The sequence below is a fragment of the Monodon monoceros genome, unplaced genomic scaffold (assembly GCF_005190385.1).
Source record: "Monodon monoceros isolate NGI ecotype Baffin Bay Population unplaced genomic scaffold, NGI_Narwhal_1 Super_Scaffold_13, whole genome shotgun sequence".
Classification (NCBI taxonomy): Eukaryota; Metazoa; Chordata; class Mammalia; order Artiodactyla; family Monodontidae; genus Monodon; species Monodon monoceros.
Window position 1 is genome coordinate 81,945,547 of NW_021703769.1, and position 70,196 is coordinate 82,015,742.

General features: G+C 46.7%; 3 protein-coding genes, 1 non-coding gene and 1 pseudogene across 7 annotated transcripts in view; 2 read left to right on the top strand and 3 right to left on the bottom strand.

Annotated features, from left to right (window-relative positions):
* The first annotated feature begins 5,424 nt into the window (after positions 1-5,424).
* Positions 5,425-25,362, top strand: RAC1 (Rac family small GTPase 1). 2 transcript variants are annotated; one of them, XM_029219574.1, is made up of 6 exons: positions 5,425-5,693; positions 15,181-15,252; positions 18,044-18,161; positions 23,868-23,930; positions 24,666-24,825; positions 25,020-25,362. In XM_029219574.1, exons 1-6 carry the CDS (start codon positions 5,659-5,661, stop codon positions 25,148-25,150), a joined length of 579 nt encoding a protein of 192 aa, XP_029075407.1. In that variant the 5' UTR covers positions 5,425-5,658; the 3' UTR covers positions 25,151-25,362. The 2 variants fall into 2 exon arrangements, with proteins under 2 accessions (XP_029075407.1, XP_029075405.1); XM_029219572.1 differs by lacking the exon at positions 5,425-5,693 and having other exon boundaries at positions 13,291-15,252; positions 25,020-25,359.
* Positions 25,363-27,066: 1,704 nt separating this feature from the next.
* Positions 27,067-58,643, bottom strand: DAGLB (diacylglycerol lipase beta). 3 transcript variants are annotated; one of them, XM_029219542.1, is made up of 15 exons: positions 58,471-58,643; positions 56,907-57,058; positions 49,875-50,046; positions 48,443-48,701; positions 46,876-46,998; positions 45,764-45,891; positions 44,661-44,787; positions 42,983-43,066; positions 41,060-41,137; positions 37,539-37,619; positions 37,322-37,449; positions 31,704-31,772; positions 31,547-31,619; positions 30,259-30,500; positions 27,067-30,159 (listed from the first exon to the last, which is right to left on the bottom strand). In XM_029219542.1, exons 1-15 carry the CDS (start codon positions 58,563-58,565, stop codon positions 29,961-29,963), a joined length of 2,010 nt encoding a protein of 669 aa, XP_029075375.1. In that variant the 5' UTR covers positions 58,566-58,643; the 3' UTR covers positions 27,067-29,960. The 3 variants fall into 3 exon arrangements, with proteins under 3 accessions (XP_029075375.1, XP_029075377.1, XP_029075376.1); XM_029219543.1 differs by lacking the exon at positions 27,067-30,159 and having other exon boundaries at positions 30,268-30,716; XM_029219544.1 differs by lacking the exons at positions 45,764-45,891; positions 48,443-48,701.
* Positions 39,311-39,383, top strand: TRNAK-UUU. The gene has a single exon. It is a non-coding gene; the product is annotated as a tRNA-Lys (tRNA).
* Positions 58,644-60,414: 1,771 nt separating the features above from the next.
* LOC114893799 lies at positions 60,415-60,784 on the bottom strand (annotated as a pseudogene).
* A 2,779-nt stretch (positions 60,785-63,563) lies between these two features.
* Positions 63,564-70,196, bottom strand: part of KDELR2 (KDEL endoplasmic reticulum protein retention receptor 2) — a 16,781-nt gene continuing 10,148 nt past the window's right edge. Inside the window, exons 3-5 of the mRNA XM_029219571.1 lie at positions 68,057-68,215; positions 66,723-66,975; positions 63,564-65,609 (exon numbers count right to left, since the gene is read on the bottom strand). Coding sequence (XP_029075404.1) covers positions 65,575-65,609; positions 66,723-66,975; positions 68,057-68,215 — 447 coding nt within the window. The 3' untranslated portion in view covers positions 63,564-65,574. The remainder of the gene's footprint in view (positions 65,610-66,722; positions 66,976-68,056; positions 68,216-70,196) is intronic.

A 70,196-nucleotide genomic window follows, 5' to 3' on the forward strand; every position in this document is an offset into this window, starting at 1 on the left:
TGCACTCCATCTGCTGTTGATCACCTTTTCCCACTGCTGGTCTAGGTGGCTAAACCAGTCTGTCCCCTCATTCCACCTTCCACTATCTCTTGTCTTCTCCATACTTTCTGTTCTAGAATTACATGTCTTTTTTATTGAAATTCCTTTTCTGAAATTCTAGTGGAATTTTGGATAGAAGGGACGTTAGATACAGTACTTGCAGCTAATCATGTCAACCTGGAAATGAATACTGTCTGTTCATTTGCCTGTTAAGCATCTTCCCCAACAGACTGTAGGTTCCCTGATGGCAGGGATTCGTTTTGTTCATTTCACACTTTCAACATCTGGACAGTGACTGGAGCGGAATAAATGACTGACCTTGAATGAAGGACCTAAGTAGGATATATGATTGCATACGTAACAGGTACTTGAGAAACAACTATGTAGCACATTCAGAAACACACACGTTCTGATATTTGCTTATTTAATTTTTTTAAATTGAAGTATAGTTTATTTACAATGTTGTGTTAGTTTCAGGTGTACAGCAAAGTGATTCAGATACACACACACACACATTCTTTTTCAGATTCTTTTTATTTAGTTTTAATTTTTAACTTTTTTGGACCATTCATTGCCATGTGGAACATTGTAAATGGCCACTCAAGGCCAAACTTGGAGAAGTTTTAAATTAAGTTTTAAACTAACTCCGTTTTCATTTAAAGCTGATTTTCATATGTGGTGTGTACATTAGCTTTATTATTTTATATATATTATTATTTTATATTCCTGGTCAAACTTCTCATACGATGGAATTTCACTTTATCAATCTAGAGAAATAATGAGTCACATGTTTGCTCAAAAACTCCTGTCTTATCAGAATAAAGTCCACACCCAGTCTGTAACTCAGCCTGCAGTTACCTCCAGGATTCTAGACCTGGAGCAGCACAAGTGCCTCTGCGTCAGGACTGAAGATGGCCCTGGGCCTCTAAATTCCTGGACTTTGTTCTTTCCGTGGAAAACTCTTTTCTTCTTCTTTTTTGTTTTTAATTTTTCATATTTATTTATTTATTTATTTTTGGCTGCTTTGGGTCTTCATTGCTGCGCGCGGGCTTTCTCTAGTTGCGGCGAGCAGGGGCTCCTCTTCGTTGTGGTGCGCGGGCTTCTCGCTGCGGTGGCTTCTCTTGTTGCAGAGCATGAGCTCGAGGCGCGCGGGCTTCAGTAGTTGCAGCACGTGGGCTCAGCTGTTGTGGCTCGTGGGCTCTAGAGTGCAGTCTCGGTAGTTGCGGCTCACGGGCTTAGTTGCTCCGCGGGATGTGGGATCTTCCTGGACCAGGACTAGAATCCATGTCCCCTGCATTGGCAGGCAGATTCTTAACCACTGAGCCACCAGGGAAGTCCAACTCTTTTCTTCTTATTCCATCAAGACCCATTCTACCCAGACCATCTTTCAACTCTCATCTCTTTGAGGAAAGCCTTTTTATTAGCATAACTATAGTTTTTTGCCTCCTGATAAGCACCATATTGTCCCCCACTTCTGTAACCGAGCAGGACCCTATGAGGCTTTCCCATAATAGATCCCCCACGCATGTCCTCCGCCACCTTTTGTCCGTAGAAAAACTTTAGTCAAAGAATAAATTTAATCAGAGAAGCAAGAAAATGCAGAAAGAAAGGAAAACAGTCAAACAATACAAAATAATAATACTTTAGCCATTAAACAAAGTCAAGGACCTTTAAGTTCCTCCTCAAGGGCTGTAGATACTGCTCTGAGCCATGTCCTTTGAGCTGTTTTGCACAGACTGAAACTCCCACCAGGTGGAAGAAGTAAGTTCACTGCATGCTGCCCACAAGCACGTAGACCCCAGACCAGCTGGAACCAGAAGGCTGATGATGCCGACTCCCAATTACCTCACCACCGACCAATCAGAAGAATGTCCATGAGCTGACCACGCCCTCCTCCTTGAACCATTCCTATAAAACTCCTCACTACCCACTCCAGGGAAGGACACACAGTCTTGAGGGCATTATCCTGCTGTGGGCCTGGAGAAGCAATAAGAGCTACTCTTTTCCACTTCACCTAAGACTGTGTCTCCATGTTTCTATTAGGCTGAGTTTCGGCAACACTTCCAGCACTGAGCTCAGAAGGACTGAAATCCTGGCAACTGTGTCCTTGTCTGGTTCATTTCCTATCAGTCCATTATGCAACAACAGCGCTGAAATATTTGTTCAGTTAAATTGTTGACTGGAGGCCCCACCCTTTTACTTGCTCCTGGTCTAAAGATAGGAAGGTAATTACACTTAAGTGTTGAGGTTTCACATAGATTCGCTGGACATTTCTATCAGCAAAGGGACCACAGTTGCTCTACAGTCCTTGAAATCTCAACTCCTCTTTAAGGGGGATCTTTTTTTCTTGAACAACAGAAATTTATTTTCTCAAAAGTCTAGAGAAACTATGACTAGAAGTCTAGGATCAAGGTGTCAACGAGTTTGGCTTCTGAGGCCTCTCTCCTTGGGTTGCAGATGGCCACCACCTCACTGTGATCTCACGTGGTCTCCCCTCAGTCTATGTGTTGTCTGTGTCCTAATCTCCTCTTCTTGAAAGGACACCAGTCATGTTAGATTAGGGCCCACCCATAGGACCTCATTTTACCTTAATTATATCTTTAAAAATCCTATCTTGAAATACTCACATGCTGAGGCATTGAGGGTTAGAAATTCAACATATGAATTTGGGAGAGACACAGTTCAGCCCATAACAGCCCTCTTCCTTGGACTAGTATTATGTCCTCCTAACCAGCCTCTCCACACCTCCAATACCTTCTAGGGGGATCTTTTTTTTTTTTTTTTTTTTTTTGAGCAGAGAAAGGTTTATTGCAGGGTCAAGCAAAGAGAACGGGGGGTGGCTCGTGCTCACAAACCCCGAACTCCCTGATGGTTTTGGGGGAAAAGATTTTTTTCTTTTTTTTTCTTTTTTGCGGTATGCGGGCCTCTCACTGTTGGGGCCTCTTCCGTTGCGGAGCACAGGCTCCGGACGCGCAGGCTCAGCGGCCATGGCTCACGGGCCCAGCCGCTCTGCGGCACATGGAATCTTCCCGGACCGGGGCACGAACCCGCGTCCCCTGCATCAGCAGGAAGACTCTCAACCACTGCGCCACCAGGGAAGCCCAAGGGGGAAAAGTTTTTATAGGCAAAATTTGGGGTGAGGGCTGCAGGGGGCGTGGCCTTCCTCTGATTGGTTGGCTGTGAGGTAACAGGGCAGTGTTCCAGGAATCTTGTGCTCAGCCTGAAGTTGCCATCCTCCACCTGGCTGGGGGCCTTAGTTCCCAGCCAAGTTGTCAATGACTTGCCGCGCGCAGTCTTAATTTGAATATCCGGTGGTCGTCTGGGTCAATCTTCTCGAGTCCAAAGAGATAGAGCGAGAGGATAATGAGAAAGATTGAGAGGAGAAAAGCCTTGGCCTCAGTGGGCTCCTTCACAGCCAGAGAACTTGTCTCTGCCAGATCTTGCAGGCAGTGTCAGTCACCACCTAAGGGCCTCCTTGAATCTACACAGCTCAGGAGAAGTCCCAGCCACCCTTCAGAGGGGAAGCCGAAGCCCAATAGGCAGATCGAGATTCTGCCCTTTGAGTTCCCACGTTGGGCACCAGAAAAGATGCTGCAGGAAAGAGAGAGAGTGCGGGGCGAGAGGATGGTCACGTCCCAGGTCTCAGGCGAGTCCCTGGGGCGGCTGCCAAGGGTGGGTTCTTGGCTTTGTGCAGGAAGGAATTCAAGAGCGAGCCACAGTAAAGTGAAGGAAGGTTTATTCAGGGAGATACACACTCCACACACAGTGTGTGGGCCATCTCCGAAGGTGAGAGAGGCCTTCAAGAGGGATCTTAATGAACAAAGAAGAGATGCCCTTTGCTCTGGAAACGTTTATTTTGAAATAATTACAAGACAAAAATGTTTAAAAAAAATTGTATAGAAAAGGTCTGATTTCAGAAAAATTGTTATAATACTGAACAACTGAATGAGTTACAGGAAGAGAAGACCTACAAGATGAAAATATTATTGGAAATAACTCCTCCGGAAGATCCGCTCTTAAACAAGGTAAGGGGAGTGTGAACTGGTTATCACCTTGCAGAAGGGCATTGCAGCAACACGTATCAAAGCTTTAAAAAACTATTCACCTCTTTTTTTTTTTTTTTTAACATTCACTTCTTTTAACCCAGTAACTCCATTTTGGGGGAATGCAGTCTAAAGAAATAAAGCTACAAAGATTCTTGTACATACATGTTCATCCCAGCATTCTTTCTCAAATAGGGAAATATCGGCTGTCTGATAATAGAGAAATTGGTTAAATTAAGGCACATGCGCATAATGGAATGAAAAGTAAGCAGTCATGAAAAATGTTCTAACAATGATTCAGCATGATTTCCCAATTTTGTTTAAAAACATGTTCATTATATATATACAGATGTAACTAGGAGGAGATATACCAAAATATTCTCACGTTAATGGTCTGCTAAGAGGACATTATCTCCAAAACTTGGTGCAAATCAATAGGACATAGTAAACGCTCAACGCATTAAAAATAATTAAGGGGACTTCCCTGGTGGCGCAGTGGTTGAGAATCTGACTGCCAATGCAGGGGACACGGGTTCCAGCCCTGGTCTGGGAAGATCCCACATGGCGCAGAGCAACTAGGCCCGTGCGCCACAACTACTGAGCCTGCACTCTAGAGCCCACGAGCCACAACTACTGAGCCTGCACTCTAGAGTTGGTAAGCCACAACTGCTGAAGCCTGCGTGCCTAGAGCCCGTACTCCGCAACAAGAGAAGCCACCGCAATGAGAAGCCAGCGCACCGCAACAAAGAGTAGCCCCCGCTCGCCGCAACTAGAGAAAGCCTGCATGCATCAACGAAGACCCAACGCAGCCAAAAATAAATAATTAAAAAAATAAAAATAATTAAGAATAACTAGAAAATGCATATGCAAAGGAGGAAAGTTCAACCTATTTTTGGCTGAATGAACATTAGTTATCTGATTAATGGTACCATGTATGGTCTTTTCTTTATAGTTCTAGGTTGCGAATTTTCTAGAAGGGCCTTGTCATCACCTAAATTATGGGGATCACAAAGAACGGATGTCCACCCCTTGGGCGGCCTCCGACAGCAGTTGGTCGCGGGCTCCGGGAGCCGGCTCCTGGAAGCCGGCGCGCCCCTCGAGGCCAACCTGGGCGGGCGGGGCGGGGCCAGGACCGCGGCCGAAGCGCACAAAGATGGCTGGCGGCCCGCCCCGCTCCCGGCTCCCGGAGTCCGGAGCCGAGCGTTCCCGAGCGTTCCCGAGCGCTCCCGAGCGCTCCCGAGCGTTCCCGAAGCCTAGAGAAACCCCGGGAGCCGCGCGGGCGGGAGCGGCCCCGCCCCGGAGCCTGGGAGCGGAGGCGCCGGGGCGGGGGAGGGGAGGCCGGATGTGAGTGGAGCGGCCATTTCCTGTTTCTCTGCAGTTTTCCCCAGCTTTGGGTGGTGGCTGCTGCTGGGCTCCGGCTTCCCATCGGCGGAGGGCAAGGCGGCGTGGACAGCGGCCCCGGCACCCCGCGCCCCGCCGCCCGCAGCCGCGCGCCCGCCCGCCCGCCGCGCCCCGAGCTCTCCGCTCTTCGCCTCAGTGCCCGGCCGCCGCCGCCGCGGCCCAGAGAGCGGCCCAGATGCAGGCCATCAAGTGTGTGGTGGTGGGAGACGGGTGAGTGCGCGGGCCGCCCCGGGGGTCGAGGGCCGGGGCTAGGGGCCTGGCGGGCGGGCGGGCGCCGCGGGCTGGCCTGGGGCCTGGCCGGGCCTCTCCCGGGCGGGGGGCGCGGGGTGGGGGGCGTGGGCCGCCACCCTCCCCGGGACCGGACGGCGCGGGCCTGGTTCCGGCTTTTTTTTTTTTTTTTTTTTGGGGTGTGTGTGTGTGTGGTGGTGGGGGGAGGGAGGGGATCGGCGATCGGCGATCGGCGGCCAGAGGGAAAGTGAACTCCACCCTCCCGCTTTCTCCCCGGCCCGCTGACCGCCCGGCAGAAGTCGCCCCGGGCCGCCACCCTCCCTCGTTTGCCTGTAGTTTGGGTGGGTTTAGGGAGTTGCCTTTCTTAAAAAAGGACCCCCTCTTGATTTTCCCATTAACCTCGAGTTTCATTGAGACCTTTCGTGGGTCCCGGCGGTCCCAGCTCGGTCGTAGGGGAGGAATATGTGCACGGGCTGGTGGGGGGTGGATCCTAAACTGATTCGCCAGGGGGTGCCTTCCGCTTGTACTTAAGCCACTTTTCAGATTTTTTAAGGGACTCTCTGTTTGCTATTAAGGTGGGGAAACTTTTAGGATTTCTAGCTGCGAGGAGCTGGGTGTGCTTAAGACGGTTTCTTTCTCGGAATGTGGTGTGGTCATACATTTAAAAAAAAAAAAAGGAAAGAAAGAAAAGAAAATAAGAAGAAAAAGCTGGCCTTCGCCTCATGCGTTAGGTTTGGGATGTAGCAGAACAGCCTCCCTCAGCCGGGCCGCCCTGTGACTCAAAACAGTTCTTTTCACTACTGTCTGTGGTGGTTCCCGGCCCTAAAGGAAGACTTGTCTTAGGCAGTTTTTTCCTCCGCTGGAAACAAGAATCTCAGTGTAATCCGAGCAAAATCGTGCGTCTCAGCATGGTTCGAGTACATGAGCATTAACAAGGAAGCTCCAAGAATTACTACCAGTTGCAGCAAAGTCAGAATGCAACTGGTACCTATTTGGAGTCTTGTAAAGTCGAACGAAGAGTTCTGGCATCCCTGTACCCTAAACTTGTTATAAGGGCTGGTTTGCTTTTATGCCTCTTGATGAATTTATGAGTTCTCGGTTTCTTTAGATCATTGTAAATTAGACATTTGACTTGTTTCTATAACTAATTCAGATCCATGAAGGACAATCAGACAACTGATTTTTTTAAAAAGATGCCCTCTGTATGATTTGTCAGGCTCACAAATGTGAAAGATTATTGACACTTCATAGTTCTGTCTATATAATTAAAAATTGTAAGTTTCTATTTAGGAATATGTATAGCAGTTTTGTGTTTTTTTAACCCTTTAAAAGAAAGCTTTAATTTGGGGGAAAATGTTCAGTTAATTGGTTTAACAGTGAAATCACTAAATTCATTTAAATGAAGTTTTGATCCCTTTGCTACTGAATTAACTGAGCATATGTCACTGTCTTAGGAACATTTTGAATTATCTGAATTTCTTTTAAAAAATAAGAACGTGGAATCAGTAATACATACTAGTTTTTTTTAAGTCATATTGCTGATAATCCATTACCTAATCCTAGAATGTAATATTCTTATTTGAAAAATTTAAAAACATAAGCACAGAAGACATATTCAGTTTACTTAATTATACTTACAGACTGTGGACCTCTACTGTTTGCTTGGCTTGTTTATCTAGTTAAATACTTGTTGAATGCCTACTGTGGGATCTGGATCCTTCCTTCATATCCCCACCTCACCACTTATGGGGAAACCCTGAGCATATCACTCATCCCCCAAGAGAGGTGCCTCAAGGGGAAATTGTGAGATTAAACAAGATGCTGGCTATTAAGTGCCTCACAGGTGCCTGGCCCCTACTGAGTGCTTAGTGAGTGCCAGCTGCCAGTATTTTTATTATTATTGCTGTTTCTATTACTCTGAGGCACTGCTAGGCTCTGTGGGAGGAGTGTTAGGCATAAAACACGGTGACCTAGAGTTTTCTGTCAGTTTTTTAATACTGTATTTGACATTGATGTTGACATTAGAAGTGAAGTGTACCTTTACGAAAAAAATTGAGCTGTATTACTTTAAATCAGGGCTAACATGTAGCAGACATGGCTTAAGTGAAAAATCTAGATATATACTTTTTCCATCAAAAGTATTTTCCTGCTTTTATCTGAATAAACTATATTCCTGGTGGAAATGTTTTGTTAAAAAATTGTTACAGCTGTAAGTGCGGGTCTAAATTTTGTGGCGTGAAAGTTGCTTAATGTTATGGAATTTCAGGCAGTTAGGGGCAGTTTAAGCAGGGAAGGCAAACTGGTTGAGGTTCCACAAATTGGAGGCTTCCTTATTTTAAAAATATTCTGGTTAAAGGCTCTGTCGTAACTGTATTATAATTAGCACCAATTAGCCTATATTCTTCTTCTTCTTTTTTTAGAACTTAGCTTCTGCCTCTGACGTTGTTTTTTTTTTTAATTAATTAATTTTTGGCTGCACTGGATCTTTGTTGCCATGCACGGGCTTTCTCTAGTTGCAGCGCACGGGGGCTACTCTTCGTTGCGGTGCGCGGGCTTCTCATTGCGGTGGCTTCTCTTGTTGCGGAGCACGGGCTCTAGGCGCGCGGCCTTCGGTAGTTGCAGCACGTGGGCTCAGTAGTTGTGGCTCGTGGGCTCTAGAGTGTGGGCTCAGTAGTTGTGGCACACGGGCTTAGCTGCTCCGAGGCATGCGGGATCTTCCTGGACCAGGGATGGAACCCATGTCCCCTGCATTGGCAGGCGGATTCTTAACCACTGCGCCACCAGGGAAGTCCCCAAGCCTATATTCTTCTAATGGATTATTTTCTATACACCAATTCAGTTGGCATTGAGTATCAAATGTGAGGTAAATTTTGATACTTTTTAATTGTGTTAATCCTTCTGTTGATCCTGATTCTGTTAGTCCTTCCTGAACATGGGGTTTGTCACTTTAATTTGGGGAACTTCTGCCCCACGATTTTCTCTCAGCTTTACTTAGGTAAGACAGCATCTCACATTTATGGTCAGCCACATTTTAAATTTTGGCTGCACTGTGCGGCATGTGGAACTTCCCCAACCAGGGATCGAACCCTTGCCCTCTGGGTGGAAGCGCAGAGTCCTAACCACTGGACTGCCAGGGAGGTCCTGAACAGCCACTTTTAATCATGTGTTGTTTCGGCTTTGCTTGACTGGGAGGTTGGGGGTGAGTGACTTGAGCCCCCGCCCCCCATTTCACTCCAGGTGGCGTTAGTGGTCTCCCCAGCCCAGTGTCTGATTTAGACATTGCTGTCCAGGAATTTTTTTAGTTGAGCATGATAAATGCCTTCCATGATGTCATCTTGATAGGAATGTACACCAGTTCCTGCCTACTTCCATTGAACAGGCAGTAATGGTGTGATCCATGAGTTTAAGTTTCTGCATTGCCTTCCAAATTTATGTTTAGTATTTGAATCTGATCTTGGTTGGTAAAATTCTGTGTAATGTGTTTTTTGCTGTTGTTGTTTTAATTTCAGGTGATAATTCCAGCTAAAAGTTTGGGGTTGGGTTCAGTGAAGGAGTATCAGGAGTCCATTTTTAGAAACCTTAAAGCCACCCTTTTATAATCTGTCTTTTGCATTAGTCAGTTAATGTCTTTGTACTTCCTACTTTTTCACCTTTGCATCATCAGGTAGCTCTAACTTAGAATTGTAGTCTTCCTAGAAAGGAGATGTTTTACCAGGGATCCTGCTACCAGGGCAGTTACCACATGTCACCAGACGGGATTTTTTCTTCCACCATCTTAATGTGAAAAATGTCAAACATGGGAAAGTTGGAAGAATTGTGCAGTGAACACTCATATGCCCACCACTTAGATTCTGTAATCAAGAGTTTGCTCTATTTGCTTTATCACATGGTAATGTGTTCCCATTTGGTGGCAGTAGTTTAAGAGGATTTGATACAGAAGCTGATTTTGGAAGGAGAATGGGGGTGACACACAGTTAGATATAAATTCTTGGTTTTGAACTCTGCATCTTTAGCTGACCCATATAATCAGCTACCCCAGGGTTAGGCTTGGTGGTTCTAGAATGACAGTCTGGAGTAACGGCTGCTTCAGATTTGAACTCTATCGTAGGTGGCATCTTCAGCCTTGAGTGTTCTAGTAACCTAAGTGTTGAGAATCTGAACTTTTTGAAGCCTCCAATGGTGATAATGACTGGCTTTCTCTAAGTTGGTTGGAATGTCCCCTGTTGGTGGCAGAACATCAGAATTTCAGTTAGGGTTTTGTGTTTTTGTAGCACTAAATTGCTCTATTAATCCATACATTTTCTGAACTTACTCTCTGTGTAGTTATACATTTACTGAAGGGCTGGTGTCTTCAGTAAATGTATAACTGAAGTCCCCAAAACCCATTTCTTGGCATAAATTGAGGACTTTCATTCAGGGTCTTTCATTAATGCAATAAGTATAAATATATATTTGATACTTATAATTAACATTCCACTACATTCTATTAATTTGTTCTTAAGATCCTAGGTACTTTTAGGGGTTGGGGGGGAATTAGAAGGGAGTCAGAAGGAACAAAATTCCAGTTATAAATAAGTACTAGGTATGTAATGTACAACATGATAAAGGTAATTAACACTGCTGTATGTTATAGATGAAAGTTGTTAAGAGAATAAATCCTAAGAGTTCTCATCACAAGGAGAAAAATTTTTTTCTATTTCTTTAATGTTGTACCTTTAAGAGATGATAGATGTTCACTAAACCTATTGTGGTAATCATTTCATGATGTATATAAGTTGAATCATTGTTAAACGCCTTAAACTTATATAGTGCTGTATGTAAAATATACCGCAATAAAACTGGGGAAAAAAATCTAGGTACTTTTAGACAGCAATACAGGCTCCTTAGTTTGGTTTACAATAGTCATTGGAGAAATCTGGTTTTTCTGTCCTACTAAGATCAATTTATCTCTTTTATTTTTTTTAAGGCAATGCAGAATCTTCTTCTTTTTGAGTTGCCTGGATCCCTTACTTTTTTCTTTTCTTTCTTTCTTTTTTTTTTTTTTTTTTGGTCTGCTCTGGGTGTTGTGTGGCATCTCATTAGTTCCCCCATCAGGGCTCGAACCCATGCTCCCTGCAGTGGAAGCACAGAGTCTTAACCACTGGACCGCCAGGGAAGTCCATCCCTTACTTTTTTAAACAAATAAATTTATTTATTTTATTTTTGGCTGCATTGGGTCTTGTTGCTGTGCGCGTGGTCTTTTCTCTGGTTGCAGCGAGTGGGGGCTACTCTTCGTTGCCGTGCGAGGGCTTCTCATTGCAGTGGCTTCTCGTTGCAGAGCAAGGGCTCTAGGCGCATGGGCTTCAGTAGTTGTGGCACGTGGGCTCAGTAGTTGTGGCTCACAGGCTTTATTGCTCTGCGGCATGTGGGATCTTCCTGCACCGGGGCTCGAACCCGTGTCCCCTGCGTTGGCAGGCACATTCTTAACCACTGCACCACCAGGGAAGCCCCATCCCTTACTTTTTTTATTTTTTTATCCCTTACTTTTTTAACGTGAGGAAATTGCCAGTGTTTACAGATTTATCGATTTTTATGTGCTTTTAAGTTTTGGCTTATAGGTTTCAGGAAGTAACACTGAAGTTTACGAAAAATTTTTTAAGGAAAAGTTTTCCTTGAGGTTCTCCTAATGGAAAAATAAAGGACATAGTAGGAACATAATTTACTGGCTTTGGTCTTGATTATTTCTACAGGATAGAGCAGAAGCATAGGTTAAAAAAATGTGCTCAATTGCGGTTAGATTAAAATGTTGTGTGATGACTCACTGTCACTTAAAACTTAAATAAATATTTTCTATCTACATTGTCAACTTTGTAACCCGTAAAAAAACTAGTAACAGTTGCGAGTATCACAAATAAGATACTTCTTAAATTAAAAAAAAAATGTGTTTATGTGAATGTTCTTCTAGTAGACTCGTTCACTTTCTAGAGTTACAGCATCTTTCAAAGATTAAAAAGAGACCGAACCGAATAGTTAAATATATAAAATTGGAAATTCCAAAGCAAACAGTAACTTCCAGAAGCTGTGCAGCAGCATCAGTCAGGGCTGACCAAGTAACTGCTTCTGCTCTTCTGTGGGGAAAGGCTGTGACTTTGTCTAGAGCCGATGTTGACTTTGGCCTCTAGCATTTATTTGTGGAGTGTGTTTAAAAGCGGTGAATAAATACACTAATGGGAGGTAAATAACCTTTTCTTTTTATCTGTTTTTTAAAATTAGGTAAACATTTAAATCAAAGGTTGGACATGTACTTATTTTTTAAAAAGTCAGAATTTTATACTTTACTGATTTTCTTATTGAATACAGCTTTTTAGCAAACGATGATTGGTAATAAAATTTCATTTATTATCAGGTGATGCCAGTACCTTGAATTCCTTTACAGTTAAACCTTTCAAACGATGAAGGTGGAGTTTCAGGAAAAGAAATTTTGGAGCATTTAAAACACAGTTGGTGGTATTTATAGTGATGGCTTTGTTCCTCATGCATATAGGAGAGACTTAGGACAGGGTCTCGAAGTGAAACTGTGATATTTTAACATAACAGTTAAAACTTTTAGAGCTTCTTATCTTTGACATTAAGAGGCAATAACTATTAACATTTTTACACAGCAACATTTGTAATTTTGAAAGGAGATTCACTTATCATGGCCTCAGAGTGCACTCTCTTCCTCAGCTCCCACATCCAGCCCCTGGCCAAGCCACGCTTGTTCTGCCCCACGTCTCGGTAGCTCTTGGCGTGGCCCGCTTCTCTGCACCCTGAAACCCCCTCCACGGTCCAGGCCACCAGGGCTGGTTCCTGGAACACAGTGGCAGCTGCTTCCTTGTTTTCAGCCTCCAGTTTCAACTCCTTTGGTCCTCCTTCCACACTGTCATCAGAGGCTTCTGAAAATGCAAATCTAATGGCTTCTCGGCAACAGAAATCTTCTGTTACTTCCCAAGTAGCATCAAGTTCCAGGCCCTTAACGAGAAGAGAGGACAACGTCTTCAGATTTCCCTCTGCCACTTGCCCCTTCTTTCTTCGTCCTTCAGTTTTACTGGGCTTCTTGTAGTCTGGGTCTCGCCACGTGCTGTTGTGTTTGCCTAGAATGTTCCTCCTTGCTGTGTCCCCACTCATCAGTCTCAATGACATTGCTGCCGCCTCTGCCCAAGACTGGTTAGATCCCTTTGCTGTCCATCTCCAGAGCATCTTTAGTAACACTTATCACACCTATAACTTTGTGTAATGACTGCATTTTTCAGTTTTTAGTTTAGTAACTGCATAAGTTCCATGAGATCTTGTTCGTTGCAGTGTCTTTAGCACCTAGTGTACTTCTGGCATAGCACCCAATTTGTTGGTATAGATTGAAATTGCATTAATGCTCACAGTAGTTTGGTGATGGAGTTGGTAGTTTTGTATCCATCTTACAACTGAGAAAACTGAGGCGTAAGGAAGTTGAAACTTAAACAATTCCAGCCAGTAAGTGGTAGAGTTGGCTATGGGTCGCACATCTGGGACAGTGACTTCAGATATCTCAGACTCCTACTCATTCAGGTTTTTTTTTTTTTTTTTTTTTTAACATTCTAAGCTTTTAACAAAATGTATGGCCAATGAGTCATTTCTGTTTAGAAAGCCTTTAGGAGTTGGACGCTAGCTCCTGATGATGTCATGTTTGACTATGAGGTCTTTGGGGTGAGGGAGTTCCAGCTTTTGTTAAGCCTTGATAATGTTATGAGTGCAACAAGTATTGGCAAGACTGCCTGGGCCTGTATGTAATCTGCTCTTGTCGAGAGGTTTTTGCTAAGAGTGCAAGGAAAATAGAAAAGCACTTAACTTCTTTATTGTGAGTCCTAATTTATAGTAGTAGTTGAGATTGAACAACAAAATCTTACGACTCAGAACTCCAGTGTATCTCGTGACCTTGGTGAGCCAACAGAGGACAGCAGGGAGATGGGCCCGTGTAAGGAGCATTTATTTGGTGAGCCCTTGGGAGGCCAGGGACTCTGAGAAGCCCCTGAAGCCACCCTGTGAATGTTGTAAAATTTAGAGAATGTGTGTTGGCTGCTGGTGCAGTGATCGTCTTAATTTTTAGGTGATACCCCCCTGAAAAATTTTCCAAGTGGTTGGGAGACTTTCATCACCGCCCTGGCACCCTGTATCTGCTTCCAGTTGTGCGGGAGGCCCTCCTGTCTCGGGAGTATTTCTACACTCTTCTGTTACTTCTCCTCTTTGCAGCTGTTTGGGAAGTTTACTCCAGCGTCCCTGAGCCATTAATTAATATGTCTGGAACGTAATGTGTTAGCTGCTCTAAAAGTTTATGGTGGGGCTTCCCTGGTGGCGTAGTGGTTGCGAGTCCGCCTGCCGATGCAGGGGACGCGGGTTCATGCCCCAGTCCGGGAAGATCCCACATGCCGCGGAGCGGCTGGGCCCGTGAGCCATGGCCGCTGAGCCTGCGCATCCGGAGCCTGTGCCCTGCAACGGGAGAGGCCACAACAGTGAGAGGCCCGCGCACCAGGAAAAAAAAAAAAAAAAAAAAAAGTTTATGGTGGATGTGAGGATGTGGCAAGGTGGCACGTGAATGCAGATGAATTGAAGTGAGAGCAGTTGTGTGTGGTGGCTGGTAACTAAGCACTCTCTTTAGAGAACAGCTGTCACTGATGGCCAGAGGGAAGGCTTTAGGAAGGTGGTGGGATTTGAGCTGCCACTCGGAGGCAGCAAAATATATTACTTAGCAACAAAATGGAAGCTGGAGAGGAAAGCTATGTTTGCATATTAGTATTCATCAAAATAATTTGAGGATAGATTTGCAGATTCTTGGATGAAAGCCTTCTAGAGATCTTCACAGAGGAGACTTTCAGTTTAAAAATACTTTTCCCGGGGACATCCCTCGTGGTGCAGTGGTTAAGAATCTGCCTGCCAATGCAGGGGACACGGGTTCGATCCCTGATCCGGGAAGATCCCACATGCTGCGGAGCAGCTAAGGCCGTGTGCCACAACTACTGAAGTCCACGCGCCTGGAGCCCGTGCTCCGCCACAAGAGAAGTCACCAAAATGCCCATGCCCTGCAACGAAAAGTAGCCCCCGCTCGCCGCAACTAGAGAAAGCCCGTGCGCAGCAACTAAGACCCAGCACAGCCATCAATCAATCAATTTAAAATACTGTTCCAGTTCAACCTTGTGCCTATTAACAAGTATTTCCTGACTACTAGTGCTAATACCTAAAGCAAAAGCAGGGTGTGAAGCCTCTGGACTCTGCCTTTCTGAGTAGTTCTAGTTTGTTTACTTTAAATTTCAGGATAAAACTATGTGTAGTGTTAAATAAAAGGTTATAGAAACTCTTTAGGGCTAAGTACTTGATGTATACTTCTTGATTTTTCTATAAGTTATTTTCACCGAATAATGAAATCTAAGACTGCATACATGTTGACTAAGCAACTTACACCATGTTTTTCTCTCTTTAGAGCTGTAGGTAAAACTTGCCTCCTGATCAGTTATACGACCAATGCCTTTCCTGGAGAGTATATCCCCACTGTGTAAGTATCCTGAGCTAAACTGGAAATTAACTTGTCTGTGATACTTGCTTTGGATTCTGTTGACCTTTGTTCTGCTCTTTCTTAATCCTTATGCAAACAGATGTGATTAATTTTCCTTTCAGTCACTGAGGTCTCATTATAAGGTATTTGGACTTTTAAAAAATACTTAATGCGGGGGCTTCCCTGGTGGCGCAGTGGTTGAGAATCTGCCTGCTAATGCAGGGGACACGGGTTCGAGCCCTGATCCGGGAAGATCCCACATGCCGTGGAGCAACTAGGCCCGTGAGCCACAACTACTGAGCCTGCGCATCTGGAGCCTGTGCTCTGCAACAAGAGAGGCCGCGATAGTGAGAGGCCCGCGCACCGAGATGAAGAGTGGCCCCCGCTTGCCACAACTAGAGAAAACCCTCGCACAGAAACAAAGACCCAACACAGCCAAAAATAAATTAAAAAAAAAAAGTAACAAATGTTCAAGTACAATTGGTGTCTTTAAAAAAAATAATAATAATCTAACGTAAAGTTTCTGCACAGTGATGAAGCACACAGCTTTCCTAATTGGTTTTTAGATATTCAGGAAGTGAAAGTTAAACCAACTGTGAAGTACAGAGACTGGATAATATAAGAGTTTCGGATAAGTTTGCCTTTCTGGGCTCTGTGTGAAGGGTCAAGGAACTGGAACAAAATACTCCATTATGTTTTAATTGGCCTTTTCTGGCGAGTAATTCAACGGTTACATGTCACTGTTGAGTTATTGGGCTTTGGAATTGAAACCGGGGTGTGTGTGCGTGGTGGGGTGTAGAGTGGGGGGACGGATGGGAGGACGGAATCAGCAACCGAGCTGCTTATTCCCTGTTGGCAGCAGAACTGGGCGGGGGTGGAAAAGTACTTTTCTGATGATGGGGTTACCAGGGAGCCTCGTAACGCACCGCCCTGCTGCTGGGAGCTCTGTCCTTATGGCTGCGGTGCTGGTGGAGAGGAAACACCTCACTTCCCACTGTGCTCACCCCCTCAGTCACAACAGGCACATCTCGGTGTCCTGTGTGTGTTTTAATGTAAGTGGGATCACACTCCTGAATTTATGGTGGGGACTTTCTTAATCTCCACATGTAGCTAGAGCTAAATCATTAACAGCTGTTACTGACTAAAGTGCTGTAGCGGACTTAACCACTGGTCACTTGGCATTGCAAACAGGGCTGGCTAAATATCATTGCACGTGTCTTTGTGCACATGTGATAGATAATTAGAGGAACTGTGGCAAAGCAAAGGAACGGACACTTTACGCTTTGATAGATGCTACACAGTTGCTGTCCCACAGGCTGTCACTTTGAGCAGCTGTGACTGAAACACCCCCTTCATACATACTGTGGTTAACACGAGTTAAAAAAAAGTGACCTCATCATTTGCATTTCTGGTCACCGGTGAGGTTAAAATCTTTTGAATGTTTACTGTCCATGTATAATATTCTTCTGTGAATTGCCTTTTGAAATCCCTTGCTTGTTTTTCCACTGAAAATTCTTCTTACTGTTGGAACTGTGTGTATGAGAAATATTTATCCCTCTGTCTCTCATTTGTCTTCGAACTTTGTTATGGTGTCTTCTGCTTTTTTATGTAAACATGCCATCCTGCCTTTTCCCTGAGTTTAATGTCTTATTAAAAATGTTCTGTAGGACTTTTGTAGCTGAAGTTTTTATTTTTCATTCATTTAGAGTTTATTTTTTGGTATGGTATGAGGCAGGAACCTGATTCTTCTTCACAGGTTGAAAAGAAAAGAAGTCCCAGGACCGTTTATTGAATAATCTATCATCTTCCCACTGAAGCAGAAATACAGCATATGAGACCTTTTCTTTATGAAAGCTGGTTTGGTCATTAACTTTTATAAATCACAATGGAACTTACTCAGACCATGACTTTGCTGTCACAGTGTAGTGTAGTAAGATCCTAAGTTTTAGTCTTAAGTATGCAAAAATTAATTCTGGAATTCTATTTTAAAGGCTGATGTGTTGTATTCTGCTTGGCACTTGCCCCGGTTTACCTTGTGATGCCAGATTTTAATGAGCTACTTCATGGTACTCGCCGTAATTTTTTAATGTCAACCTTATTTTCCCCCTGTCAGCCTGTAGGCCTTCTAGGCTTCCTCTTCTTATAGATAAACTAATTTGTGTGTAGCAGCCTCAAATTAATTTAAATACCTGTGTGAACTCACTTTGAAAGCGTTACACAATAGCTTCTCAGATCCAGTTTGCTTTGCATTACCCTGCACTTTGGTCGCAAGGTGGATGACCAAGGCTCAGCTTGGGGGGGTGGTGTTGTTCTGGAAACACTGCCAGTGCAGCCGTCCTGGTGTGCCCCCTCACTGAGAATGACTCACACGTGTACATGGAAAAGTCAACACGTGGGGTTTGAAAGAGGGATTAATTTTATACTTTATTTCTTCCTAGGGAGAAAAACTTTAATGCTGTCTTCATTAAAGGCAAGCAGGTTTTTATTGCTGACAGCGATTTGTTTTGGTTAAATTTAGTAGCTTGTTCCTGTTTCTCGGGTGTTTTTCTCAAGTGCTGCCTTTGTTTCCCTTACATTCCAGTTGCCGTTTTCCCTCTGCTTCTCAGCCCTTGGGAGCCTCGCCTCGCACCTGCAGGCTGGGCTGGGCACCTGCTGGCCTGGCCGCCTCTGGGCCTGCCTCGGCCTCCTCAGCTTTCTGCCCCTGCGACCCCAGCCTGGGCACCACTCAGCTCCCAGGTCTGTGCCTTGTGTTCCACAGCTAGAGACCAACCATTTTCACTCTGTTCCACAGCTTTGACAACTATTCTGCCAATGTTATGGTGGATGGAAAACCGGTGAATCTGGGCTTGTGGGATACAGCTGGACAAGAAGATTATGACCGATTACGTCCCCTATCCTATCCGCAAACGGTAAGGAGCATGACTGATTTTTAGTTTGTCCTTTACAATTCCTGATTATTTAATTAATTCATATCACCTCTGGATTTGCTTATATTGCCATCTTTTGGGTATATCGAGTAATAACAAATAACGTTAAATTAGTTCAATAGTGAATATCCGCCTGGATGCAAACCACGGTTTTGCTTGTTTTTATTTTTTGAGCATTACCAGTTATTAACTACGGCGCTGTGCGTTTTACATTCTTCTGTGTAGTTTTAGGACAGCCGTCTGAAATAGGTATTGTTTTGTTTTGGCTAAATAGTTTAAAGAGCAGTTATTTTCTAGATGAGTTTGCTTTGTGACAGTTCTGTACCACAGAATCAAATTAAGCAGTGAAGGTTAAGGTTTCTTTAGATCAAGTTAGTAACTAATCTTACAGGTTTAATGCTGTTTTTCTATAAAATACATGTTCATTTTTTGCAGCTTTAGTACCTAAATCTTCTCAATGTAGATTGAGGTTTTAGCTTTATAAAAATGTGTCCACTGTGTCCAGTCAGAAAATTGTTAGATTGGGTTTGCTTGCTTATCAGCTAGTAGCTCGTCTCTTTACCAGAGCTAATTATATGGAGCCGTAGCTGGTGGACACATGGTCAGAAGCCACTTTTCTCTCAATAAGCAGTTGTCTTACTTGTATCATTTGCTTCTTGTTACATGTCTGTTCTTTGTTTTAAAAGTGCTTTTTAAAACAGCTTTGGAGAGTTAGTGACTAACTGGCCAGGGCAGTTTGCACAGAGGCAGTTGAGCGAATTCCTCGGGTTCAAATTCCGCCCTCCCCTTCCTCGCCCTGTGACCGGGCAGGTTTCTTCACCTCTAGGCCTGCCCCGTTCCTCGCAGGGCTGGATGAGTATAGATGTAGAGCGTAGAGCACGTAGAACAGCCCCAGGCGTGTCGCTGCTGTTGGGACTCCTCCTTGTGTTTGTGTAGCTGTGCTGGTAGATGTGGGGAGGCCCTCGGTTCTGAGCTGCATCCAGAGGAGAGGAAGATGCAGGACTCGCTCTCAGCGAGCCGGGCAGCCAGAGGGGTTGGGGTCAGGGAAACATCCCGGAGAAGACAGGCCTCCGCCCTTGCACTGATTTAATTATCACTTTGTCCTGGGGGGGAGTGTGAGTGAAAAGAAGTAATTAGTTCTAGTCTACCCAAATCTTGTTTTTCTGCTTTTGAAATATGGCTTTTTCCAAGCAAAACTTATTGTCTTTTCCATTTGCTTTCTGCTAGAGGAATTGCCAGGTTTCTTTCTTTCTTTCTTTCTTTTTTTGGTCCGTGGCATGTGGGATCTTAGTTCCCGACCAGGGGTTGAACTTGCACCCCCTGCATTGCAAGTGTGGAGTCTTAACCACTGGACTGCCAGGGAAGTCCAGGCACAGTTTCTTTGAGCTATAGATTTTTGCTGATTGTCCTTTAGCTGAATTCTGGGAAGAGTGCTAAACAAAGACCAAAACCATAAAATGGGAGGCTTGAATTGGCTGGCGTCTCAGTTAATCTCCAGGTAAAAGTTAACTGTGATTATGTATTAAAAATCAGCCCATAGGGCTTCCCTGGTGGCACAGTGGTTGAGAGTCCGCCTGCCGATGCAGGGGATGCAGGTTCGTGCCCCGGTCCGGGAAGATCCCACATGCCGCGGAGCGGCTGGGCCCGTGAGCCATGGCCGCTGAGCCTGCGCGTCCGGAGCCTGTGCTCCGCACCGGGAGGGGCCACAACAGTGAGAGGCCCGCGTACCACACACACACAAAAAAAATCAGCCCATAGTCACCAAATGGTTTGAATTCTTCAGTATTTTTCAGTAGAATAGTTTAGGAAACTGTTCCATCCCCAGTGGGTGCTTGCTGAGTCCAGGTTTCAAAGGCATCTGCTTTGAGTGGTAGAGTAGGAGTCCCCAGTCAACTGGATACATCTGGGAGGGCGGCGTGTCACTACTGAGAAATGAGAACCATCTGCTGTGACTCGGGGGGTCCAGGGCAGGGTGCGGCTTCTTCCTTAGAGGCGGTCACTCGCAGTAAGTGCAAGGTGACTTGGCAAGATCCCCCCTTTGCATGCTGAAGAACACCTAGATAAGTGACACATTGAATCAGGCTGTAGTGTGTGAGGCCTGAAATCCAAGTGGGTGTTGTCCTTTCGGGGCCAGGACTTGAACTTTTCACATCCCATCTGGGGAAGGCGGTGGACCTGCACCGCAGTGTGTAACCCACCCCTCGCCAGCTTAGGAGCAAAGAGGGGCGGGCACCCAACTAGCAGTTAAAGCTGTGCCTGCCTGGACTCCTTTGGAGACGAGAGGGTTATCTTGGCTACTGAGGGCCGCCCCGAGCGCTGAGATGCTGGGGCCTGGAGGGTCTCCTTCCTTGGGCCATGCTGTCCTGCCAGGAGGAGCAGACCCTGGAAGTGACAGGCTGGCACCTGGATTTCTTCTTGGCAAAGAGAAACCTCCGAACTTTGTATTAAATGAAACCCGGTCTCTGGTTTGCAGGCTGTTTCTGTGGCTCATCCATGACACTGCCCTGACCCATGCCTGAAGGGCCAGCTGGATGATTTCATACAAAGATCTCCCCACTCTCTAGGTCTTCGTGACCTACAAAGAGACGTGTATTTCCTGTGGTCATTTAATCCTGGCATCCTCTGTGTGGCTGAGTTAAAACTGTTTAAACCATTAGCTTCCACTTGGTTCTCCAAAAGGTGGTGGGCACGGGGTCATCATTCGGAGCAGTGAGGTCCAGCTCCCTCATTCTCCTGGGAGAGGCTGGTCCATCTGCGGACGGCTCTGCCGGCAGGCGGGCGGACGGGCAGGAGCGCCGAGGGCTGCTGTCATTTTGGGGCCTGTGAGGGAGATGGGGCTGCGGCACAGGAGTCAAGGTTGGTGGAGGCCCAGGGGCGTCTGGTGTGGGGAGGACAGGCCGCCACGGAGGGAGAGTAGCCTTCAGACCAAAGGGGAGATGGGCCTGAGACCCAAGACAGCAGCTCAGGAGGAATGACGCCGCTCCAGGACATGGGAGTGACCCTACGAGGAGGGCTGAGGACAGAAGGACAGCGCGTCAGGTCGGAGAGCAGAGGTGGGAGGGACTGGACGCCTGACGGTTAGTCGTCAGAAGCGCTAGAGGCGTTTTCTTCAAGCCGAGTTTGGGCTGGGGGCAGAAGGAAGAGGAAGGAACAGGCAGACGGTGTCACGTTAATGTGGGACAGAAAGCATGTTCTTCTCCATCAGAAAGATGTTCTGAAAGATGCAAAAGGGTAGAACAGATGTGGTTAAAGGATATTTTGAAGCTGAGTTTTTGTGGCCAATCCCCATGAGTCCCTGTATCACAATGAAGCTTTGGCATCACTTCAAGGTCTCGGGAGGACCAGGCTTCAAAAATAGCCCATAGATCAAATCAGGATAGTTAGAGAGACTTTAACATTCGCTTTAAATTGTAAATCGGAGAAGCTTGAGTGAGATGAAATTAAAATAGTTGTCTCGCCTGTCTTTCTCTCGATTCTAGAATTCCAGGTTCTCTGTTGCTGAAGAGCAAGCCTTCAGTTCTTACTGGAACAGAGGAGTGAATTGAAAGCACAGTGATACACGCTGGAAGTGCGGTCCCTTCTGGGCGGCCCCTCCATGCACACGGGGGGCGGGAGCAGCGCTGTCCTTTCAGTAGAGCGGGTCCCTGAATTTGAGCAGCACTCCCGTGAGGTCACAGCCCTCACACCCGGCCGCCTTGCTGGACGACGTCTCGGCCGAGAGGCCTGCCGTGCAGACGGCCGCGCCTCCTGTTGGCTCCAGCTGGGCTCCTGTCTGAGAACTTGGCCGGAGAGCTTTGAGAGGTGTGTCGTTGCTGATGGACGCCCTCGCTGAGGGTGGGACACCCCTCTGGCATGTCCTTGCTGAGCAGAAGCCATGGGCTTCATGCTGGGGAAGGAACCTCCCTGTGCCACCACAGGTTGAAGCGCGCCTCGGTCTCCACCGTCTCTGACCTTCACAGAGTGATGGAGCGATTCAGCAGCGCCTGGCGTTGTAGACCCGCTAGATCATCGGCTTTTAGATCCCTTGGGCAGGTTGAGACAAAATTCAGGTGAAGAATACGTAACTGGTTATATTGATTTTTCTTCTCGCTTTTTACTAAACTCAAACAAAGTTCTCATGCATTACTAGGTTGGAGAAACGTATGGTAAGGATATACCCTCCAGGGGCAAAGACAAGCCGATTGCCGTATGTAAAACTTTCAGTCGACTTCAGTTTCAAGCTTTATCTGTTCTCTCGTTTCACTTAGTTTTCCTAGGATTTCCTATTGAGCCTCATGTTCCTTGAGTGTTTTATATTTAACACACTCAAGGTTGGGGTTTTGCCTGACAGTTTATCTACTGGCTTGAATCAGAGCAGTGTGTGAACTGCTTTCCTCCCCCTCCCAGGGGACAGGAGGGACTGTCGTGCAAGGGCCCCTGTCCAGGCTGGTTGGGGAAGGAGTGCGGAGGCTCTACCTTGCAGCTCATGTGGCCCGAGTGCTTGGCGGGAGCGGGACTAACCACGCTGCGGGCCCTCCTTCCTCCCGCTTTGGTGTCCGGTGCAGGGCCTGTCGGGCGAGGCTGCGCGGCGCTGGTGAGCTAACCCGCCCCTGCTTTGAGATGTTGTGATCAGCCCAGGTGCCGAGATGCTGTGGTGATTCTTGGACGAGCTTGTGCATGTGCTAGCATTTTCAGTGTCGTTTACGAAAAGCTGTTGTGTGGGATGTTTCTTCCCTTTCAGGTACAAGATAGCAGCTGGATGATCGCAAGTGTTAACTTGGGAATTGTGTGCATTTCACAGAGTAGCCTAATTGCCTTTTTCCAGGAAAGTGTTTCATAAATCTAGCATTTTAGAAACTCGTAGGCATTTTTTAACATGGGTAAATATTTAAATTTCACTTTTTCTTTTTTGGCCACGCCTCGTGGCACGCGGGATCTTCGTTCCCTGGACCAGGGATCAGACCTTCCCCCCCCCTGCAGTGGAAGCGCAGAGTCGTAACCACTGGACTGCCAGGGAAGCCCCAAATTTCACTTTTTACACAACATGGTGCAAGTTTTCCGGAGGCCCTCCTTGGGTCTGAGAAGCTCTGACAGCTGGCAAGACACCCCTTACATACCAGATCGTCCTCCCTCCCAGAGGGATGTGCCTGTTTAGCGAAGTCTTGAGACCCGGCTTTGTGCCTGGGACTCTGACGGCAGTTCTTTAAGAAGCAGTTTAATTGGAACCCAGTGACCATCTAAAAATGTTTGTACTTAAGATTCTGATGGGAGCGTAATGAAAAGCATACCATTTGAGGATAACAGTTTTTAATTTGAATCTGCTTTTGACGGACTGAAACCAAGTTTTACAGAAATATTGCCATTAGTACCTGACACTCGTTTTTGTCCCCGTGTAGTAACAGAGCATTAAGTTAGTTCCCAGTGGGAGTTGGGAAGGATGGAAAAGAGGCCTCCCAGGGGTCTAAATTTGATGTCTCTCTGTAGCCTCGAGTAACTTATAGCATATTTCGTCCTCCACTCCCCTTCTCACTGGTAACTGGTGCTTCACATGCTGGTTCTGGTCTGGGAGCGTCTGACTACACTGCAGGCGTGTCAGGGAGAAGGCGTATGCCCTGGCCCCATGCTTCCCTCCCAGCAGCACTCAGGAAGCAAAGTGCATTCCTCGCTGTAAGACCATTTTCTAAACACCTCCCTGTTTTCTTTTTATAGGATGTATTCTTGATTTGCTTTTCTCTTGTGAGTCCTGCATCATTTGAAAATGTTCGTGCAAAGGTAAGTGGGATTTTTTAGGAAAATATTTTGTTACATAATGTCACACTCTCAGGAAGAAACATTAAAAAATAAAATACCATTTACTGATAGAAACTTTCAGTTATTTAAGTTGATTTTAGTAATTCTACTACTTAGGTAATTTTTTACATAAGTCATCAGTTTTTTAGGTACATGACTTGAGTATGCAGAGTTCTAAAGTCTCAAGGTCTGATTCAGAAGTGCCGTGTTCCTGGTTAAAATAATGAAGCACTTCGGAGTCGGTCTAATAAAAATAATGACCATACTTTCTACTCTGGCATCTTTCATGAACGTAGTGAAAATGACGGGTGAGAGGCCCTTCAGTTGGGATCGGGGACGTGTCTGGTGGGGGTAATGGCGGCAGAGCTGAGACGTGGGTCCAGATAGTTTTATTCTCATCCTTGAATACGTAAGGGATTTTGAGATGACCTAAGAACCTGGCCTGTTTTACCAAAAACAAAGTAGTGGGGTGGGGGGGTCGTCCTTCCTCTCTCCTCTCTTACGGACAAGTAGAGCTGTCAGTAGGGGCTTGAGTCCTGGGCTCCAGGCTGGCTAGGCACACACCGCAGCCAGTCGGTGGTTCTGGAGGGTGTGAGCTAGGCAAGGGGACACGGTGACCAAGTGGGTGGTTGATGCAGTTGGGCCACCTGTGTGGATACAGTTCAGGCGAGGGCGGTTCCGAAGGAGAGGCTGACTGCCTCCTCTGCTGGTGCCTAGTGGTACCCTGAAGTGCGACACCACTGTCCCAACACTCCTATCATCCTGGTGGGGACGAAACTTGATCTGAGGGATGATAAAGACACGATTGAGAAACTGAAGGAGAAGAAGCTGACACCCATCACCTACCCGCAGGGCTTGGCCATGGCCAAGGAGATCGGTATGGAACCCCCCATTGTCATGTCTGCTTTGCCCACGTTTTTATTTTCGTGATGGAGGCTGCAGTCCCGCCTGGGGAAGTGGACTCGGGGTCTGGCTTGCCTTTCGGGACCCCGCAGAGCAGGGCCCTCGGTGCCGTGTCAGGGTGGGGGGCGCCCCCGTTCTGATCTGAGGGTGAGGCTGTGTTTCCCACAGGTGCCGTCAAATACCTGGAGTGCTCGGCGCTCACGCAGCGAGGTCTTAAGACGGTGTTTGATGAAGCTATCCGGGCGGTTCTCTGCCCGCCCCCCGTCAAGAAGAGGAAGAGAAAATGCCTGCTGTTGTGAATGTCCGGGCCCCTCCCGCCTGTCCCCGTCCCCCAGGACCCTTTGTACGCTTTGCTCAAACGGTGGAGCCTTCGCACTCAATGCCAAGTTTTTGTTACAGATTAGTTTTTCCATAAAACCGTTTTGAACCAATCAGTAATTTCTAGGTTTTGTTTGTTTAAAGTGTAAGAGTTCAAACTTTCACATCCTATTAAAGTTTAGCCCTAAGATGACGAGCTTCCTTAAAGCCTTATTTCTCAAAGCCCCTATTCTTGCTCAGATTAAGAGTTGCCAAAATACCTTGTGAACTAAGTTGCATTGTTGGGCTGAGAACACTAAGCACTAAACTGTTCAAAGGCCTTTGTCTGGAAGAGACTAGCTTCTGAGGCAGGAGATGCAGACGCTCGCTAATGGGTTTCAGACGCGAAGAGCAGTACAGCCTCCTTCCTGAAACGTTGCCATTTAATGCATCCTGATTTACCAGCCCACGTTCACTACCTAACACTGGACTGTAAGTCATAATGAACGAGTGTAACAGCTCAGCTCTTTGGATCAATCTTTTTGATTTCGTAGTGAGATTTTTAAAACAAACCAGTGTATTAGCTTTTGTGAGATTTTGAACAGAGCTTTTACTCCCGTGTTCCCTCCGATGAAGCATTCTGCTCTGGCCGTGGGTGCACTGGGTGGAGTGTGTGGAACACTTGTGATCAGAGGATGAAGACAGTATTTTAACAAAATATGGAGATTAATTTACACTACATTGTATACGTAATAATTAAACTATTAAACGTGTCACGGGTAAACGTTTTAAAAGGTTAATTTCTGTCAGATGCAGTAGATGATGAAGAAAGGCCGGTATTATCAGTGTTTTCTTAAGCTTTTCCTTTTCCTTAAACGTGCCCATCCCTCCTGAAATTGGGCATTTAATCCATCTTTGACCTCATCATTCTCATAGTTGCTAACTTAGTAAGTGCTTTTCTTATAGAACCCCTTCTTAATGAGCAATATGCCTCCTTGTATTATAAAATCGTTCTGAATATGCATTAGAGAATTTTTTTTGTAGATTAGTAAAAGTGCATTCCTGTTTTCATGTTACCTTATCCAAAGCTAGTAAGTGCTTTCCTTGGTTTTCTAGTAACTAGGTGTAAAAATCCTATGTTGCAGGTTTACAGTTTTTAAAATACTTAGATATTCTTAAACTGTAAACCCTGCCAGATCACCGACACTGCACCTGGACTAATAACACTGACCGCCTCTTGCCTCACAGCGTGCACACGCTTCCTGTCCTTGCCCTAACAATGTTCCTTGGGGTCTGTGAGGTTCTGTCAACCCCGTGCTCGTGCTAACGAAGTTCTGTACAACTTACCCACTGGCAAGAATACGAGCTTGGACCTTTCAACCACTAGAACAAAATTTTTTAAATTGACAGTTGCAGAATTGTGGAGTGTTTTTACATTGATCTTTTGCTAATGCGATTAGCAGTATGTTTTGCATGTATGACTTAATAAATCCTTGAATCATGATTGGTAATACTGGAGTTCTTGAGAGCTTGGGGAACCACCTGCTGGGGTATGTGTGTGTTTGCCTCCCTGTAAAACCCTGGGTCGTTGGATGTTCATTTCCAACGCATGTTTTCGTGGTGGGGGGACAGGGAGCGGTCCCTCTACGGGGAGAAGACGGAGGAGCCAGCAAACAAAGAGGGGGCGTTGAGTGACGTTCGGTTTGAGACCTGGCGAATGTTGGCGAGACTCATGTGATGTCCACGCGGGGACGTGTGTCCGCATCTCGGACCAGAGCTCTGGGCTGAAGACGCACGTATTGGAACCCGAGCTGGCAGCCTGGTAAGGTGGGGACTGACGATATGACTTTAAGATCCTTTCTGGAGCCTAAACTTATACTATCAACAGTTCATGTTAGAAGCTGTTTTTTTAATTCTCTTTTTTATTGCTTGGAAGAGTTATTTTTTTTTTTTAACCAAAGGTAAACAATGCAGTTTTAAGACCAAATCTAAAGATTTGCTACAAAAACAGCAGTCTTCCCCCTTCACACCCTCCCCAGAGGCGCACCCATTTGAGTTCTCTTAGGTAATTCTTCGTACTTGTCTTCACATGTCTAAAGCATGTGCTTGCTTTTTTCTCTTTTACTTACCAGATCACTGGTTTATCATAAAAGGATGTAACTCGGGAACAGCCAGACGGAAGAGATGTAGAGGGCAAGGTATGGAGGAAGGGCTGGGTGCTTCCCTGGGTGCACGGCTCTCCCCACATCTCCATGTGTTCCCCAACCCGGAAGCTGTCCAAACCAGGTCCCTTCGAATTTTCTGGAGGCTTCAGTTCAGTCACTGGCCATTGGTGACCGGTTGAGCTGTCAGCCCCTCCCCTCCCCGGGGCTCAGGCTGAGCTGGGTGCTCCGCTGGATCTTCAGTTCCAGCCACCAATGACGACGTCCCCTCCCTGGTGGGGATGCAGTAGCTCTTAACCAGCCGTAACCCCAGCCTCAACACACCTCTCCCACCCCTTCAGTACAGTCGTTTGGGTTGGCGCTGATATTCAGTGTCTGCATTGCCACTGCCACGTAAACGCTCAGGGCTGAGCCATGTAGTAGCAGAATCTGCCTTTCCTGCACAACCTTGGTTTCTTCTGGAGTACTAGTTTATTTGCTTTGTTTTCTGTGTACTTGATTAGCTTAACTGACTTTTCCATCTGTTGTCTGAGTCTCTCAGGACGTTCGGATATAGCATGTGTTTCATCAGGTTTCACTTCCCTGAAGGCACAGAGCCCTCTGACCACCACTTCTCTTACGTGTTGATCTTTTATTTTCTACATCTTAACTCCTTGTTTTCTAATTTACTTTCTCACCTTGATGGACAGATTCTCCAAGAGTTTCCTGAGAAGTATGTGGGTCATCTATGTTTTTGAGCACTTGTATCTTTGAAAATAACTTCATTCGAACCTGATACTTTTTGGCTGGGTCTGAAGTTCCAGACTGGAAATAACTTCTCTTCGGCTTCTCGAAGGCAGATCTCCCCGTCGTCTTGGCTGTTTGCACTGCAGGGGGCGGTACGTTTATCTCCACGTCTTACGGGGTCTGCCCTGCATCTTCATGTCCTGGGTGGACCTTTGTCTCGCGTACCCTGTGCTTGGTGGGCTTGTTTGTCTGGAAGCTTGTCTCCCGTTATTCAGGTATCCCTTTCCCAGCTGCTTTTGATTTCATTTTTTATACTTTTCATGTCCAGGAGTTCTTTTTTCCCTAAATACTATTTTTCAGCCTTGTGGATCAGTTTTGTGGTTGCAGCACTCTTTCTGTTCCTCAGCTGTATGTAGCTTCTCCCGTGTCTGTTTCTTTTGGTCCTTTGTTCCCCAAGTGTCTGGCAATCCCTGGCTCGTGCTTGAACACTGAAAACTAAAAAGCAGACCGGACACTGAGCACGTAGGTGGGTCACGCCAGGGTGGTGTGGTTCAAGGTGCTGGGATCGCTTTCCTTCCTGCCGCTAGGAACGTACAGGAATTATGTTTAGAAACGAAACTTGTAGCAGTTGGATGTTACCACAGCATTTCAGTCAGAGACCTTTGCGGGTTTTCAAAAACGAAGGTGGTATGGCTGTGACAGCTACTAGGCCCTGAGGGGGCAGGTATCCCTAGAGGTCTGATTTCCTTGGAGCACCTTCTTGAAGGTTCTGGGAGCCAAGTGGGAGGAGTTGTTCTACTGCGCTGGTGTCCAGCGCCCCCTCTACCCTGAAGCAAGCGAGGAGCCAGATTTCTTCCAGCCGCCACTCTGGCCGGTCCCCCGCTGTCTGCTTCATGCCTGGGTCCGAGGTACCTGGGGCATCTGGTTTGTAGACTGGATTTATTCTTGTCTTTCCTTCCCCACTTCACCCAGGAGTCCGCTTACCTCTGGCCATCTCATTGTTCCTGTCTCTTCTTCCCCCCCGTGCTTGTGGGTTCATGCCTTCTAAAGGAATCCCATTACTCTCATTTTACAGGGTTTGGATCGGGGGTGGAGTGCAGTCAGACGCCTGGGCAATCTTCAGTCTTTAGCCAGAGCTCCAGGAAAACTTAAGACTCCATTTTGTTGTTTACAGTGGACAGAAAAAAGATGTTTAAAACAGGACTGTTGTAAAACTACCCAGTAAAACAGACCTTCCCAGAAACACCCACTGGAAGAGTTCATGGCTGTGCAGGCACTCATGATACGTAAGTGCTTTTTTTTTTTTTTTTTTAACTCACTCTGAATCCACTGGCCGACCTCTGCGAATACCCCACGAGAACTGGGCCATCACCCTGAGGCTGGTGAAGCAAGCAGCGTGAACAGGGCACGGGGCACCCGGAGGCCAGGAGCTGCAGTCTCTGCTCGCCTCCCCGACCTGCTTTCGTCTGATTCCCAGTCGGAGCTCAGGGCTGACCCTCGCTTAGTGCCACCCATGACAGACCCCAGTCTGCACCCTCGCAACTGATACTGAGTTTGTGCAGGCGGGCAAGTCCAGTTCGCAGAATACACTGCGCACCTGTGTGCCAACTCGTAAGGCAGGACCCTGTCACTGAAAAGGTGGCCTGAGGGGCGGGCGCCTACAGACCCATTAGGGCCTTAAACCTGGCTGTGGGACTCCTGGGAATCAGCAGGCCTACAGGAAAGGGCGTGACACCCACTCGGTCTCGGGGGGTGGGGGGGAGGCCGTCACCTCAGTGCTCTCCTGGCTCCTGATTGTGTGAATGTTGTGGTCAGAAGTATTTCTCAAATTACTCAGTCATTTAGGAGACCACTGAAGTCCGATCATTGGCATCGTGGGAATCACTCAGATGTCCACGGCCCGAGCAGCTCCCAGTTGCCCGGGTTACGCGACCTCCACACTGGAGCCTCCCTGGGTCGGGCAGGAGACACAAGCGGCCCTGTCGGACACCACGCTGTCCAGGGCTCTCATCAGGATGTCGGGCATGTGGTCTGTTAGCATCTTTGGGCCGATGAGTATTTTGCTGAATTCCGATTCGTGTGACCATTTCACACTGTACCGAGCAGCAGGATAGCAGGAAAACCTGAAAGAGGAAAAGCCGAGCGTCTCTTCAAGTCTCACCCCCGTGAGTCTCCCTTCACCGCTGGTGGGTGACTGACCACGTCCGGCCCGCCGCACTCACCTCCCTGAAGTGCCCACTTCCTCCAGGTGGATGATCCTGCCGGGAGGGTAGAGAGGGGGGTACTTGGTGGGGGACTCGAGCGGGGAGTCGCTGGAGAAGCTGTAGGCCGGGGACCCGTGCGCCAGCAGGCTCCGCTCCCCGAGGAGAGGCTGCGTCAGGTCGCCCCCATCCAGCTCCGTCGGCAGGTCCTCGGGGTGCCCTCCAAACAGCTCGTACCAGCACGCGTGCAGCAGGATCTTGTACTGAGGGCGAGACCGAGAAGACGGCATGCGTGTGACTCCGTGAGGCTTTCACGGTCCCCGGAGACCTCCTGCGACCCGTGAGCTGGTGGCGGCAACCCCACAGCACTTAGAAGCCTGGCTGCTTTGTTTTTCAACATGGACCTTAGGAGTGTGGAGGTCAGGGGCCCAAACCCAGGTTTCTCTGGGGCAGTGACGCCATCACACTTGAAGCCATATCTAAAAACCAAATTCAGGCAGATTTTGAGGAAAAAATTACCCTTAATTCTTTTTAGGCAATTCTGTAAACCAGTTTTACCCTTTACCCTTAAAGACATTAGATACAAATTTTTTTTTTTTAATTTGGGGGGAGTGTAGCTGATAAGGAGGAAGTTTATTTTTAAATTAAAAATTTTTTTCTAATTAGCAACAAAAAACGTCACAAAACAAAGATGTTAAGTGAAAAAGCATCTCTAGTCCCCGTTACCTAAATAAAACCACATTTTGGTGTGTTTTTTTGGTGAAAGCTATATATACCTCGTCACCTACCCCTGCCTTGGATTACATTCTAAGAAGCATTTTTAATCCTTCCGTTTTTAAAAAAACTCTTCAAAACATCATGGATATTCTTCTCTACTGGTAAATACAAATGCATTTATATGTGTAACAACTATAATACTCCACAGCCCAGCAATACCAGCGCCTTCTGAACTCTATCTGGCAGCCTTGTTTTCTAAGCTTTGGGACCAAAACCATCAGAACGCTGTTAGTCATGACAGGACTAAGTATGACCAAAAAAAAAAAAATCACTTAACCAAACAGGGATGGTTCTAGTATAGTATGTTCTAGTTGCAGCTTCCCTGCGCATGGTTTAGCCATTTGCTTCTCAGGCGGCCTCTGCAGAACAGCAGCCAACAGTCTGTGCCGGGGGTAGAAGAGCTTCTAGCAGCATCAGTGCCCTGCGCTATGAGGCTCTGAATTTAGAAACGTCCTTTCGAGGCCACAAATAGCCTGGTGGGGAGGCCCTAACCCCTGCAGGTCCTCTTCCGCACCCCCCACCCCCGAGTTACCTTGGGCTTGTTGCAGTGAGCAATCACTCGCAAGATTCTCCTCTTCAAATCTTCCAAGTTGGTCACACTTAACCTGTTGAGCAAAAGACCAGATTGAGGCTTAGAACTCTGCCTTTCCCGCCAGCCCAAGCCCAGACAGGACAGCCAGCAGACTCACCTGGGAATCACATCCTTGCCCAGAACAAGTGACACGATGAAGGTCTTAGAGTATTCATAAAGGGATTTGCTGAAATTAAAAAAAAAAGTGATTATATTGCCCACAGAAGGCTTCCAAGAGAAAGCAAGTAACTGTACCAAGTTAGGAAGAGGTCAGTGTTCACAGAACTCCACTCTATTCTCCACCCTCTAAAGGGGAAGAGAAATAAGAGATTCCAGGTGGAGCAACTCACTGGCCAGATTCTCTTGAAAAAGTAAAAGGCATGGGGATTTGCGTTACTAGATGTCAGCACTGGGTAGGCAACTAAGGTACTTAACCCAGTGTGGCGTCAGCAGAGTCAGACGAAGCCAGGGGAAAAGTGAGCATAGACGCCTCCCACAGGGGAAGGATGGGCTTTTAATAAACACTGCTGAGATAAAGCACTCAAGGTGTGAGCGGGAAGATGAAACTGAATCTCTACCTCATGCTGTACACACACAAAAAAACCCGAATTAAACATAGATTAAAGACCTAGGTAAAGGTGAAAGGTCAGACTAAAAGGCTTTTTAAAAGATATGATAGGAGACTAGCTCCATGTCCTTGGGACAGAGAAAGATTTCTTAAAACGAAAACCTGGGACTTCCCTGGTAGTGCAGTGGTTAAGAATCCACCTGCCAATGCAGGGGACACAGGTTCGATCCTGGTCTGGGAAGATCCCACGTGCCGCAGAACAACTAAGCCTGTGCGCCACAACTACTGAGCCTGCGCTCTAGAGCCCGTGAGCCACAACTACTGAGCCCATGTGCCACAACTACTGAAGCCTGTGCTCCACAACGAGAAGCCACTGCAGTGAGAAGCCCACGCACCGCAATGAAGAGTAGCCCCCGCTCGCTGCAACTAGAGATAGCCTGCACGCAGCAACGAAGACCCAACACAGCCAAAAATAATGACAAATTAGTCAATGTTAAAATTAAGAACTGATAAAGACTTGACTCAGACACATCAAGGAGTGAGTATATTTACAACACATACTTAGAACCAACAAAGAAGTGATGTACTGAATATATATACAAACCAGTGAGAAAAAAAAGACAATAGAAAAGTGGGCAAAAGGAACTTCATGAGAGTAGAAATTCAATAAAAATACGAAGAGACTCAACTTCATCATGGAAATGCAAATTAAACAATGAAACATCACTGCGTGCCCATCAGATTGGCAAAAATGTTCAAATTGGACACTATTAAGTGTTAGAATGTGGAGGGGTATGCACGCTGCCAGTAAGGTGTGAATGGGTGCAGCCACAACACGCAAAGCGCAAGCATGTGCACACTCCATGACCCAGCACGTCTGTGACAGCCCGATGTCCGTCACCAGCAGAACAGATAATTTGTGATATGTGATGAAACATAACGAGAATTTACACAATGACGTTTCAGACATCAAACAATGTGCGGAAAAAAAAAATAACAAAAGTATAATTCCCTTTCTCTGAATTTCAAAATCATGCAAATCCAGACTATGTAGAGACATGTATACAGGTGGTAAAACTAATTTTTAAAGCAAGGGAAGGGACTTCCCTGGCGGTCCAGTGGTTAGGACTCTGCGCTTCACTGCAGGGGGCATGGGCTCGATCCCTGGTTGGGGAGCTAAGATCCTGCAAGGCCGCATGGTGCAGCCAAAAATTAAAAAACAATTTTTTTTTAAACTAAAAAAAAAAGCAAGGGAAGAATTTTCACAAAGATCAGGACAGTGATTCCCTGTGAACAGGAAAGGAGAGGACACCCAGGGACTCTTCTAAGGCACTGGCAACGTTCATTTCTCCACTTGGGTGGGTGCAGAGGTATGTGACTATTTTTAAATCAGCTTTATTGAGGTGTAATTTACAACAGTAAAATCACACCCATTGTAAGTGTACAATTTGATGACTCTTGACAAATGTATATAATTGTTTAGCAACCACCTCAATCAAGACGTAGAGCATTTCCATCACCCCCCGGGGCTCCCTTTGTCCTTCTGCAATACCCCATCCCCAACCCCAGGCAACCACTGATCTGCTTTTTGTTGTTATAGTTTTGTCTTTTCTAAAATGTCATGCAGGGGCTTCCCTGGTGGCGCCGTGGTTAAGAATCCGCCTGCCAGTGCAGAGGACACAGGTTCAAGTCCTGGTCCGGGAAGATCCCACGTGCCGCGGAGCAACTAAGCCCAGGAGCCACAACTACTGAGCCCGCGTGCCACAACGACTGAAGCCCGTGCACCCAGAGGCCACGCTCTGCAACAAGAGAAGCCACCACAACTAGAGAAAGCCCGCACACAGCAACGAAGACCCAACACAGCCAAAAATAAGTAAATAAAATAAATTTATTAAAAAAAAATTTTTTTTAAATGTCATATAAGTGAAATCACACAGTAAGGTCTCTTGTGTCAGGTTTCTTTCACACAGCAAAATGCATCCAAGTTGTATGGATTTTTGCTTATTACTCTAAAAAACATGTTTTATCTTTGTTTCACTGAATAAAAACAATCAGTTATTTTAAAAAGTCACTTTCGTGTCTTATATGTATAAATATGTGTTTTAATATTAAAAGAGCTTCTAAAAATTTTAAAGGTACACATTTATGTAAAGGTATTGATAGATTTATAATAATGAAAAAATGAAAGGAATGTAAATATCAGTATGGGAATAAATAAAAGTGGTGTAACCAGATGACAGAAAACTAAGTTAATTTAAAAACACGTTCTCAAAGAATAGTTAAGGATATAATGTATATAGAGTATTAGAAAAACACATATCCACACACAAAGAGCTGGAAGAAAGCAAACCTGAATAGTTACAGTGATGATTTCTGGGTAGATCCTGATCTCTCCACTTATTTATATTTTTCAAAAATTCTACGATGGATACAAATTTAATTTTTACCCCTTTCATTTTTTATTTCTTTTTTTTAATGGTCGTACAGATTTCTTCTATCATCAGGCCAAAGATTATACAGGATTAAGTATGTTGAATCAGAAAAGAAAAATAATTTTCAAACTCAAAAAATGAATTAGTAACCAAATTCAGTGAAGTTGCAGGATACAAAATTAATATACAGAAACTGTTGCGTTTCTATATACTAATAATAAACTATCAGAAAGAGAAATTAAGAAAACAATCCCATTTATAATTACATCAAAAAGAATAGGACTTCGCTGGTGGTCCTGTGGTTAAGAATCCGCTTTCCAATGCAGGGGACGCGAGTTGATCCCTGGTCAGGGAACTAAGATCCCACATGCCGCAGGGCAACTAAACCCGCACCGCAACTACTAGAGCCCGTGTGCTCTAGAGCCCATGCACCACAACTAGAGAGAAGCCCATGCACCACAACGAAGATGCAGTGTGCCACAACTCAGACCCAATGCAAACAAATAAATATTGGAAAAAAAAAAAGAATAAAGTACCTAGGAATAAATTTAACCAAGGAAGTGAAAGACCTGCACAGTGAAAACTAGAAGCCACTGATGAAAGAAACTGAAGAAGACACAGATAAATGGAAAGGTATTCAGTGCTTATGAATTAAAAGAATTATTACTAAAATGTCCATATTACCCAAAGAAATCTACAGATTCAATGTAGTCCTAATCAAAATTCCAATGGCATTTCTCAAGAAGTAGAACAAACAACACTAAAATTCATTTGGAAGCACAAGAGACCCCAAATAGCCCTAAGCAATCTTGAGAAAGAAAAACAAAGCTGGAGATATCGTGATCCTTGATTTCATAATATAATACAAAGCTAGAGTCATCAGGAGAGTATGATGGTTAGTATAAATACAGACACAGATCAATGGAGCAGAACAGGGAGCCCAGAAATAAGCCCGTGCACTTACGGTGAATTAATTAAGAAGGGAGCTGAGAATACACAGTGGGGAGAAGACGGTCTCTTCGATAAATGAGGTTGGGAAAACTGGACCACTATCTCACCATACACAAAAGTTAATTCAAAATGGGTTAAAGACATTTAAATGTAAGACCTGAAATCAGAATACACCTAGAAGAAGACATAGGCAGTAAGCTCCTTGACATTGGTCTTGGTGATGATTTTTTGGATTTGACACCAAAAACAAAGGCAACAAAAGCCTAATCAAATGGGACTACATCCAACTAAAAAGCTTTTGCACAGCAAAGGAAACCATTGACAAAACGAAAAGGCGACTTACTGAATGGAAGAAAGTATTTGCAAATCATATACCTGGTAAGAGGTTAAAACCAAAATACATAAAGAATTCATACAACTCAATAGCAATAAGACAATCTGATGGGGACTTCCCTGGCGGTCCAGTGGTTGAAACGCCGAGCTTCCACTGCAGGGGGCGTGTGACCCCTGCAGGGTTCAACCCCTGGTCCGGGAACTAGGATCCCACATGTCGCGTGTCCAAAAGAAAAGGGCAGACGATCTAAGTAGACATTTTTCCAAAGAAGACACACAGATGGCCAACAGGTACGTGAAAAGATGCTCAACATCACTAATCATCAGGGAAATGCAAATCAAATGAAAATGCAAAGCTCGAGATGGTACCTCGCACCTGTCAGAATGGCTATTATCCTAAAAAGATAAACGAAATAACAAGCACTGGCCAGATGTGGAGGAAAGGGAATGCTTGTGCATTGCTGGTGGGGATGTAAACTGGTGCAGCCACTACAAAAGAACAGTATGAAAAGAAAAGAAAAACAACAGTATGGAGGTTCCTCAAAAAATTAAAAATAGAACTACCATATGATGATCCAGCAATTCCACTTCCAGGTATTTATCCAAAGAAAACGAAGACGCTGACTTGAAAGATACCTGCACCCCCATGTTCACTGCAGCATTATTTACAATAGCCAAGACATGGAAAAAATCTAAGTGTCCGCTAACAGATGAATGGACAAAGATGTGTGTGTGTGTGTGTGTGTGTGTGTGTGTGTGTGAGATGGAATATTATTCAGCCATAAAAGGTAGCGAAATCTTGCCATTTGTGGATGGACAACAACCTGGATGGACCTTAAGAGCATTACGCTAAGTGAAATAAGAGACAGAAAGGCAAATACCATGTGATCTCACTTATATGTGAGAAATGAAAAAACAAACCAAGCTCACAGATACAGAGAACAGACTGGGGGCTGCCAGAGGCGGGGGGTGGGAGGGGAGGCAGTGAAATGGGAGAAAGGAGTCCAAAGGTACAAGCTTCCGGTTATGAAATAAATAAGTTATTGGGTTGTACATACAGCCTGGCGACTGCAGTTCATCATGTGAAGAGCTGCGTACGTGAAAGCTGCTAGGAAAGTAAATCTTAAAAGTTCTCACGAGGAAAAACGATTCTGTGACTCTGTTAACTAGACTTATTGTGATCATTTCACAGCATATACAAATATCGAATCGTTACGTTGTACATCTGAAACTAATATAATTATACCTCAGTTTAAAAAAATCAAATCAAATCAAAGCTATGGTTAGAGAGACCTATGAAAAGCTATCCAGTCTTTTTTCAACCAAACAGGGCTTTGAAACAAACTTCTCCTGAGGATGAGAAATTGTTAACTAACTTGCAGATAAGAGAACAGTTCTGACCACATGACTTGTGAGTAGCACCTCCTTACAGGAAAGAAAACAAAGAAGTACCTCAGCAGCCCCCTGGGCGGGGAAAAGGCGTAACACCTGACTCGTGGGTATGGGCCTCTGAGCATGATGGTCAACAAGGCCGCGGCACCTGCCCCCAGGCTGTGCCCCACGATGACCAGCCGGTATTCCTAGGGGGCAAATGCAGAATGAGTAAAGGTTAAGAAAACAAATAGCTAATGGCAGAGAAAACGAAAGAAAAGAAGAATTAAAATCTCACAGGTGCAATGCTGAACGCCTGGCTCAAAATCCCGTCGTTGATGAGTCGTCGGTAAACGTATCTGGCAGCTTGAGAAATCCCCTGAAAGTGCAGACACAGAGGTGGCTGGTGACTGTCAGACAGGGCAGGCCTACACGGGGTCTCCTATCGGTGACGCTGTCCCCCCAGACAGGAAAGGCATCCTGGGATCAGCCGGCACATCTACCGCTCACTGCTGTATTCCTGGCACCTGGCACCTGGCACAGAGCTTGGCAAGAAGCAGGGGCTCAAAAAATATTTCCATGAGCGAATAGGTGATGTCAGGAACATCTTTCCACGTCAGTGGACGTTTCTAAGGCTTCTTCAGCTGCAAGGCACTGTGCTGCGTGGACGTCCCACAATCTACTTTAGCCAAGTCCCCATGGTCCGTCACATTTAGATTATAAATGGCTGGTCTTTTACAAGTATGTTAAAATGTAAAGTTCTGAATCAGTGACAGTGACTAAGCAGCCCCTGTTCCTGCAAAAGCAGAACTAAAACCATCGGAAGTTGAGTTCTAGGAAGGTCAGGCTTTGGTTTAATTTCAAAAAATAGAATGTAAAACTTCCTAACAAATACAGCTATCTCACGAAACAGACTTCTTGAAAATTAAGTAGTTCCCATCGAGGAGAGACAACCCTGTCGACCAAAAGCATTTTCGGAGTGCTTCCTGCATGACAACACAGGACGGGCCTGGCCACCGGCCCCGGCAGCCTAACCTCCAACAGGATGAAGTGGGAGAAATTCCACATAAGATGGGAGGCTGTTTTGCTCCTCTCTGAAGCTGCTGCAAATTCCTGATTCAGTCGCTCTATAACCCTGTGAGCAGAATGCGGAACCTGGCCTCAAATACGACAAACCAGGAGGTCTGAAGGGTTAACATGCTGTGCACAGTCTGACGGCACTTCTGGACAAACCACCAGATCTCCCTTTCCTCCCCCTCCTACCACAAGATGCTGTCGACTTCCGCCAACATTTATTAGGCACCTACCCGCGTGTCTGGTTCTGGGCAGCCAGAGCCACTCGGCATCTGGACCACAACTCGGCCGGCTGTGAGTCTCCCTGGCACAAGTGTTTCAGGTGAAACGCCAAGACCGTTTTCAGCTGCACAGCTTTGAACTCCAACCATCGTGGACAGCATCAGAGCCAAAACTCGGTACCGAGGCCAAGAGCAGAGAACCGTGCCCTTAGGCCCTGAGCAGCTGTCTTCCCGGGGGGAGGGCAAGAGCTGTGTCACTGAACGAAACAGTGCTGGAGGAGGCCTCCGCTGAGAGCCGGCCAGGCCTGCGGGTCGCAGCTTGGAGGCACAAAGCCTTGGTCTGCGGCCCAAATTCTTCTAAGACCAGAGCCACAGCCGAGCCCACAGGGCTCTGAGGGTATTCTGTGCTTGGCTAGTTGATGCGTCTCTATAATAAGTTTTAAGTTTCTTATTTGTTTTTCTTTATGCACACCCAGTAATAGTTAAACTGGACTTGTCGGTGAATTGAGGTATGAAAAGACAGCTAAGGGATAAAGGAAAAAAGTTCACATTCCCAGGACTGTCAAGCTCCTAAGTGGCGGCAGAACAAAAGCCAAAAGCCTCCACGCTGGCTCTTCCCTGAAGTGTCCAGGCACAGAAAAAAACAAAACCCCCAAAAACAACAACAACAAAAAAACCTGGAAGGAAAAAAGTTGTCCAGACAGGACACTGGGGTTCAATTACCAGCACCGCACTCCGGCAATAACACGTGCTTTTATAAAAAGTAAGCATTCCAGCCTAGGTAGCTCAGCTGGGAGAGCATCAGACTTTTAATCTGAGGGCCCAGGGTTCATGTCCCTGTCCAGGCACCAAGAATAAATAAACAGAATTTTTAAAAAATTAAGCATTCTATTTAAAAAACTATTACTACAGAAGTAATGCATGTTTTGGTTAAAAACCACACGAAGTGTATAAAAACAGTGGAAGGCCACTGCCCTCCACCCCCGACATCCTTCTCCCCAGAAGCAGCCACTGTAACCTTTAGGGAAGGAATCATCCCAGACTTTCCCTCAAATGTTAAAACGCTCAGCTCTACAACCTCGTTAGTCATCAGGAAAATGCGAATCAAAACCACAGTGAGATACCCACTTCACAGCCACTAGAACGGCTACGTTCAGAAAAAAAAAAAGAGGTCTTCCCTGGTGGTGCAGTGGTTGAGAGTCCACCTGCCGATGCAGGGGATGCGGGTTTGTGCCCTGGTCCGGGAAGATCCCACATGCCGCGGAGCGGCTGGGCCCGTGAGCCATGGCCGCTGAGCCTGCGTGTCCGGAGCCTGTGCTCCGCAACGGGAGAGGCCGCAACAGTGAGAGGCCCGCGTACCTGCCCCCTCCCACAAAAAAAAAGAAGAAAGAAAGAAAGAAAGAAAAGTGATGATGCAGAGAAATGGAAACCCGCGTTCTTTGCTGGTGGGCATGTAAAATGGTGCAGCTCTGTTGGAAAACAGTTTGCTGGTCCCTCAAAAAGTTAAACAGAGAAATAACAGTAAGACCCAGCAATCCCATGTCTGGGTATATTCCCCCCAAGAACTGAAAGCAGGGACTCCAACAGTTATCTGCACATCCATGCTCATGGCAATTTTACAACAGCCAAAGGAAATTCTGACACATGCTACAACATGGATGATGCTTGAGGACATGTGCTCCGTGAAGCATGCCAGTAATGAAAGGACAAATACTGTATAATTCCACTTATATGAGGAACGTAAAATAAGCAAATTCACAGACAGTAACATGGTGGTTCCCAGAGGCTGGCGGAGGGAAATAACTCTGCTCTGAGCAGGCCGTGCTCCTCCCATCATCCCTTTGGGAAGAGCTTATGCACCCCGTGCCCCCTCCCAGCACAGTAACAGTGAAACAGGAACTCGGTGTTGTGACATATGCAGAGAATGCAGTGACATGCAGAAAAGTGCTGAGCGTCTGCATCTCAGGGAGGGTCTGCCTGCACTGTGTTGCACTAAAGCTTTTTTTCACCATGAGAAAGTACTACTTTAATTACACGGGAAGAAAAGCATTCAAATGCCGACTCTGACACTTGTTCCGGTAACTGTGTAGCTACTGGCAAGTGACGCAATCGCTATGAACCTCCTTCTTTCTCTTAAAAACAAAAGTAGGGCTTCCCTGGTGGCGCAGTGGTTGAGAGTCCGCCTGCCGATGCAGGGGACACGGGTTCGTGCCCCGGGTCGGGAGGATCCCACATGCCACGGAGCGGCTGGGCCTGTGAGCCATGGCCGCTGAGCCTGCGTGTCTGGAGCCTGTGCTCCGCAACGGGAGAGGCCACAACAGTGAGAGGCCCGCGTACCGCAAAAAAAAAAACAAAAAAACAACAAAACACAAAAGTAACCTCTCAGGGCTGTGGTGAGAAGTTGTGCTGGACAGCACCTGGCGCAGAGCAGCGTTAACGCGGGAGACCCCAAACTGAAAATACTCCAGCGCCTTCGAGGTTCCCCTTGACAGAACATTCCAGACCACACGGCCTCGGCTCCTACCTTGTGTGCCCAGCAGTCCTGCACCTCACACTCGAGGTCGACCGGCTCGCTCTCCGCTGACAGGTCCGTAAGGATGTCCTGGAAACAGTGCGTGGGAAGAGGCCGTCAGCTGGGCTGGGCTAGATGAGGGTGGCTGCGTGGGACAGTCCCCCGGGTCAGGCTGTTGAGAATTGGACCCCAGGTGCCTGAACTCGGGAGAGATGCCAGGTGGCCAGGAAGCTCCTGAGGAACCCACGGCGCAATCAGACATGAAGACTGGGGAGGGGACACGTCTAAGACGCACCCTCTGCCCCCACTCCCTGCACACAGCATCTAAGCACCCACGAAGCACAGAGCCCTGGGCCAGGGTGTTGAGCAAAGCATGGTTCCCGTCCTCCATGGGCCCAGTCAACGGCTGGTTGAAACCTAAGGGAGGGTAAGAGACACGTCACACAGAGCAGAGGAGGAGGGGTGAGTGCTGCAGGGCACGGGGGGCTTCCTGGAGGAGGTGGCCTGAGCCAGAGCCTGATGGGAAAGCTAGTTGTCAGGAAGCAGAGGAGAGAACAGAGGCCGGCATCCTCACCCAGGGGAGCAGCAGGACCCAGGGCAGAGGCATCTGAGCACGGGAAGAGGGCAGTGGGCTGGGCTCACGGGCACTTGACTCTGGAGGCATCGAGGGGCCGCGGGCAGAGCCTGGGAGGCTGGTGTGTCCCTGGGACCCGGGGAGGCCCACCTGCGGGGGAAGGGGCCCCAAAGGTGGCTCTGGCGCTGCCAGGGCTGGGAACTGTGCGCCACAGTGCCAAAAGAGCCTCAACAAGAACCAGGAACCGTGTATAAAACGCAGCGGGAACTGCCTGAGGTTTGCGAGCAGTGGCAGGTCTGACCATGTTCTAGAAAGAGTCCTCTGGACAGTACAAAGGACAGACTGGAAAGACGCGAGACGACAGACAGGGACCGAGGTAGAGGACCTGTCGCTGGCCCAGGAAAGAGAGGCCTGGGACCAGAACCAGGGCTGCGGTGCTGGGACTGGAGGAGACGGGCCAGAGAGGGGCCGGGCAGGACCACACGCGACAGACTGGGCAGGAAGCGAGGAGAGAGCCAGAGACGACTTCAGCTCTGCGGCTTCTTGGTGGGCAAGGGGGCGCCGCATGGTTACTGGGGTGGGCGGTGCCGACGGGAGAGGAGACCCGGGAGTGGGGGCCCGGGCAGACCCAGATGGCTCCTGGCGAGGCAGGGGCAAGGTTGGCGGGGGGCGGGGGGGAAGCAGAAGAGGGTGGAGTCTCGTTTCATTTCCTGGGTCAGGAGAAAAGAGAGAACTAGGAAATGAGACTGAGGAACGGCCAAGAAGAGACCAAAAAGCACAACACAGGAGAGAAGAATGTCGCCAGGTGTCTTCGTGGGGCAGAGACCGAGCAGGACGGGAGGGGGCCGCTGGGTGGGGCTGGGCAGTGCTCACTCCCACGGCACCGGGGGAGCAGCGGCCAGGGGAGCCGGGGGCAGGCGCATCGGGCCGGCTGAGACCCCCAACGGGAACTGGGGAGGTGGGGCGGGGGGGTACCTAAGAGTGGGCTGACTTTGGACTGCATGACTTAACCTACTGTTCTTTCTGGCTTTGGGTGCAGAAAATTCAAGGGGAGGGTCACCCGGGTTGGGGGCCCAGGGAATCCAGTGGGCACCCGCCTGGGAGTAGGGGAGCCCAGCCCAGCCAGCGTCTAAGTTTCCAGTATTTCTTGGTTAAAAGGAAATGGCTTTATCTGCTTTTTCAAAGGGAATATTTGACAGCCCTGGACTCGCCTCCCTGTTTTCCACGCCCGGTGTTTCCCTGTGTCTGATGCTGTCGCTTACGAAGGTTTCCCCTCAATTCCAGGAAAGCTGGGTCGCCTGGCGTCCGAGCTGCTGACTGCCCGCCCCCAGCCCCCTGGGCCAGCGCGCCAGGCTCCGTACCTGGAGAGACATGGTTCCCCTCACAGCCACCACCACCGACTCCTTCCTGTGGTCCAGGGCCACTAAGAAGGGGAGCTCGTACACCTGGGAGAGAGGAATGAGCATTAGCACAGGTGTCTGCGGACACGGCCGGGCCAGCCCACAGCGTGTAACACACGCGCTTCCGAGCACAGCGCGGAGGGGTGCACTGATCCCCACCTCTGCTCGTTCTCAGTAGACAGTGTGACTTCTGATTCTCAGTGATGAAAGGCTCTCTAAAGCCAAGCCCCTTTTACCCTCGGGGGCAGGGGATAGAGCCATCTCAGCGGGCAAGACCAGAGCCTCCACTCTGGGTCAGTGCAAGCAGCGGGTGACAGGCTCTGGGCGCCGTAAGCACCCACTTGCATCAACACCGACCGCGGGTCCAGCGGTAACCCTAGGCTCCTGCCTTCGCATCTGCAGAGGCTCCTGAAGGAGCAGCGAGAGGGTCTGGGTTAGGCAGACCTGCCTCAGGAACTCTGCTCCACCCCATTCCTGCCGTGGGACCCCAAGCAAATGTCTGAAGTTCTCTTCCACCCCATTTCCTCATCTTTAAGGAGGACAACACGGTGTGCGGTCTTCCAGCTGGTGTGACACCACGGGGACGGCCACCTGTGCGTGGTGAACGGTCGTGCATGTGGAGCCAGCAGGAGAGGACAGACTGCCGACTTTACCGCCCTGGTTTCCGCAGGAGAGGGACTTCTACTGATGACCTTGTGGGGGGCTTCTTGAAAGAGCCCACAGAGCAGTCACGAGCCTTCTGTGGAAAATCACCTCCTTTAAACCCCATCCGCTTTCTGTCATCACCACGCAGTGACAGAGCAGCACAGGGCTCACGGGCTCCTGCGCTTTGAAGGTTCCAGATTCACTGCGGACATGAAAACAAGATCCTGGACGTTCTGATCTCAGTGGGGTGGGGTGTGACTTTTACAGCTCCCAGGTGAGTCTAAAATGCAGCAGTTTGGGAGCCAGGGGGGTCAAGAACAGGACACCAGTGGTTGTCTGAATCGTCTGTGCGCTGGAACTGTGGGGGGCTCCTGAGCTGGGGTCCCATCGCCACAGATTCTGACTTCATTCATGTGGGGTCTGGCCTGGGCTTCTGAGTTTTAAAAGCTCCCCAGGAGATCCCAGTAGACAGCAGACGTGAGAGCCGCTGCGCTTGGCTGCAGGTTCTGGGCTTCCGGTGCCTGTGAGGACCGTGTGGGGAGCCACGAAGCAATGCAGGACAGGTCCCTGATGCCAGACAGACTGGCTTCCGCAGGTTCACTAGCCAGCCCTGCGATTCCGGGACCCTCCCAAGTGTGAGACCCACTGCACTGCACCGCACTCATAGGATGGAGCTCAGACCCAGAGACTAGGATTGATCAACCCCGGTGACCTGTGTGGGATTAATGCCAAGTGCAACTCATTGTTCTTCACTAAAAATGGGCTCAGGTGAAACACAGCACAGTCTCTCTGATGAAGACCTTCTGCCCCATCTTACGTTAAACCTGTGGGGGCTTCAAGAGCGTTTGTGAACCTCGAAGATAGTGCGCTAGACTTGGGGTGAGTATGTGTCTGTGTCTCGGCACATTTTTCTGGGGGAATAGTTTATAACGTCCACCAGAATCTCAGAGGACTCCAAGACCCAGAAGAAGTTAGGAGGCACTGCTCACTCTACCTTGTCGTGAAAGCTGACGTGAATGAAATCCCGGTACTGCAGCCCCGTCGTCTGCAGGATGGAGCCAAAGTGACAGTTGAGCTGATCACCTCCAACCAAGTCATAATCGGTTGTCCGGCTTCTGCAACTAAAACGGGGGCAGAGGCGTTACTGCGCCAACCAGAGCCACGTACCGCGGAAGACCCCACCCTGCCGTCCCGTTTCCTAGCAAACCTGAGGGCACCCACTGCAAGCCTGCACAGCTCAGTCTGGCGAACCTATAGTGGCCTTTAAATGACACTTCTGTGTACACGTCTTACTACAGTCTGACTTATTTATTAATGCTTTACATACTCAAAAAATAAACCAACAAGGATGGGAGAGACCCTAAAATCACCAGGAATGGGGCAAGCCGGCATCAGGTATCTCCTGATATGATGTGCTAAGAAGCACGCACGCTCCGCGTGGAGCATTCCTGCCAAAGATGTGTAACTGGAACCTAATCGTGAAGAAGTCACCAGACGAATGCAAAGTGAGGGCCAGCCTACAAGGTACCCAGACTGTCCTTTTCAAAATGTCGATATTGTGAAAGACTTAAAAAAAAAAAAAAAAAAAAGACTGAGGAACTGTTCCAAACTGGAGGAGACTCAGGAGACATGACAGCTAAATGCAATCCACGCTCCTGGACTGGAAGAAAATGTGCTACGAGGGGTATTACTGGAACAACGGGAAAAACTGGAATAGCTAATGATTAATGACAAACTTCCTGAATTTTCTAACTGTACTGTAATCTATGGCAAAGAAAGACCTCGTTCTTAAGAAATACAAGCTGAAGTAATTCGAGGGAAAGGGGCATGATTCAGCCCGCGACTGAATCTCCAGCGGTTCTGGGGGGAAAAACACGTATTTATGGAGAGAGTGATACAGCCCATGTGACAAAACTGAGTCACCACTGGTCGTGGGCGTTCTTAGCACTGCTCCTGCGGTTTTGGAAATATTTCAAAATAGGAAGTTTTTTTTTAAACAGGGAAATAGGATTATTTTTAGAAAATAAAGTACGGACACCATAGCAAGCAACATCCGGGGCGGAATGAGGATGGAGGCCTCAGACGGTGCCGACCTACCAGTCGCCACCGATCCTGCACAGCCCTGTGAAAGGGTTTCTGTAGATGTAGAGAGGCCACCCATAGGCAGCTGCGGCAAATTGCATATAGTGATGGCAGTTTTCTAATTCTGCGTCCAAATCAGCTTCCTGGAAGAGAAGAAGAAAAGCGTTTTGTGTAGGGGAGCCCATCAAGGAGAGGACCAACACACTATGATCTTCCTTTTTTTAATCTGATTTTCATTTTATATTGGAGTATAGTTGGTTTACCATGTTGTGTTAGTTTCAGGTGTACAGCAAAGTGATTCAGTTATACATATACCTATACCTATTCCTTTTCAGATTCTTTTCCCATATAGGTTATTACAAGACGTTGAGTTCCCTTTGCTACAAAGTAGGTCCTTGTGGATTATCTATTTGATAAACAGTAGAACACACTATGATCTTAAACCTGAACTCAAATTCCTGATTCTTCCCTTTCTTTCTTCAGGGAATAGACCTCTCGGAGGACTTCCACTGGGAAAACTGGTCCTTAAATACAGACAGATGAACCCCTCATTTTAGGAGAATGCAGAAGTTAGCAGCAAAAATCCCTAATGACTTTTCTGACTCCTGGTGAAATAAGCCCAGGACTTCCTGCTGGATGCAGGTGCAGACGCCCCTGCAACAAATGGGCTTCTGGGAACTAGGTGCAGAGATAAGACACACAATCCGTATGCAATTTTCTCTTTCAAAAGCACAGAAGTCTGTGGCGGGAAAGCAATCATCAAGCAAAGCTGTACTGTCTCTGTTCCCCAGACCCAGAGAAGAGAGCAAACACACTCTGGGAGAACCAGGTCCCACCCCAGAGGGAATTTTCGATATGCAGACAACAGCCAATTTCCTAAAAGAGAATCTCAGGAAAAAAAAAAAAAAAAAAATACAATGGGTGGTGAACGGGCCAGGAGTGGGCTCCCTCTACCTGAACTCCAGGTGATGAGGAGATGCCTCACCGGACAGGTGACAAACCACAACTAGCAAAAGCCACAAATCAGATTCCAATCAACTGCTCCTGAAACGGTTGCTTTTTTTTTTTTAATTTACAAGTAGGTGTAAATGTCAAAACGGTACAGCTCAACGGAGACGTGGGCTTACCTGGGAGGGCCCTGGGGAATGGCTGACCACCTCGTCAGGCTCCTGGTTGTTCCTGATGCTGTCCTGTTGCTGGTGGAGGAGAGCGAGCCCTGCTGCAATGTCACTGGGCACCAGGTCCGTGTCCTGGGTGGGAAACCATAGCGGCTTATCATAAACCCAGTGGGAATGGCCCACGAGCTCCCGAGGGCCCAGTTTTACGCAGTTCACATGCACACATGTGCACATACACATACAGTTACGTGTGAAAAGGTGTTTTGAAAACTATTTCCCTTTTAGGACTCCTGCATGTGAGCTTCGTGTCTCTCACTATCCTGCCCTCACACAAACCTGCTCGAGAACATAAATATTGTACTGATCTCTGTTCTCAGGTTCCACGTCAAGGGAGTCGGCTATTTTTAATCTACTTCACATCGCCTGTGAAGTGGGTGAGTAAATGGGTAAATTCGCCCTCTTTGGAGTAACGTCTGATTTTGGCCCAGGTTTACACTCTTACTGAGAAGGTTTTGTTGAAAGAGTCCACGGCAGAGATGTATGAGACTGGACTTATACTCACTGGGCAGAACGAGCCTCAAAAAGACCCTCAAACTAGGAAAGCAACCGAGTGAGTGTCCAGAGCCTGATGACCCTCTCCTTCACGGGGGACACGGAGCAGACGGGAGTCCACGAGAAACCAGGTACTGGCCACTCGGCCACTTGAGCCATCGGTTCTGCCCACGATGCAGGTTAAGACGTCCTCTAAGAATAGCCAGGTTCTCTTCCTCCTTCTTTCAACAATCTTAAGACCGGGTTGAAGTGCTCCTTTGAAATTATTTAGGGGGACACACTTCTCTCATCCCTATGTGGAGCTGCTGGTTACGGAGCCAGCCTTGAACAGGGCAGGCCTGGACACCACAGAGAGGTGAGAAAAAGACTGGCGGGCGGGCACAACGTCAAGAGAACTCCTCTCTCTCACTTGGCTGCAGTACTGAACATAAGAGGAGTTTATCAGAGATCATTATAAGAGAAATTGGATGTGAAAGAAAAACAAATGTTTCCAAATCACTGAAGAAACTGCTCTAGAACCATGACACCCTTCTGCATTGCAACTGTCTTTAAAAAGAGAATCATCTATCATTTCCATCATGCCATAAAGTTGTAAGAAACCAGGGTCCGATACTACCTCGGAGGCACGACACTGCCGGGACCTGGCATCTGCTGAGAACCAGCTGGACAAAGAATGTAGGAAACGACTGGCAAAGGATTCTCAAAATGTACAGGTTCCACTATTTAGTTCCTTAAGAACTAATTCAAAATCTTAACTGTGTAACAGATGGGCGTCAACACAAGGATGCGCCGACCAGGGCGTAGGGTCTGTGAGCACAGGGCCCTGGGTCCCTGCTCCCGGGAGCTCTCGGGCGCTCACCCCAGGGCACACCTCCACCCGCCGCACCCACGGGGGACTCACTCTCAGGAGGTGTTTTATGTCAACAGGGAGACAACAGGGTTCACAATGCAGAGAACGCGTCTTCTCAAAAGAAGTGTTTACTTAGATAGAAGAGAGAGACCAGAGCAGACCCCGTCGGCTTACTGAAAAGTAGGTTGAGAAAAGCTCTGCCGTACTCGAAAAAGCAACTCGAGTACGGTCGTCTTTGCCGACGCAGCAGCACAGGAACTTGACTCTCGTTTCCCACACGCTTGTAGCTGCCGTCTTGAGGCCATTAAGTAACTGGCTGGACTCATGGCTATCCAGGTGATGGGGGCCCGCAGGGGGATACGGAGCCATCTTCCCCCCCAGCGGGTCAAAGACGATGACAATGGTGACCACGGTGGAGGCGATGATGATCCAGCTGCGACACAGAGAGAGGAAAAGGCTTGGGGGCTGCAGTCCTGAAGTGACCCATGGGGTCACTCTCTGCATCTGTACAACTTGAGGCTCTTGTTACTAAGGAAGATGGGGGTCTCCCAGAACCTGGCGGAGGCGGGCAACTTGTTTCTTCTAGAAAGTTCCTTATGAGCCCATGGCCAACCCAGGCCCGACAAAGATCAGAGCCCCAAAAGCCACAAAAGGAAAAGGGGAAGTGTCTGGTGGGTAGAGCCTCGGCCTGGGCATGGAAGTCCCTGACCTTGACCTAGGCCTACTCCCCAGGGTCTCGGGGTTCCCCTCAGTAAAACCAAAGGAGGCTTCCTGTGCCACGGGATACCCTCACAGGTCTTTCATTCATATGTTTCAATACTTCTAGGTTGTCCACCATGCGCAAGGCGCCCTGGGTCCATGAGCACGTGTGCTCCTGGAAGGTGGCCCAGGAAGGGCCGCCACGGCCTCTCCCGAGAGGCTCAGCAGGGCAGCGGGAGTCTCCATCCCCTTATTTACAGCATGAGGGGATGTGACTAGATCATCTGTAACATTTTTAGTCTGGAAAGGGCATAAACCTTATTCTAGCGGATTATTTCCTGCAGCAATTCCAGAGACTATATATTTCTTCACGTCCTACTTTTAGTTTTTGCCCTATTTTGGTCTTCAGGTCTCTTCCTTCTTGTAAGGGAAGGGAGGGAATGCAGAAAAATGAGAACCGGTAAGAAAGGAAACTACATCAATAAATGCATAATGGGAGATGAACTATTCCTTGTGTGTGAACAAGTGCCTCTGCATTTTTATGATTTACTCAGAAAGATCCCTTTTTGGGCTTCCCTGGTGGCGCAGTGGGTGAGAGTCCGCCTGCCGATGCAGGGGACGTGGGTTCGTGCCCCGGTCCGGGAGGATCCCACATGCCGCGGAGCGGCTGGTCCCGCGGGCCATGGCTGCTGAGCCTGCGCGTCTGGAGCCTGTGCTCCGCAACGGGAGAGGCCACAACAGTGAGAGGCCCACGTACCACAAAAAAAAAAAAAAAAAAAAGATCCCTTTCTAACTATATTAGGAAGCCTGCATGACACTGGGCCACCTCAGTTATTCACAAGGTATTTGATTACCTCCATCTCGAGTACATTTTGGACAAGAAATTGCAGAAGACTGGAGACCTCACCTGACCGCGACAGTCGCAATGATGCCATTCCCCACCGTCCTGTCACACTGAACACCGTCCTCTATCCAGGCGGCCCCCAGGGACGCCCAGACCATCTCTGGCAGAAAGAGTGCCAGGCGCACGTAGAGCAGCTTAGACATGGATTTCCGTGGTCCAGGATTACAAATGGTCCCTGAAACACAGAAAATGTTCAAACTGGTCACTTGCCCCTTCAGAGATGAGTAGTTGCCCTTCCACAAATAAACAGCTATCACAGCACACATATGTGTCCCATAGGCTCACCCACCACCTGACTTTTCTGCCTGTACTTGGGCAACAATGCCTAAGTTTGAGAGCAAGAGACAAAGTGAGGGATGGGAAACATGACAAAAAGCCTCAGATTCATTTCTTAGACTTACCAGCGTTTAAAAACACTTCTGGGTTCTAACTAGAGTGACAATAAAATCACTGTGCAAATTGGGATACTTTTGAGAGCAAAGGGAGGCTCTATTAATAATGCTGGGACAACCAACATAAAACAGAACTGTCACCAGCAAACAGAGGTATACAGTCACCGGGGTTCTCACAGCCAGGAAAATCCAGGCACCACCTGAAACAGCACGGGCCCGTTATTCTTTAATCCTCCCAATGACTGTGACATAGTCATCATCCCATTTTACAAATGAGGAAGCTGAGGCTCAGAGGGCTTAGTAACCACCTTCTAAAACATAATCCAGATTCGCATGCTGCAGGCTCTCTGCCTCACCAATGCTCCGTGGTCCTCACTTTTGGGAAGCGAACAATTCTGATGTGTGAGACCACTTGCAGAAGCCCACCACTTAGACACAACATTTAAAACTGAGTTTGGGGCTTCCCTAGTGGTGCAGTGGTTAAGAATCCTCCTGCCAATACAGGGCACACGGGTTTGAGCCCTGGCCCGGGAAGATCCCACATGCCGCGGAGCAACTAAGCCCGTGCGCCACAACTACTGAGCCCACGTGCCACAACTACCGAAGCCCGAGCACCTAGAGCCCGTGCTCTGCAACAAGAGAAGCCACGACAATGAGAAGCCTGAGCACCGCAATGAAGAGTAACCCCCACTTGCCGCAACTAGAGAAAGTCCGCGCGCAGCAACGAAGACACAATGCAGTCAAAAACAAAAAGAAACAAATAAGTTTATAAAAATAAATAAATAAATAAAACTGTTTGTAAAACAAATCCAAGTATCATTAGAGGCCTGTGTACTTTAATTCTTGGTGTAAATCAACTCTCTCCCTTTGGGAAAAAGTTGTGATAAACACCAATTTAAGCAACATAAAAATGCCACATGATTAAAACAAAAACAGTGACTGAAAAAAAATCTAAGATCTAAAAAATAATTGGATAAGGAAATAGCTTTTAAATTCCAAAAGCTACCTTCCATTAGAATGAATTACTCAGAGTCATATTTTAAAATATTAGACACTATCCGGCCTTGTTTTTGGCACAAAGACACAATGTTCTAAGATAACTGAAACAGCACGCCCTCTCTCTCCCTGAGGGACAAATAGTGCAGGTATGTAAAAATCAGTCGTGTATCTGGAGTGTATTATTATATAGCAATAGTCAACCAGCAGAGAGAAACAGGAAACAGCACCTGCTCACATCCTGCCTCCTGGAGGGCTAGGATTCCAAAGAAGAGGCTGCTGGAGCAGGGAGGCTCCAGCCCGGGACACTGCCCGGATGAAGCAAACTCAGAGGTAAGGAAGCAGGAGACGGAGTTCTGGTGAAGGGTCCAGAGAAGACGTGAGAGACTGAAAAAGCCTTTTTATGTTTACGCTTTGCCTAGAAAAGCATTTTTATTTTACTCAGACCTTTATTTTCTCCTCGACGTAAAGAGCTGCCGGTGTGGATCTGGTGCTGCAGCGAGCATCACAAGGCTGACGCCCCAGAATGAATGAGCGTGGCTACGTCCCCGATCGTAATATCCCTGACGCCGTCTCAGGAAGGAACCCCGTTGCCCTTCACATGGCTGAGCCAATGACATGAGAGCCACACAAGGAAGGCCTGTGTCACAGAATCTCGGGACTTGACACCTCTAGCCACTGCAGTGATTTTCTCCGGCACGAGAGGAGCTCTTGAGACACAAACGCCAAGGCAAAGCAAGATGTCCCAGAATACAAACCAAACACAGCGAAGGGCAGACCTTGGAAGTTGAGGGCGTTCTCTCAAAACACCATAGTCGCGAGGGTGGATCTTCCCTAATTAAACCTCCCACATGGTCAAAACAGTAGGATTTCATCAGGGAGGTTCTCAAATCAAAACTAGAAACTACCACGATATCAAGATTCTACAGTGAAGACCAAGAAAGAGGTAACTACACAAGCGTCGGTTTTCTGGATAAAGATGACTGAATTCTCTTTGTTCCAAATGCTCCCTTACAATGTGCACTGTTTCGTTTAGAGGTGTATCAACCAAAAGCTTCAGAAACAGGGCCTTTCCGTTCAAATGACAGATTAACTATTGAGATGACTTACGAAACAGAAGGGGTGATGGGAGTTATCCATGTATCAGTAATAAGGTTTACCAAGGGGTTCACGGTTATTCAAAGATACACCTAAAGTTTATAACTTGTAAAAAACTCTGATTCTGTGCAGGCAATGCAGGTAAAGGGCGAAAAGTTCAAAGCGCTCAAGTGGGTATAAAGTAAATGTTAAGCCTCCCTCCCACCACTGAATCCCAGCCCTCGGTCACCTTCCCTCAAGGTAAACTAGTCACTCATGTACCCACCCCAGAGAGTCCACACATAAACCAAACAGGTAAGTTTATCCCTTTACAAGGAAGTAACAAACTACATACAGTGTCCTGTACCTTAGCATATTGGAAATCACTCCTTGTCCGTTCACAAAGCATTTCACATTCTTTTTAACAGGTGCACAGGAGACCGTCATATGAACGAGCGACACTTAAACCGGCGGCCTATTGACAGGCACCGAGTTTCTTCCAATCTTTCATGCCTACGAGCAACACTGTGGCAAACTTCAAGTATTTTGCACACATGCAAATATATAGGGAAGAAACCGACTGATACCCACATGTACACAACACACACAGCCAAATTAGGCTTCCAAGAGATTCAACAAATCTACATGCCCACCAACAAAATGAGCTGCCTGAGCAGAAGGGAGGTTCTGGGGAAGGCGTTCCCTGCTCCAGGAAAGACCCAGAAGCAACAGTCTCACAACTGCAGATTCACCAACCCAGTGTATCATCTTGATGAATTTTCCTTACTGTGATTGAGGCTGAATGTTTTTTTATATATGTAAAAATCTCTTTTACTTTGTTTATTGTTCACCATATTTGCCCATTTTTGTGCTGACTATTGGTCTTTTTCTTATTTATCGTAGAGCGCTTCTATATTAAGGAGATTGGCTCTAAGTCTCACCTATTACAATATTTTTTCCCATTTGTCTTTTTTTTTCTTTGAAAAAGTAAGAGAAAAACTTTATTTCAAACAGGTTCAGCGGTATGCATGCTACAGCAAAGGCTGGTTGTAACAGCAGTTTCATTTCAAACCTGAATTGATGCACAAGTGTGACACTGTTAAGCAATGATCAATTACCGCTAAAATGTGGATTAAATCCACCAATATGCCAATTCTGACATTTATTATAGATTCTATTATTTATTTTAGTAGTAGAGGTTAATTTTCATCAGGAGAAAATGAAAACAACCTTATGGCTTCTACTAAGGTAATGAGCTGTATCCCCAGTACTGCTTTGAAATTATACCCCTGGGTTGTTAAGAGAAATTCTGACTTCATCCAAATGTATTACTTCACTGATAATCTTCAGTCATCATTTACTGTCGGCTTGATGGTTATTCCTCTTCTTATTTGACCCTAACCATCATCTCACTTTTTTTTTAACTTTATGGTATTCGTCACTGAAATTTACATAATATTTAAAATAAAGCATATGTTATTGATTTGTAACAAATTGGCAATTAAACTAACATGTTTTTATAAAGTACTGTCTTCAGTTCAGTTGTGGTATCTTTAGCTACAAGTATCAGAAACTCAAACTGGTTTAAAAACAAACAGGGTGCTTCCCTGGTGGTGCAGTGGTTAAGAATCCGCCTGCCAGTGCAGGGGACACGGGTTCGAGCTCTGGTCCAGGAAGATCCCACATGCTGTGGAGCAACTAAACCCGTGCGCCACAACTACTGAGCCTGCGCTCCAGAGCCCACAAGTCACAACTACTGAGCCCACGTGCCACAACTACTGAAGCCCATGTGTCTAGAGCCTGTGCTCCGCAACGAGAAGCCACCGCAATGAGAAGCCAAGAGTAGCCCCCGCTCGCCACAACTAGAGAAAGCCCGCACACAGCAATGAAGACCCAACACAGCCAAAAATAAGTAAATAAAATAAATAAATTAAAAAAAATAAAAACAAGCAGGACCTGTCTTGACTCAAGGGGCTGGAAATGCAGGGCCAGGACTGGCACCAGGGTGTCCTCTGCTTCTCAGCCCTGCCCTCCTCTGTATTCAGCTCCTCCTGGGCTGTGAGTGGAGGAGACTCAGCAGGAATTCAGCAGCTCACTCATGCACAGTGCCATCCAGAAGGAAAACCATATGCTCCTTCTGGATCTTTCCCAGAGGAGCAGGGAAGGACTTCCCTGTGACTTCCCAGGAAACTCCCTGAATTTCACTGGCCCGAATCAGGGCACATGTCCAGTCCTGAACCAACCACCCATCCTGCACCAGGCACAGGGCCGGTTTCTGTGAGGGGTGCGGGGAAGTCCTGTCTGGAGGAGGCTGCTGCATAAGCAACCCACCCAGAACACCCCACACAACCGACAGATGTTTGCCGAACTCTGACGTGTGACGGTGCCTGCGAGGAGAAGCCTGAGGCACGCGGCCATCCATCCACCGCAGGGGTGTGACTGTGCCCTGACACCACCCAAAGTATCCGAAGAAAAACATTTAAGGAGAAAAAGGCTTGCACTTAACCCACTATTACAGTTGTAAACCCGGTGTGCTAAACAGAATGTGCTGTGAACAGACAGGGAAACTAAATTAGATACCCTGTACCTGAAATGACACCATCTTTCAGAAAATCTGAGCTCAATGCGAACCTCATAGTGCTAAATCCTCATCGTACACATTTCAGCTCCTTCCTTTCCTTCAGCATCAGTACCAACGACCATCCAGACTTGGGGTCCGACAGAGACCAAAGAACTGGGACCGTCTTTGATCCAGACCCCATGCATTCACGTTTTCAGAGGTAAACTAAAATATTCAGAGCTCTCTTTCCTACGTTACTGCAGTGCATGGGCATGCGCCATGCTTCTTGGTCATCCAAACCCTAAGGGCTTTTTCTCATGAAACACTCTGCCACTAACATTTCTCCCTGTATTTCTCCCCACGAACTACCATCTATTAAGTTTCAGTCTATCGTTCCACCCTATCGAGATCTTGATTCCATCGCCCAGGGTATCAGTTAGTTACTCCCTCCCAGCTTTATCATCTACAATCTGTAAGCCTCCCTCCTACATCCCGATTCAAGCAGTGATGGAACACGTTGGATGGTAGCACGCCATGCAGCCCTGCCTTTGACGGATGAGTTTTCATTTACTGATGCATTTCTTTATCAGCCACAAGAGTGCTCAGCTCATCCTACAAACCACAGTAATCGACAGGGAAGGTTTCCAACGTTTTCAGACATTCTCAGCTAAACGACTGTCTGCAGAAAATGGTAACATATAGAAAAAAACTATCAAGAAGAGATATAACTCTTACAACTCATTAATACAGGACAAAGAACCCAATTTAAAATTGGGCAAAGAATCTTAACAGACATTTCTTTAAAAATAATATAAAAATGGCCACTGAGCATATGAAAAGATGCTCAATATCATTTGTCATCAAGAAAATGAACATCAAAACCACAATGAGGGCTTCCCTGGTGGCGCAGTGGTTGAGAGTCCGCCTGCCGATGCAGGGGACGTGGGTTCGTGCCCCAGTCCGGGAAGATCCCACATGCCGCGGAGCGGCTGGGCCCGTGAGCCATGGCTGCTGAGCCTGCGCGTCCGGAGCCTGTGCTCTGCAACAGGAGAGGCCACAACAGTGAGAGGCCCGCGTACCAAAAAAAAAAAAAAACAAACATAAGGGTATATAAAACATGTATGCGAATGCTGAAAGCAGCATTATCTGTAACAGCCAAAAAGTGGAAACAACCCCAATGTCCACCAGCTGACAAATGGATAAGTAAACTGTGGTATACACGTTCAGTGCAATATTAATCAGCCATAAAAAGGAATGAAGCGCTGACACATGCTCTAACACGGATGAACCTTGAAAACGTTACCCCAAGTTTAAGAAGCCAGACCGAAAGGCCACATCGTGGATGAGTCCACCTATATGATGTCCAGAACAGGCAAATCTACACAGGAAGTAGAGTAGTGGATGCCTAGGGCTGAGGGAGTTGGGGAGAAATGAGGAGTAATTGCTAGTGGGCACAGGAAATTCTTTTTGGGGTGATGAAATGTTCTGAAATTGATAGCGGGGAGGGTTGCACGACTCTCTGAATATACGAACTCTCTGAATATACGGAATTGTACACTTAAATGGATGAATTGTATGGTATGTGAATTGTATCTCAAAAAAGCGATTAAAAAAGAAGAGGTGTTGGGAATTCCCTGGTGGTCCAGTGGTTAGGACTCCCCCACTGCAGGGGGCCCGGGTTCCATCCCTGGTCTGGGAACTAAGATCCCGCAGGCTGCGCAGCCAAAACAAGAAGAAGAGGGGGCTTCCCTGGTGGCTCAGTGGTTGAGAGTTTGCCTGCCGATGCAGGGGACACGGGTTCGTGCCCCGGTCTGGGAGGATCCCACATGCCATGGAGCGGCTGGGCCCGTGAGCCATGGCCGCTGAGCCTGCGTGTCCGGAGCCTGTGCTCCACAACGGGAGAGACCACAACAGTGAGAGGCCCGCGTACCGCAAAAAAAAAAAAAAAAAAAAAAAAAAAAAAAGAAGAAGAGGAAGAAGCGGTGTCAAACAGAAGAGACTAGTGTTTACCTTTCATGCTGACACACACGATGGCTGACACGGTGCATATGATAACTGCCAGCAGAATGATGAGCACGATCAGGTAACTGCTGAGCAGGACGCCACCAGGACAGTCCAGCTTCCCTCTGTGCATGAGATACAGCGTCAGGATGCCGATCCACCTGCCGAGACACAGGTAGCGTCAGAAATGGAATCCAAGGAGCGGCTTTGAAAAACACAATGGAAGGAAGTAAATGGAGTTAATACTTTCCAAAACAAGGCGAGGTTCACTTTGGAACTGAATCTTCCTCAATAAAATATTTACTAAGTCAATTAAAGAGTATGGCTTTTTTTTTATTTTTAATGAGTTTTATACTTTCTATGCTTACATCATTGTTTTTATTCTGTGCCTGTTGTAATACATTTAAAGCCATAAGCAAGCAAATATAATGTGAACTGCTGGAAAGCTGCCCCATCATGACTCCAAGATATGCACCTGGTAAACAAAGTATATACTTGTTCAGTCATCAGCAAGAGAATTTTTACTTCTGTGGATTAACAAGAAACTGACAAACGCACATCTAATCTGCTGGGTGTAGTACAAAAACAAGGGGATGGGAAGCGAGCTATGGAAAGATGTTCTGTGGTGAACACTGATCAACTTAAAAGACAAGGATTGCAGACTCATAAGTATATTTTGTAATTCAGGACAGAACAATGAAAGGCAGCACCAAACAATGCAACGTGACAGTGTTCTTCACTAGAGTTATTTCAGAATCCGGCAGGGAACCATTTCGCAAGAACGCGGTATTAGAGATTCAAGGCCAGAAGAGGAACTGGACTAGATAACTTTTTATGCTTTTGTCAGTTTTGTGATATTACATCCTTGTCTAGAAATAATAACGGGAAATGATATCAGAAAGACTGGCCCTAAAAACTATGAAACAGCTAAGAAGCAGCTCATAATTTCATGTTTTTAAATTCCTCTCCCCTTAAGAATCTACTTTTTAATAACGATGATATTACTCTTCACTCAGACCCTCTGGGACTGACTTTCAGGCACCCAATTCCACTTCCCACGGATTCCACATTTTGAAAGACTAGAGAGAAAATGCCAGTCCTGTGTGTTCGTCGAGGGATTCAGCCACAACCGGCTCAGGAACGGCACGAACGGTATTGTTGCCATTTCTGCGTTTGGCAGACAAGATGCAGTGCGTTTCCATGCAGAACGCTGGAGTGATGCTGATGGCTGTTCCCGGCTCGAGGCAGGAGGTCCCGAGGCCACGGCTTTGGGCGGCAGCGCAGCCCCGGCGGCTCCCAGGCCCGGGTCTCGACGCCCCGGAGGAGTGCCCGTGCCCTGCAGCGCCGACGTCCCGCCGGCGGGCCCACCCCATGACGCCGGGCACGGCGCCCCCGCTCTGGGCCGCCGTATGCCGTCTGGAAATGGGGAGAGCAGCGGCACCCACCTCCTCGGGCGGTGGAGAGGACCAGGTACAAGAACGCAGGGCAGGCGACACCGTCCCTGCCCTCGACCGCCTCGGCCCCGCTCCCTCCTCCGTCCCGGCCGCCCGCTGCCCGCAGAGCCCGCCCTCACCACAGCACTCGCACGAACAGCTCGAAGACCCCCGGGAAGACCAAGTCGTCGCTGGCGATGGCCCAGCGCCGGCCGAACAGCACCATCCCCGGCATGGCGAAGAACCCGCCGCCCGGGCTCGGGCCGGCTCGCCGCGAGCGCGCTGCCACTCGGAGCCCCGAGCCCTCCGACCTCTACCGCCGAACCGCGACTCCGCGCAGGCGCACGCTGGGGCGGGTGCGGGGGTGGAAGGGGGGAGAAAGAGTGAGAGGCCGAGACCGGCGCACGCGCACTGAGCCCCACGCAGCGGCCGCTGGGCCTCTGCGCCTGCGCAGATGAGCTGACCCGGAAGACGCAGGTGGGCCTCGTAGGGTCTTCGCAGGTGTGAATTTTGTAGATAAGGAGTCTTCCTGACCCGAAGGGTTAGCTAGCCCAGAGACACCCAGCAGTCAGTGACGGATCTGGAGTTCATACCCAGGTCTGTGGGGCTGCAAGCCTATGACGAAGTTGCCCCCAGCCCCGACCGATCCTGGGGTCAGGAGTGCCTCTTTAGGACCATTCCCTGGTTCAGGGCCTGAAGCCACACGGCAGCTTTGTGCTGGGGAGTGGGGAATAGCCTGATCTGCCTTCCTTCCTCCCGAGCAGGTCATAGGTTCTGACCACTTCTCAGCCCCTCCACTCCCACCCCTCCACCCTGGCCCGAGCCCCCTTCATCGTGTACCTAACCCGGTCTCCCCACTGCTCTCCCCCACTCTGCCACCCCACCTACGGTGCATTCTCCCTACAGCAGCTGGGGTGACCTTGTTGAACCGTCAAACCAGGCCCATCAGCTTAGGATCTTGCAAAGCTGCACTCCAAACCCCTAGAGCAGCTTTTCCTTGGTAGTTATACAGCATAAGTCTGTAAATGCGTGACCAATCTGCCTTCCCGGGTTAGGGTTACTACTTTCTCCCTCCTTCACTCCACTGCCTGCCACCTTTTTCCCCCTGAAATACATCAAGCTTATTCTCGCCCCAAGGTTTTCAAAGTCCCTGTGTCCTTTGCCAGGGACGCTCCTCCTGCAGGTATTTCTTTCCCTGTCACTCTCTCACTTCATTCAGCCCTCAGCTCAAGTGTCACTGCCTCAAGAGCCTTCCCTGGCCACTTTGTCTAAAACAGCCCACCCATCGGTTCCCGTTCCTTTGCCCAGCTTTAGTTTCCTTCACAGCTCTTAATCACTCCCTGACATTGTATCACGTGTGTTACCGCTCTCCTCCCACCTTGAGTGTGTTAAGTTGCCTGAGCCTGGAAACCTTGTCCATCTTGTTCACTGCAATGCACATAATAGAGCACATTAAATGCACTTATTAAATACTTGATTAATGAACAAACAAACATTAAATGTCAAAATTTTCCAAGTCTGAAGAACCTTCAGTGGTCTTCTAAAGGGCAGAATTTCAGAGTTAAAAATAATAATGTTAAAAAAGTAATAATAATAATAATAATGAAACTGTATTGACGGTTGTGAAAATGATACAGGGAATTGTAAACAAGGAAGTTATGAGATTTTTATAGAAAAAGAGAATCATTCAATCATTCATAAAATAAATATTTATTGGGCACTTGGTGTGGCCAGAAGTGACTTAATCAGAGAGGTCAGGGAAGACTTCCCTGAAGAAGATATTAAAATGAGATCTGGAGGAAGAGTAGCAATTAAGGTGAAAAAGGGTGATTCAGAAGTTAGAATGTTGTGCCTGTGATCACATACATTCTTTTTTTTTTTTTCCAGTTTAAATAAAAGAGGCAATTTATTAGAAGAATACAGTTTCTTACGGGGACTCCAACAGCAGAAGTGGGTTAAGAGCTAGAAGGAAGCCTTTCTGGAGGACAGGTCATGTTGTAACCACAAATGTTTACTTCTGGGTTTTGCAAGAACATGAATAGAATATCCTAGAGGTCAGTCCTCCCTGCATAGTGCATAAGGGACTAGAATGTGGCTTCATTTCTGCTGGCTTTTTGATCCTTATATTCCTTTATGCTGGCTTCAAACATGTCAAGCACATGTTGGCAGATGTCTATTCATGAGCTCAGTCAGGCCTCTCTGAAAGGGCTCAACAGCTGGAAGGGCACCTCGAGTCTGTATGTGCAAGTTAATTTTGCTCTCTGAAGGATGGGTTGTAGTGTAACCACAAAATTCCACTTCCGGGTTCTTCATGATCATGTAACGAAGAGAATTTCCCAGGATATGGTCCTCCTCGTGCAATACAAATGTCACACAGTGTCTATCTGTCCCAGCTGCCTGGACCATTTCCAGGGCTGTCTTCCTCTCGTCTTCAGCCATTGGGGTCTTCAATCCAGCCAAAAATAAATTAATTAATTTAAAAAAAAGAGTAAACAAAATTTTTTAAGGTAAATGTATTTTTTTAAATTGATTTATTTTTGGCTGTGTTGGGTCCTCGTTGCTGTGTGCGAGCTTTCTCTAATTGTGGCGAGCAGGGGCTACTCTTCGTTGTGCTGCACGGGCTTCTCATTGCAGTGGCTTCTCTTGTGGCACAGCACTGGCTCTACGCGCACCGCCTTCAGTAGTTGCGGCACACGGGCTCATTAGTTGTGGCTCGTGGGCTCTAGAGCACGGGCTCAGTAGTTGTGGCACAGGGGCTTTGTTGCTCCGTGGCACGTGGGATCTTCCTGGACCAAGGCTCAAACCCGTGTCCCCTGCATTGGCAGGCGGATTCTTAACCACTGCGCCGCCAGGGAATTCCCTGTATTTTGTATAGTTCTAATCACTGCAGGTATATTCTGCTATTTCCACGTTAACAGTATTCCATTGATTGAATTAGAGCTATTGTATTTACTTTTTAATATTTGTTTTATTTGGTTGCACCAGGTCTTAGTTGCGGAAGGCAGGCTCCTTAGTTGCGGCACGCGCGTGGGATCTAGTTCCCTGACCAGGGATCGAACCCAGGCCCCCTGCATCAGGAGCGTGGAGTCTTATCCACTGTGCCACCAGGGGAGTCCTGAACTGGAGCTATTTTAAAACAATATATTGTGCCATCATGTGGGTATGTCATACAAAGCATAGACAGCCCCTTATTTTACAGTTTTTTTCAATTTTCTATTAAAAATAGCTATTTTAAAAGTTTTTAAAAATCAACGTTAAAAAATAACTATTTTTTGTTACTTCCAAATGAGATATCCAAGTCAAAGCATAGCTCTTGAAAAGGTGAATGACCCATCGTGACTTCTAAATGATGAAAATTTTCAAATACAGAGAAGATGTTTGATACCTAAGGACCCACCATCCGATTTAACAAGGGATAACATCCTGCCATATTTGCTTCATCTTGAATTTGTGGTGGTGGTGGGGGGGGAGATCTTTGATATCCTTCCCTGCTTGTTCTTTCAGGTTAATTTCACTATGTATCTGCAAATAACAGCAGGTATTCTTCAGCGATTTCTTGGCATTTCATTTTACCTTCATATTAACCTGAAGAAACTGATCTTTATTCTGTGTTTCAAACTGATTCACATCTTCCTCTATTTCTCCCTTTAGGACTGGATTTTCTTTGAGTAAACCCCTATGTTCTGAATAGGATTAATATCCTTGGATTTAATGTTTGCTCTATTGTCTGTGTCAGATGGGGGTTGGGATGGGGGCTTTTAGCCAGGTGATCTTTCCATCAGTTGGATAGTTGTTTCTCTGAGCATTCTTTAAAGTCCTGAGATCTTCAGTTCTCAGAACTTGAAGTAAACACATCACTTAGTTTTAGGGCACACCAGTTTTCCTATTACAGAACTATTTATTGTCTTAGAAAACTTATGAGTAAATAGGTTCTGTATTTCCATTCCATTTCGGTAATGGAGTCAGTATAGAGTGTTTGCCTGAAGACTCACTTTTTAAGTACCCAAGGTCACACTAGGTCAGAAATCTGGAATATTATGTTCTGGTAGTATAAAGAAGTATCCTTGTCATTGTTTAAAAGGACTAGTGCTATACTATCCTGCAACTTGCTTTTAAATTGCAGGGACAAATTGTTCGTGGGAACTGTTTCAGAACTGGAAGAGAATGCCCTGCCCAGCACCTGCACAAGACTCTACACTGCAAAGGCTAACCCAGATCAGTTGGCAGGGGAGGGAGCGGTGGTTACTGGGCAGAGTGCAGGTTCCTTGGAGTTTCTACATTCAGCCACTACATGGTGAAGCACACAGGAGAAAAACCCACATGGAGCCCCAATCCAATCAGCCCTCATCAGACCTCACTGACAGCAGGTTTTACAAGTACCTGGGAGTCACTTTCTGAAGATGCAAGCTCTCTAACAAGGGCAAAACTACTAAAGTCATCAAATGGGTCAAAGGAACTCTGGCCGAACTGGTTCCAGCCGGCTTTCAAGGCAGCTGTCCCAAGTTAAGCACAAAGAAGGGGAGGGGAAAGAGGGCCCCTGAGGTCCTGAGCACTTGATGTACCCCAAGCTCTGTGTTGTGAGCTTCAGGACATGGGCTCATCTACACCTCGCAGAAATCCTGTGGCAGGAGTCTCTGCTGGTAACTGAGCGGGAACAAGGCTCAGGTTAAATCCAAAGTCAGAGCTAGAGTGTGGGGGAGCCAGGACTCAACATAAGTCTGACCCCAAAGCTTGTGCCTTACCTAGCATTCCCACAAACCACTTACGATTTCTACTGAAATGGAATCTTTGCTTGATCCTTCTAGGAAACTGTCCAACCAATTGGTATCTTTGGAAAGGCTGGGCTGGATCTTCCCTAGCAAGGCCTTCCACCTGCAACTTTTTTTTCTCCAGCCATTTCTCTCTTTGACCCGACTATAAAAAGCGGGAAACCTTCCTCTTCTTCTTTTCTTTGGCCATGCTGAGCAGCTTTCAGGATCTTGGTTCCCCAACCAGGGATTGAACCCACCACAAGTGAGGCACCGAGTCCTAACCACTGGACCACCAGGGAACTCCCTGGGAAACTAGGATGCCTGTGATTGAACTGGACAGGGAATGGATTGGTGCCTGTAAGCAGCCAACAGCCAGCAGTTTTTCAGAGTTACTTAGTGGGCAAATTTGTTAACTTTGCTTTATTTCTCTGTATGTTTACATTAAAAAAAAATTCACACAAATAAAACAGCTCTATCAAAAGTATGAATTACCTGATAACCTTTATTCAGGAAGTGAGAGTAATTCTGAAACAGTGCTTCGTGAGGTGCATCAGACAATGCCTTTGTTTCCAGCGTGTGCAAGGATGCTGCCCAGTCCTGCGCTCCCCTAAGGCACCTGTTAAGATGTCATCCTGGTGGGCCACAAGATGGTGGCAGCATCTTAGCCAGCTTTACAGTTACTTGGGCAGAATGACTGAAGGAGGCACTGACACTTCATGAATCAAGTGGCGTGCGGAAGTCCCAGATCCTCGCTCTATGCATTGTGCTCTCCAACGAATGATCCCAGCCTGTGTTTGATTTACATGCACAAAAACAAGTGTGAGACCCCCACCCATCCCCAGCTTGGGCAGCAAGGAGTCTGCTCCACTTAGGACACGATTTCCTACCCTTCCTCCACACTATCAGAATCTTCCAAGGAGGATGAAAACAGAAACAAAACTAGGATGTCAGAAAGAAAGATACTCTGATACACAAAAGCAAAGACATGCGGGGGGTCGGGGGGTGGGAATGAGAGAGAGAAAGAAAGGAGGTTAAACTATGCAGTTACACTACTTATTTGGAAAGATGTTACGAGACACACTAGATAAAAGTAAAACCCATCCAGCTCCCTTCCTCCACAAGATATTTTAATGCAGCAAGCAAGAAGACTACATCCTTCTTGTAGTAAGCACTGCTAGTATTCAACACGTTAACATTTATGGTGCATCACATAAAAACAAAGTCAAATGCTTTTGCATAAATCAAAAAAACACAGCAAACCAATACAATGGCAAAATCAGGAGGAAAATTCCAAATTTTCTAAAAAATACAGAGGGTTTTAGATTATTAAGTGGAGAACAAATGTTTGCAGCCCTATGTAGAGCTTTTGTTGCCAATCAAAAAACATAAAAACCCATCCTGACATAGGATGTTCCAAAAGCCTAATTCAGAAAAAAGACAATTTCTTCTCTGTTTAGTAAAATGTTTATTTAGGATGGTAACACAAGATAAGTCACGCAAGAGCTCAGTAAAAACAAAACAAAAAACAGAAAAAGTAAAAGGAATGGCAATTGGTGCTGCCAGTTAAAAAAAAAGGTAAATCACTTTGCTCTCCAAAAGTGATATGAAAAATCTGAGCATAGACATGGTTGTAGTAATCTTTTGTAACTATAAATTAAAGTGATAGGTAACTACTTGTGTTCCATTTCTCAGAGGAGTCCTAGATCCAAAATAATCACAAATGCTTCCTGCACCTCACGCTCAGACAGCAGGCAGCCCACAGCCCCTGCCCGAGCTCTAACAGCCTTGGGATGGTCTCAAACTGACACTTCTTAGCAGGGGAGGAGGGCAGGCACCTTTGGTGACTCCTAAATGAGACTCCATCGACATTCAGAATCTTAAAATTTTGGTAATGAAAACCGTAAGACTTGCAAGTCACCCTTACCAGCCTTAAATGTAGTGTTGTGACGTCCAAGGAAGGATTTCCACATCAGGTGGGAAGTGATTTGAACAGATGTACCAAACTGGACACAGTGTCTCAGATTTCAAACAAAGATAACTCATCTCTTGGCAAAAAAATAAATATAGTGGAATGCAAGTTTGATAGATGGAGGAATATATAATCTACCAATTGTCAAGGAGTATGATTTCATTGCAGACACAAAGAATCAACAATTTCAAAGAATTTAAAAAAAAGTTTGCACTTATTCCTCACAAAATCTTCACTTTTGCAACTATCCCAATTGAAGCTACACACTGACTTTATTAATACAGCATTAAGTTTCTTTGTGTAAAAAAATCTTTGTACATAGTAATAAAAAAAGATAAGGCAAGATGCACTGAACAGAAACCTTCTGCTTCTTTCCCTCTGGGTTCTTACAGAGCCACAGATGACTACCTGCAACAGAAGAGTTTAGTTTCTGATTTTCCATATGAAGCATCTTGTGCCTCTGCTGTGGTAAGAATTCTGTCCGAGCACCCTGAAGGACAGATGCTGGTCATGGTCTTTGGCACTTACGCTGGCAGACTGAGCTTCTTTCCCTTGAGTACTAGAATTTTCAAGAGAGGGAGAAAAAAACAAAAGGTTACTGATCCTGACAAGCTTACAGTTTCCTCCTTCCCATTCCCAGAAGTCTGTCATACGAGATACTACATAGTAAGGTACAAGGAAATAAGCTTCTGGCAACCAACAGGCGTCTGATTTTGGTGTCAATAAACAAAGCCCTCTGAACTATGGAAGTGTCATGCACACACAGACCGGAATTTTCTTCATGTATCTGGATGCCACAGCAATTGAATTTAAAAATAGTAATTCAATTGTCACTAAATTCACAGCAGCTTTTTTTTTATCATGACTTTCTTCCCTAATTAACATGTACTGAAATATAACTGTTATGATATTTTGGATGTTAAAAAAGGAGGTAAGATACATATGCCCTTATACCTAGCAATTCCACCATTAGGAATTTTATTGCATAGCCAGGATTCTTAGCCTGGGATCTGTGGTTGGGTTTCAGAAGCTCCTGAATTCCCTAAAACTCTACGCATATATTTGTGTGAATATGTCTAACTGTGCATTTTTTTCTCATCAAGGACCATGGCTTTCATCAGATTTTTGTGACGTTCACACATCCTCTATTCATACAAATGCAAAAATATGCACATACAAGGATGCTGATATAAGCACTGTATTTTTAAGCCCAAACACCCATGAACAGGGGGCTGAGTAAGCAAATTATCGTAATCCACATAATACTCTATCGCTATTAAAAATTATGTAGATGTCTGGGAAAAAGAGCAGATTATAGAATAACATGTTTAGTTGAAATCATGTATCATTAAATTATTACATTTACTGAAGCATTAACAATGATTATCTCTGAGTGGTAGGATTCTGGGTGATTGTTTTCAGAATTATTAGTTCTGACTGATTTTACAATGAAAACGTGTCATTGTAGAAAACAATAAAGTTACAGAAAAAGAAAAAAAAAAAAAGCCTGACAACCCTGACTGAGAATTTAACTGGACAGTCATTAAAACGTTCCTCTGAAGCCAGTTCTGCTTTCTGAGCAAGTGTCAGATTAGGAGCATGCGAGGCAAGGAGAACCCCTAGAAGAACACACGGCCATACAACAAAGCTGGCAGGATGCAGCCCAACGTACCTTTTGTAATGTACAAGTAGAAGAAGTCGCAGTACAGGATGGTCTGGACAACGCCGGCCACCACAGCGATGAGGTCAAAGAAGCCCTCAAAGTAGAAGCGCCAGATCCAGTTGACAAGATACAAAGCACGGTAGAGGCCCAGGAAGAACAGGTAGTGGGTGGTGATGGTCTCAGCCTCCCCGGTCTTGCTGATCATGAAGAGCTGTGGCAGGATAGCCACTGACTCAAGGTAAATGGAGAAGGTCCACAAAATCTGTAAGAGAAACAGCACGCTTTGGTCAGCATCCAGTGCCCGCCATGAGTTCACAGGAAACACTCTTGCTTTACTGTGAAGTAGCACAGACTGGGGAATCTGGCATCAGAGCCCAGGCCAGAGTAGCTTTGCAATTTAATAAATCACAGAAACTTCAGCCACAGATAAAAGGCACGGACACTCCCAGTGACAGGCTGGACAACCTGCACAGCTCTACCTCTTGGACTTTCATCACCTTGTCTCTCCAGCGTTGCATTCTTCAATTTTCTGGGACTCTACATATATGCTGCTTCTCCTGCATCAGCTTATCCCACTCCGAATCTAGGGTCCCTAATTTCTGCTTTCTGCCAGGGTTGACAAGACTGATGACTGGGGTCCTTCCACTCCCTCACTGCTGTTTTTCCTCACCAACTGGGTCTCCTTTCCAGGCTATTTAAATCGTCTATTTTTCTTATCCTTCAGGCTCTTTTAGCATGGTTAAATCAAAGGGGTAGGAAGTCAGAGCTGTAATCATGCAAACTCTCTGCCCAACACAGCACTTCATTCACGATGACGAAAGGAGGACTTGTGAGTAGTCCCTGAAGTGTTTCAAAACCCAGGCGCTCCCTGCACCATCACATGACCACCGTCAGTGCAGTAACTGAATCAAGCCCAGAACGCTCAGGGGTGGGCGGAGCGCATAGGAGCGCTGGGGCACCACGCTAACTGCGCTTCCTGAAGACGAGGACTGAAGCAACGCTGCTTAGGTGATTCGCAGACGGCACCAATGAGCGAAGCCCGCGCACGAAGAGCGGGAGCGGGGAGAAGACCGTGTGCTTCAGACACTCGGACAGGCAGTGCACTGTGCTTGGAATCACAGAAGCCAAGTTTATACTCTAAAGGAGAGTCAGAGACACCCAAAGAGGTGTCTAACCTGGGTGCTTAATTCCTGCCCACGATTTATTTACACCAAACCATGTATGTCTGCCAACCCACCGCCCCGCCCCCCAAAAAACCAAACCAAAACAGAACCCCATTACCTGCAAACAGGTCTATTTCCCTAGGGAACCAGACAGGGTTACTAAATAGCCTCTTGACTAACCTCAAGAGGAGAGAAGTCATGATTGACTAGAAACGAGAGGCCCCCCACAGGGACCACCAGAAACTCCACTCGGAAAGTATCATGATTTCCATCGTAGGTTGCCTTAAATTTCATGTAGATCAGGTACACTGTGGCATAGGAGCAGGCAATGTAGATAAGCTACAAAGAAAAAAAAATACTGGGTCATCAATATCTTAAAATTGCTCACACTCTCTTGGCTGTCTACATCATCCATATGTATACACATACACACACACACACACACACATATGTGTATATATATATATATTTTTAAATTTAAAATATATACTTTGTTGGGATATACAGTTCTATAAGTCATATAACCACCACCACAATCAAGACACAGACCAGTCCTAACACCTCCGCCACCCCAAATTCCCTCATGCTGCCCCTGCAGAGTCAAGCCTTTCTCCCAGCCTAACCTCTGGCAATCACTGATGAGTTCTTGGTCCTTGCAGTTTTTGCCTTTTCTAGAATTCCATTCCATAAATAGAATCATAACCATATGTCAACTTTAAGATCAGCTTCTTTCAGTTAGCATAACGACTTGAGATCCAACTGTGTTGTCATGTGTATTAAGAGCTGGTCCCCCCATATTTCAAAGCAACAGCCCATGTCTGGGTGCCACAGCTGTTCATCCACCCAGCAGTTAAAGGACAGGTGGGTTGTTCCCAGCTTGGGAGATGGTGGGTAGAGCTGCTGTGAACATTTGTGTACAGGCTTTTGTGTGAACGTAAGTTTTCATTTCTCTTGGGTAAATACCTACAAGTGGGATTGCTGGATCATATGTTAAGTGTTAAGTTTAACTTTACATAAGAGACTGCAAAGAATATATTTTTAATCTCATTTTAAACTATTAGATAGTAGCTTTAGAAAAAAAGTGAACGGGAAGTTCAATGCAGTTCAAAACCAAGGCACTTCCTTACAGCATGAAGATATTTCTGAGCTAGTGCTTTATCTAAAGATAAGATAAACAATGTAACTCATGTTAAACTTTACAGTGATGGTTTTAACTTATATATTGCTGCTATGAAATTTTGCCTGGTAACATAACAAAAGCAAAACCAAACTAAGTGGTAATTTGTAAAACACTGCTGCCTACATGTTCGTCTTTCATATTCAAAAGGTTAAACACTATATATTCATCTGAACCCAAGGAAAAGTCTGATATTCTGAAATTACACCAATTTTCAGACTGCAGAATTTTAGGCTCAAGAAGCAAACGGCAATTCCAGCCTATAAACATAGACAACCAGGATGTCAGCCGCGTGGCCTGGTGCCACTTCTCTCCAGGAAAGGCAACTTGTGAAACCTGATTAGGAAAACATTTGGGCAAAACAACTTCAGAGAAAAATGAGAGCAAGCATCCAGTCCACATACGCTTAAAAACAAAACAAAACAAAGACCTAAACTGTCCCTGGCATCTTATCATGAAGTTATTTAAAATTGTTGATGATACCCATACACCAAAAAGTAACACACACACTCCCCTCCCCAATGCAAAATCAAGGAAGGTCAATATCTTATACTGTTAGAGTTCTCTCCACATGAAAATATATGCACGTATGTATATGAATAAAATAACATATAATCCACATGTATAAACAAAATACACATCTATGTACAGAGCCCCCCCGCCCCCGAACATCCTGTGAAGGCACACGGTGGCCGGGGGTCCCTCCCCAGCCCCACTCCTGCAGCCAGCCCAGACTGTGCCCATAAAGGCTTAGCAGCCACTGGGAAAAGCAGCTGCTTTTCTCCTCTCACCAGTGCTTGGCATTTAAAGTAAAAAGCTATGAGCACATAAAACTTGGCTCTCACTGCCCTGATTTTCAAGACATTATGTTTGGAAGCAACAATTAAGCAAGTAAGGATTCCTCTGAAAGCTAGGCATCCTGGGGGTAAGGGGACTCTCACTCATACACTTCCAGTATCTACAGTTGTAACTTGCCTGCACAGCAAGCAAAGACCTAGGCTTTCTGTTTTGGGCAGCGCCATGCAGCTTGTGGGACCTTAGTCCCCTAGCAGGGATCGAACCCGGACCCCTGGCAGTTTGGCGGTGAAAGCGCAGAGTCCTAGCTACTGGACTGCCAGCAATTCCTGGACCTAGCCATTTTTA

Coding starts and splice junctions, on each gene's coding strand:
- RAC1 (XM_029219572.1), top strand. CDS start 15,119: ATGAAATCTAAGACTGCATACATGTTGACTAAGCAACTTACACCATGT. Junction 15,253..18,043: donor GGAGAGTATATCCCCACTGT/GTAAGTATCCTG, acceptor TCTGTTCCACAG/CTTTGACAACTATTCTGCCA. Junction 18,162..23,867: donor CCCTATCCTATCCGCAAACG/GTAAGGAGCATG, acceptor TTCTTTTTATAG/GATGTATTCTTGATTTGCTT.
- DAGLB (XM_029219542.1), bottom strand. CDS start 58,565: ATGCCGGGGATGGTGCTGTTCGGCCGGCGCTGGGCCATCGCCAGCGAC. Junction 43,067..44,660: donor ACGTCAGCTTTCACGACAAG/GTAGAGTGAGCA, acceptor CCTCTCTCCCAG/GTGTACGAGCTCCCCTTCTT. Junction 41,138..42,982: donor GGGGAACCATGTCTCTCCAG/GTACGGAGCCTG, acceptor CACTGTTTCCAG/GACATCCTTACGGACCTGTC.